Consider the following 69,214-nt stretch of genomic DNA (forward strand, 5'->3'; position numbering starts at 1 on the left):
TCCTTTATTAACGAATTGAAATACATTAGCAAATGACATAGGAATACCTTCTAAAATCTGTGTGGGCTCTTCCTGTCTGAAGCTTATTGCAGATGACTTGGATTTAAAAATCAGGCTCACCATATGCATTGCATAGTGCCCTCAGAGCAGAAGCCATTCCCTCCATAGTCCAGGTCCTTGGCAAGGACGGGTTTCTCCAGGGCCAGGGCTGTCGGAGCAGCTTTATTCCAGTCAGGCTCTGGCAGCTGATGGGAGGAGAAGCGCACGCCCCTGCCTTATCAGTTGGCTGAAGGTCTGCTTTCCATCCTGTCTTTTTGCTCCTCCCTTAGAAATCTGTTGTTTTTCTCTCTTTTGCTTAAGATGTGCTTTGTGCTGGTCATCCCTCTCTTGTCCTCCTGTGAAGGAGGGCACCAGGGAGGAGTTCTGACTTCTCGCTGCTCTGGGAAATGGAGCTGTCACCTGTGTGTTCAGCTGCATTGTGCGTGTACGTCGGGGTTTTTTTTTTCTCTGAGCTCGCCTTGGGAAGTCCTGCCAAATTGGCAAGCGCAGGTCAACGACCAGCCACCTAACGAAAAGCGGCCAAGGGTTGCATGTTACATGTGCCAGGATTACAGCAGGGAGACTGGTTGTTCCTTCTGAGGAAAACTCTTCTCTGGGCCGCGTTCTTCACGCCCAGTGAATGGGGGATTGCTTGTACCGCAGAGGGGCACATCAGGCCTCTTCACTGGCCGTGCATAGTCCTTTAAGTAAATCTTACTGTTTTCTACATGAAATTATTGTTTGCTTATTCTTCTTACTTTAAATGCTTTGAGCCATTTTTTGTAGCTCTAGGTCATCATTTTGCGTGTGTTATGACTTAAAGATTTTAGGTGATTTTCTGCAAGCAGCGCATGCTGCCCTTGGGCTTAGGACCTACTGCAAATTTGTAGCTGCTTGCTTTCTGCATCACTGAATAGATCCTTCAGGGACCATTTGACTTCTGTGAATAAAACTCTCAGGTTAACCAGTGCGGGAGCATCATTTGTGTATGTAATTCACATATAGCTGGACTAATGTGGCTCTAACAGCTTATTCTTTGAATAGTTTAGGAGGCTAGCCTTTGCTTTTCATGTAGCTCCAGATAAAGGCTTGTGTACTTGTTTATAAATCATGTGCTTACTTTATTTCTTTATTTACTATTTTCTGAATTCCATTGGGTTTTGTCAGCGTAAGCCTTGCTAGTTGTATGGTATTGTTGTCAGGATAGCAATTCTTAGGTGACCAACATCAGTAAATATGTAGAGAATACACATAGAAGTAAGCATGTGTTAAAAAGCAAAGGCTACCTCTCAAAGCTGATTGAAATAAAAATTGTAATATTGACATGATGCCAATGTGTCTAAGTTATGTGTACACGCACGGAGAAGGACACAGAGAGTTCCTTTCATTTTTGTGACCATTTTGTTTCCAAACTGCTGAAAAGGTTTTGGACAGTTTCTAACGAAATTGCAACCTTCAGTCATACAGCCACTTTCTGCAAGCCAAGAAAGCACTGATGTGTTTTTCTAAAACACAGCAGAATGGGAGGGAGGAGTGGCTGTCCTGTGGTACCTTCTCAGAGTGAGGTCCTTTATTAATGATTCCTGGTGTTTGCCTTGTGGTTGTTCTCTGCTAAGAAAAGCCAGAGATGGAACTTGATTTCCCTGTCTCATACAGACTGCTCAGAGAGGCTGTGGAGTCTCCTTTGGAGACATTCAAGACCCACCTGGACACATTCCTGTGTGATCTGCTCTGGGTGAACCTGCTTTAGCAGGTGGGTTGGACTAGATGACCTCCAGAGGTCTCTTCCAACTCCAACCATTTTGTGATTGCTCTTAGCCTTTCCTTTTCCTGAAGCTCTTTCAGATATTACCTCTAAAAAGTCTGAAGTGGTCCTATTCAGCTTCCCAACACTGTAATACTGTGTTCACACAGTTAGTTCGTCAGAAGGGCTTTGCCCTTTGCAGGCTTGGATTCTCCCGGAGTTACTATAGGTTACGAATCACAGCTTAATCATTCATGAGGGTTTTTCCTGTATCACAGACTTGGAGCAGTTGCCAATATGACTAAAGGAAAACAAGGATGGTTTGCCCTGCAGGTTACTTCTGTGTTCTGGAGCGATTCAGTCTTTGACATTTAGTTTATATCACATCTGATAAACTCAGTTATCCATTTTCATGTACGTCTCTCTCTCTCTTTTTTTTTTTAAAAAAAAAACAGCAAACCGTTACAGAAATATCATTGCCTGAAACAAAGTGACATCGTTCACCTCTGTTAGGAGTTGCGTTGCACCTGGCACTTAAAACCGCAGTCTGTGAAGCTCTTGCTTTCCTAACCTCACGCACCTAATTCTGGCTGTTTTGCTTGTGTTCTGGTTTTATGCAGACTAATGGCTGACCAAGTGCTTGTGATTGGCAGTGGAGGGAGAGAGCATGCGCTGGCCTGGAAGTTGGCCCAGTCCCCCCATGTAAAACATGTGTTTGTTGCTCCAGGGAATGCAGGAACAGCTGACAATGGAAAAATTTCCAATTCAGGTAAAAAGTGCTGGTTTTAAATTTGGTAACAAATATGCTGCTCCATTCATGGATTTGTTAATGTGATTATTGTTATTGCTACTTTTTAAGGTTCTGGACATTTGAAATAGACCTTGTGCAACTATGACTGATTTTACGTGATCTCAGTTGTGATAGCTAGTTCTTTGGGTTCAAGGGTGAAGGATGCAGCCAAAACTCCATCTGCCTGATGCACATCCCTCTGGAAATACTTCTTGGGATGGCTGCAGTGGTTCCTGCCGCCTAGCTGGAAAGGGCTGATGGTTTCTCTTGCCTGAAGCAAGTGCCAGTGCCTAAAATATTAAATTCACTACTATATTCTTAGAAGTGCATTGAAGCCCTGTGATCCCTACAGCCTTTGATGAGAATACTTTCTCACCTAAAACGTTCAACCGTAGAAAAACATTCATTCCTTTGTCTCAGTGACCTTGAGAAGTTAAGGTTATTTTCAAATGTTTGTCTCTTTGTACTGACTGCCTGTTTTTAGCTCGTAGCTTAATATGTTAAGCTCTGACTAGCTATAATTGAAACTATTAATAGTTATTAGTTTTGAGAAATCAGGCTTAAGGTATTTCAAGTTGAGCATCCAAAATTACATACTGCATCTATAAAAAATACTGTTCTAAGATGCTTGCCTGGAGGTACATAGTGAATCAGTACAAAACCCAGGATTATTACTCAAGAGATTCCTGTCTTGTATCTTTTATATAACAGATTCTGAATTAGGTACCTTAAACAATCAGTTTAAGTTTCCACTTTAAGACGTGATAACACATGGAATTAAGGTTAACATAGTATGCATGTGAACATGAATTATATACATCAATTTTCTACATTCATATTTGCACGTAAAACCTTTTTTTGCTTCCATGTCATGTGGAAACATGAATCCCATCAGATTCCTGTGTAGCAGGTAATTATCATACTTAATTCCATTGGAATGCTTAATTACAGGCTGTTTAAAGAACTTTGTCTTTAATTTCTTTAACTAGTCACAGTATCATAAGTAGTTTTTTGTTCTATTTAGTCTCTGAGGAGAGGGCCCAAGGAAGAGTCTGACAGGGAAGTCTACGTTTCCTTTTCATCCCAGAAAGTCAAACAGAAATCTTTATCTTTGTGCTAGATAGAGTCAATGCCAGCCTGTATGGCCTGCAAAATGTCAATTTCAGTAATTTTTTGCAAGCAGTTTCTTTTAAAAACTGCCATGCTTTTCTCTCACCTTGTTATTCCATAAAAAATCCTCCACTCTCAACAGTGGAAAATATTTCAGCATGTGCATAATAATGCTTGAGCCAGGTCCATGAAATTTATAGTGTGTGCTAAAATCTTTTTTTCTAGACTATGGGCTCACATGGACTTTGGGAGAGAAATCCTCAGTCAACCAGGAGATGGAAAGAATCTAGAATTTGTGAAGAGTTCTTTGTTTTTTAGGGAAACTATTTGTCTTATCTGCTCACGCATTTTAGTCCTACCACTGTGGTCTAGATTTTAACTCAGGAGAAAACAAAAAACAGCTTTACAGAAGCATGTGAGCCCTGTTACATTGTGTGAGCCTGGGCAACACTGTCTGTGAAACTTTCTGCTTTTTTTGGTGTAATCAAGATTTGGCTCTGAAAGTTCATCCTTCCCTCACGGTTCATGAGATTTCCTTTAATTAGAATTGTAACTCTGGTTCTCACATGATTTATGAAACATATGAAGACGATCTTAAAATTATAAATATCCTTAAATCCTTCAAACCTTGGCTATATCTAAGTTTAAAAAAATAAAAGTTTTCATGATTAATTCAAGCCAGTAATCACTTTTGACAATAAAGACAGATTTAGGTTAAGTGGCTAAATTTAGGTTTATATTCCATCTATATTTAATTAGCAGGGCAATTTTGGTGCCGGAAGCATACAGAATGGCTTGCTGAAATCAGAAGTAGACATATGTATGTCTGTGAATGGACTTGAGCATCCTGACACCTCCTTCCATCCCATTTTAGCTCTCAGTGTAACTTATACTCTTAACTTTGAGCTCTGGCTTTGAAAACCTTGATCCAAGGTCCTTCCATCTGGTTCAAAAGAAATGTTTAGCTGTTGTTTTGAGAAATGGAACACAGCTACAAAAATATCCCCTTTCAGTTTACATGCTGAGGAAAATTATGTTTCGGGGGAAAAGTTAAAATTACGGATTAACAGTGTGATTTATTCTTTTCTATTTGTTACTAGGACATTTCTGCATAAAGTAAATCTTGTGCCATATTCACTGTTTATATCACTAGTAGATCAGACTTGCAGCAAGACAATTTGGAATGAAAGGTGCCATCACCTTACAGGCCCTTTCCTTTTTCCTTTCCTTTCCTTTCCTTTCCTTTCCTTTCCTTTCCTTTCCTTTCCTTTCCTTTCCTTTCCTTTCCTTTCCTTTCCTTTCCTTTCCTTTCCTTTCCTTTCCTTTCCTTTCCTTTCCTTTCCTTTCCTTTCCTTTCCTTTCCTTTCCCTGCTCTCCTTTGCATGGTTTAATCTCATGGGGAATAGGGATTATCCCTCTTCACTTGCCCACCAGAGCTCCCACTCTGTTTGGTCGGGATCTGCTGTTCTCCAGCTGCTTGCACAACAGCCCCACGGGACTGAAAGACAATATTGACCTTTATGTTAATCAGTACTTTAAAGCCAAGTGTGTTATGCTTTTGGTTTTGCTCTCTTGTGAGCCAGAAATCAACTGGGATAACTTGCACATGGAATTCAAAGGCCTTTAACTTGTCCTTAAAAAGGTTGGTGGAACAAAATAATTGAACTGTTAGGTGGTTTTTATTAGTGCTTGGTCTGTTTTTTTTTCCCCCACTCCACCCAAATGGGGCAAATCTATAGCCAAAATGCAGGTTTCAGATAGTTGCTTTTATGCCATCGCTTGGGCAGAAATGACCACTTCTGTGCAAGCAGGCAATTTATTCAATATGGGATGGCAAGGGCGCTGTGGGCACCAACACCAAGTCGTGTCTGTGCGCCCAGCAGCTGTATCACTGCCTCTCCTTTCTCTCTCATTGCTTCCCCAGAACTAGCTGGAAGAGACCATCAGCTCCTGGCACTCTTGCCAGTACGGTCACCTGCAGGAGATGACAGGCAAAACTGGAAGCAGAGCATTCCGGCTGTGCTCTGCCGTACCCTTCTCCCTTTGCCGGCTTCATGCCCTGATGTATGAATCTCCTCCCTGCAGCGGCAGCCAAGTCACCACTTTTTTGGCTCTTTGGATTCATGTTCCCATCCTCTGTAGACCTTGGCTTTATTTATTCTTGATAAAAGCAGTGGGATTGCATTGCTTTTGCGTAAATTTTTGATCATAAGACTTGACATTATTGTATTTCGTGCAAGCTTGTTTTTTGTTTATACAGATTTTTTTTTGGCCTTCCAAGTATTATCATATTAAATGTTTGTTTATGGAAAGGTAACAGTCCTAAAAGTCTAAGACCAAATATCTTTACCCATAAGTACAGCACATGCCCTTGTTAAGTTCAGCCTGTTGTAGGAAGACATGTTCAGATTCTCCTTTGTTTCAGTGGGACGACTGTTTAGCGTGGCAATTTTTAGCTGGCACTACGTAAAGAAAGAATAAAAAAAGAAAAGAAAATAGTTGCAATCCTGCCACCACCCACTTGTTCCTACCCCCTACACCATGCTGGCACAAATATGTAAAGCTTCACGGTGACCCTACTCAGGGAGGAGACTGGCTGAAAATAAAAATCTGTTTTTTGCTTGCAAGTTATTTTTCATTTGGATCCTTTGTGATGTTTCTTTTGCTGGCAAACAGGATGTTCCTGGAGATGAGAACCATTTACTTACCAAAGTGTGGGGGAACCTGTAACTTTCTTTTCTCACCTTCAAAAGCAAGGCCAATTGACAGCACATGTCAACCTGCAGCCTTTCCTTGGGGGTTTGGTGGTGTGTTTTGGTTCAAGCCTCGCGTGTGAGTCTTCATATTAGTGCACGCCTCACTCTTCCAGATTCACAGTGACCTGCCATTCAAGAGTGTGAGACTGGCGAAAATGCTGCTTCAGCATTATGTGATAAATAAGTGCTATGCAAGAGTAATGAATGCAGTCTAACCTCCCTTTTTTTATCTTTGACAGCTGTTTCAGTCAGCCATCATGCTGCACTTGCCCAGTTCTGCAAAGATCAGGAGATCAGGCTGGTTGTGGTTGGTCCAGAGGTTCCTCTTGCTGCTGGTAAGAGAAAGCAAGACGAGATCATAGCATTCATATTTTAGGAAGAAAAGTAAATTTTAGTCCCCGTCTTCTGTGCAACATTCAACAGTGTCTGAGTGTCTTCAATAGAGATAGATACTCTGTGGCAGTTTCCCTGAAATTCGGGATTGTACTGCGATGAAAATGAATTTCTGAAGGGTATTGTGTGTGCAATATCACAGTTAAAATGTCCCTAAATGTTCAATTTCCTTTCAAGTGGTATTAGTAAAAGAGGTATCAAGGTGTTTCCACATAGGAACCTTAACTAGAGTTTTGATTTGCCTATGGAGTTTTCATTTTTCAAAGTAATAATAACTTGGGACTTGGTAAAAAAAAAAAATCTATAAACCTTGACAATTTTATGATAAAGAATTGTCATCTTCGCAAAAGACTAATGTTGACTTTTTAGCTAAAAGCTATAATAAAACAAGGTGGGATGGTCATCTCTTACCAAATGCAGCAGATCTTAATCCCAGATATTGCAGGGTTATCTGCTCCTGATTACAGTGAAGAATGCATCTTTTTTACCATCCATCTGGTAAAATAGGCACTGGATAGAAATACAAGGCTTATCATTCCAGACATACTTGTTCCAACAAATCAGTGCATCTGTAGACTTGGACTAAATGAGTCCTGTAAATCATCTGGTGATTTATAACATTTTTTTGTGTTGTCGTTTTCAGGAATTGTTGATGACTTGACAGCAGCTGGAGTAAGGTGTTTTGGTCCAACAGCAAAGGCAGCTCAGCTGGAGTCCAGTAAGAGCTTTACCAAAGCCTTTTTGGATCGTCACGAGATCCCAACTGCGAGGTGGAAATCTTTTACTGATCCTAAAGCAGCATGTAGCTTTATTAACAGGTAAAATTCTCATCATAATAGAAATCTTTTTTTTTTTTTTACAGCAATGTACAATGTGCTAGGTAGGCAAAACAATCAAATGATTACTAATGTATCAGTACTCTCGGCTGTAATAGAACACCTGTAAAGGCTTTAAAGAATAATCTAACATGGCACTATCGTGCTGCAATAAGTCTGATAATTAAGCAGTTCCTTATTTATTGCTCTTCAATGAAAGCAAAGTTTGGTGTTCAGTTTACAGGAGAATATAGGACAAGTTTATATTTTTTTTTCAAATTGCCTATTGTGGAAGCCCAGTTTGCAGTCTGATAGTCAAACTTTCTGCCTCCTTTGTACCTTTTTGCCACAAATATCCATTTTGCACTGGAGACTTAACTCAGCAAATTATGATCTGATCATCAGAATACAATCCAGGTGACGCAAAAATGATGCAACAGTAAATTATTAAAAGGAAAACAACCTTTCAGAACAGTAATGAAATTCAGTGGTGGGGAAAAAACAGGAAGCAGAAATCCTTTACAGGCATAGGATAACAACAGAAGCCTGTTTTTTATTTGCGTGTTATTCAATGAGTAAAGTGGTAGCTGTGAAAACTGGTAACTGTTTTCATCTTTCAAATGTTGAAATGTTCAAAATGCCTATGAAATATATTTGCAATACCAGTTGTTTACTGTTGAATCCCTCTCCTCTGTCTTTGAAGTGCAAACTTCCCTGCTTTAGTTGTGAAAGCCAGTGGCCTCGCAGCTGGCAAAGGAGTAATTGTGGCTTCAAACAAGGAAGAAGCCTGCAAAGCTGTTAACGAAATCATGCAGGTGAGTAGAAATGTCACGCACTAACTGGAGCAGTTCTCGCGAAAAAAAAAGGTCTTTGCCACCTCGGAGTCTCAAAGATATTATTTATTTCTGTGGAATAGGAATTTGGATAAAAGACGTCAAATCTTTTACCCATTAGTAGGACAGCTATGAAGCTCTGTCATGTTTATTGCTTGAGGCAGGATATGCTTTCTAGGCATAATTCCTGTTGGCTAAAATAAAATCATTCTTAATAAAACCCACAGTTATTTCCATATGGATTTGCTTTTTTGTTGTTGTTTTTAGCATGTGAGACTGCTGCAATCAAACAGGTACTACAGTGTTGTAATATTAACACTGTGATTGAGCTGGATCTTGCCAAGCAACATCAGCTTTAGGAGTACAGTCACACAGCACTTAAATGCGCAGCAAAATTCCAGTGGAATTATTTCAAGTTAAGTATGTATTTAGGTAGAATATTCAACAAGTGTTTTAAGTACCATCAAAATCTGAAGAGGAGCAAAATGAAGCAATTTCGTCTGAACAGTCAGGAGCACAGAGCTAGAAAATAAAACACATACAGGTCAGTTCCTCAGCTGTGGTCAGCAGCACAGCATCTTACAATTCAGTGGAGCTGTGCTGATTCATACATGTTATCTGACACACTTGTATTTCAAGAGTCAGAATATAGGCTCTGCACTCACGTTTTTGGTGTGTATGTGTAGTTATTGGACAAATATATGTCTTAACATATGGCTCAGTGTCTTGAACAAAAACCATGTATGTTAGAGAGTCTTATAGACCCACAAAATTATCTTGTTAGTGTGGACTGGTTGTTCTTAATTGCTTAAATATGCAGCCAGTGTTAAAACATTGCATTGGAATACGAAAATATTGCCCCCTTCCAATGTATTCTATAGAATTGTACTTTCTTATGAAGTAGGAGTTCTGATTATAGACTTGGCAGTCGCTGGTATTAGTCTCAGTATCATGGCTGCAACTTCAGAACATAAAGCATAAGGAATTGCTCAGTAGTTCATAAATATCATCTACAGTTTGAAAACAATCAAGCATAAAATGTGCATTTATTTAAGAATACACAGAAAAGAGGAGCAAAGATTTTGCCATTGCTGACACACCCAGGGTGGAGAATGGATTAATAGTCTCAAAACTGTGCTGCATTTTTTCTTTCTGTATTAAAATCATTTTTTCTTTTTGCATTCTGAATAGTTTAAAATAACTGAAACAGAACTAAAGAGTTTTGGTTTTACTGTAGGATAAGACTTTTGGCACAGCTGGGGAAACTGTTGTTGTTGAAGAACTTCTGGAAGGAGAAGAAGTTTCTGTAAGTGTGCATCTCACTCTAGCACTTTGATTATACCTGTCCTAAACTATTTAGGAAACGCTATGTAAATACCTACAGCAGGGATGTGTAAGATTTCATTACTTAAATTAAACACAGTCATCTGTTTCTAAATAAAATTATATTATTAAAGACAGTTGTGTTAAGAACTAAACTTCCTGAAGTCTGTTAAAATAATGCAAATTAGAGAAAAATAATTCAAACAGTAATCAGATGTTGCAACATGGAAAAAAAATAAATCAAACCTTAAAGATGTTGAGTGTCACTGAGTGTGCAGTTCTGTGTTATGATTTCTCTGATAGCAAAGACAGTGTAAGATATCCCTTCCCTTCCATACTGCTACCTCTGCACTGCTGTTTGACATTGATTCAGTCACACTAGTTACCTGTTTGTGGAGCTACAACCTAAAGACCGTTTTTCAAAGAAATCAACACCACCACCTTGCACACTTTCTCTGTTCTGATTGTAGAGCCCAGCACTGCTTGAATCAGAGCAAGGAGTAGTTGCAAGTCAGGGAGGATGGAGACTCTTTAATCAGTTTTGCTGAGGAATAAAGTACTTTGAACTGCATCATGAGGGAGCAGTAAACTCCTTTGGAGCAAAGGAGCGATCAGCTCAGGCAGGCACAGGCAGGATCCAATTTAACCAGTCTCGTCACCAGAGATACTGCCATGTGGGAGTGCACGTGGGGACAAATGACCTGGAGACAAAGGCTGTTGAATGTTTTGAGGGTGTTCATTTACTCTGCAGATGAAGAGGGAACATTTCCTATGTTTTAAGATAGTTCAGGTCCTTTGTTTAAAAAAGTGTATCTGATTTAATTAGCAGAGTGTGAAGGAGAAAAGGAGAATTAAAGGTTTTGAGGTGGCAGGGGAATTTGACACTTGTATCACATGAAATAGAACAGCCAAGTACCAGCTCAGGTTCCCGAGTTCTGGAGCTGGAATTGACTTATGCTGGATATTGTGAACATTCATCTTGAAGGTGGTGGTATTTATAAAGTAAGCGATCATCTCCAACTCTTTCCAGTCTTTGCATAGTCTGGTTTGCTGCCCAATATGAGGAAATGAGACGTGCACTTGTTGGTCATCCTTATTCCTTCCTGGTTGGCTTGACCTTCCCAGAAACTAAGGGGTTATCCAGGTCTTCATTCTCTGGTGGAAAATATGTATTTCTTTTCATTAATACTTAGAATTCTGGCAGACTTACTGTGATATAACACAATAATATAAACATGCAGTTTAAAGGGTTTTTTCATATGATGACTGACACCAATGAAGAAAACATACTGCTTGCTTTGCCTGTCAAAATAATTCACCTTCTGTAAATGACTGTAGTTTTCAGTATCTTAATATTTTGACTTTTTGGGGTTTCATAGGGCAATCTTTGCTTGTTTTTTAATTAGCATTGTAAAACGTTTTTATGAGTACTGCTAGTGGTAGTCCAGACAGTGAACACCCTCATCCAGTTACAGAAGATGCCAGCAGGCTTGTTATTGTGAAGATATTGAAGATAAAAGCATCTGGTATATAAGTAATTTATAAATAATTCAGAAGTAAATAGTTTTATCAATAAGGAAAAGGAAATCTTCAAAGGAATGTGATGCCTTCCTTCCAGAGTAGGGGGAAGGAAGAGGGAGGGCAGATGTAGCTTCCATCGTGGAGTATTTTAAATGTTTTTTTAACCTTATGAGTATTTCATTTCAGTACAACTACTGATGTTATAATTTTTTGTATGTTATACTCAAGATAATTTCTGTAGGAAGGTCATATAAACTGAGGCGCTGTTCCCTGAGGGAAAAAGGAAATGTTTAGAATCCTGTAGTTTGTTTTTTCAGGGAGACAGAATTTATATTCTTAAATATCCATTTGCAACACTGAAAATAAAATATATTTGCACTTTTTGTGCTTTTAATCACACAATTGAGTTTTAATTATTCTACTTGTTTTCTAGTGCTTATGTTTCACTGATGGCATCACAGTTGCACCCATGCCTCCAGCCCAGGACCACAAGCGATTAATGGATGGAGATGAAGGCCCTAACACTGGAGGGATGGGAGCTTATTCCCCAACACCTCAGGTAAAAATGTATTGGCAAGAAGATTTTCACTAAAGATGTACTACAGCTCTGGTACTGAAAGCATGTGTGAACGTTTAGTTCCACCATGAGAAACAGGAGGGTGAAGAGAGTGGGCTCCTATAGATGTAGTTTCCTAACACAGACATTGTCAAGTAAAGTACGTAGCTTAAATTTGTTTCTCCAAAGAGGAAGATATTTCTACTGATTTACCTTTCATTATAAAGGTGAAAATGTTATTTCTGCAACCTTGCGTTTTGATTTGGTTTTTAAGTGTTGTTTTGGAAATAAGTGCTTAAAACCACATTTTTATCTTGTGCCAAACTAAGCTAACAATGAGCTTAGTTCACTTGCTGTGTACCTCAAGGTAGTTTGGTTTCTGTTTGGCAAGGAGCTATTTGCAAGAGGGACTTACTTTGCTTTCTATTCACCTGTGTCACGGCCAGAGATTTTTCTTCTTTAAGTTCAAAAAAAGTATGGGTTTTGTTCCTATAGAATGCTATTTATTTGCTTATTGAATAAAATGTTATCATTGCTCACCCTACTTTCCAACTGTGATTTGTCTTTGAAAGGTCAGTATGTCTGTGCAAGTGTTTTTTTTCCAGTAAAGCCAGTGGGATTGCTTGCACATGTAGATCTAAGCATGGAAAAGTGTATAAAGAAATGCAGATGGTTGTTTTAGTGCTGTGGTATGTTGTCTGAGGAGAGAGAAAAAAAATATTAGCTTTTTGTTGTATGAAATGTGTTGGAGTGAGCAAGAGAGCATCCAAATGTTCTGCTCATCTCTTAAAAATGCTAGACATCACAGCAGGAAAAATCATTCACTCTCTTTTTACGAGCACTATTTTCTGATCGTGTTTTATTAGATTTCTAAAGATTTACTGCAGAAAATAAGAGATACTATTCTTCAGAAAACTGTTGATGGCATGAGGAAAGAAGGTGTCCCCTATTTTGGTATGTACAAAAGTTTGGGTTTTTTAAGCACAAGGAGAAAGAAATATTTTTCACTTTGTCCTCTCTATAGGCCTAACTCATACGGTAAGTTAAGGAAGATAACTTTGATCTATTTGGAACCTGAGTTTGGTATCAGTGGCTTGATTTAGAGTCCATTGAAATAAATGGGTATTGTTTCATTAATTGTGGATAATCATCAAGGAAGGAAGAACTCTTCTCGGTGACAACCAATGGTAGGACAAGGGGTAATGGGTTCAAACTGGAACACAAGAGGTTCCACTTAAATTTGAGAAGAAACTTCTTCTCAGTGAGGGTGACAGAGCACTGGAACAGGCTGCCCAGGGGGGTTGTGGAGTCTCCTTCTCTGGAGACATTCAAAACCCACCTGGACACATTCTTGTGTAGCCTCATTTGGGTGTTCCTGCTTGGGCAGGGGGATTGGACTAGATGATCTTTTGAGGTCCCTTCCAATCGCTAACATTCTGTGATTCTGTAACGGAAAGGTCAACATTTGAAAATAAGATGCAAAATTGTAACCACAACTATTTCTGTCTGATATACTTCTAACTCTTCTAAAGTGTTAACATTCTACCTTTAAATTAACACAGGTGGCATCCTTTTTTAACACTGTTGTGAATAGATTCAAAACAAATGACCTATGCCATTGCCTAGATAGCTTTTCATATACTTTTTTTATTCTAGGTGTGCTTTATGCTGGATTAATGCTTACCAAAGATGGACCTAAAGTGCTAGAATTTAACTGCAGATTTGGTGACCCAGAATGTCAGGTGAGTTATTTTGTAGGTAGGTACAGTTTGTCATTATGGGAGGAGGAAATTCCGTTACCACATACCATTATTTTTAACTAACTTTTGGATGAGTAATTAGCTAATTGCACTGAGATTTAAAATATTGTGTTCATTTATTCAAGCCAGAAGGTCTGTTATTAAATTGTTCAATTCCAGAGACAATTTCAGCAGGTTATACTCAGATATGAGCCTTGCAAGGATAAGCTTGAGTGAAACTAAGTACTTTCTTATCTTTTTTGGAGTTGGATTTTTTTTTTTTTACTTTAACAAAGAATTGAACACTTCTTTTCCCCACTCCCTGTTGACAAGTGGAACAAAACCCTTCATTTCCATTCTACAAAACAGAATAGGATTATGTGGCCTCTGCCTTTTCCCGTCCCTCTGTAGCAGTTATTTTACCCATAGAAGTTATTTATCTTCAAGGAAGAGTATTTTTAAAAGTACATAGATTATGAACAGTATGTTTGTATGTGTGAGAATATAGTATATAAAAGTACTTTATGTTGTTTTTAAACTTGCAGTAGTGTTTTTCAAAGTTCATGAAAAAAATGTGAATATGTACGCTGCCTTCTTTAATTTGCTACTGTGTATTTTTGTAGGTAATTCTTCCGCTGTTGAAAAGTGATTTGTATGAAGTTATGCAAGCAGTTGTCAATAAAAAGTTGTCTAGTTCCATGCCAGTTTGGTTCGAAGACAGTGCAGCTGTGACTGTGGTCATGGCTAGCGAAGGGTATCCAGGAACATATCCCAAGGGTTTGGAAATAACAGGTAAATATAGCAGGAGAAACTGCAGAAGCCTTGATTCCTCTCCTGCTCTCTCTCAGTTCTCTCTTTTGCCAGAAAAAGGTGAATCAGTGTACCTCAGATTCATAGAAACTGTAGATCTTGTGGTTAAGGGTCAGGAAGAAACTGAATTTTCACACATCAAAGTTTATTGGTAATGCACCTATAGCATCTCTGCACTGTATTGTTAAGTTCTGTAGCATTTCTTTAATATGTGTTAGAGTAAAGTAGTTCTGGGTTGATCACTGATTATTACAAAATGTTGACGCAGATAGGTTGTGCAGTCTCTATGTCAGTGCTGTACAAGATCCCGCTGGAATTAGGTGTTGTATGCAGATATTTCAGCTAAATACCTCTTTCTGTGTCTCTGAGCATACAAGTAGAGACCTGTCTTCTCAAACTGTAGTTTTTACAAATTTATTCCTATTTCCCAGAATAATCACACAGAATTTGCTTGTGGTTTCTAGACACAGTCAATAAATGCTGAATATCTATTAATTTGTAATTTAATAGAAAATGTTCTAATAATTATTTTTTTCTGTATTTATTTAACAACAATCACAGGACTTTCTAAGGCTAAGCAACTGGGATTGGAGGTGTTCCATGCAGGCACAGCCCTGAAGGATGGCAAAGTGGTGACTAGCGGAGGAAGAGTCCTTACGGTAACGGCTGTTAAAGAGGATCTAATGACAGCGCTGCAGGAAGCCAACAATGGAGTAGCAGCCATACACTTCAAGGGTGCCATTTATAGAAGGGACATTGGTTATCGGGCTATAGCTTTCCTGAGACAATCCAGGTAGATATTTGAAATACTTGAAACATTAATAACTGGCATACAAGGGATTTAAGACACTACTAGTTTACATTAATAAACTGATGGTGATACTATGCATAACTCTAGACAAGTTTTAACTCTGATACTTGTGAGCAATATAACCAAGACCAGCTGAGGAAGGAACAGGCTTTTCGATGGCTTTTTCATCCATGTTCTTGTTCTTTCAAGTCTGAGCTAAACCACAGTGACCAGCACATAGGAGTAACTTGTGCCGTTGCTGTCTTTGTTATGTCTGTTTTATGGAAGGTGAACTTCTGGTTCTTAGGCTCTAAACCACAGCCTTTACTATAGATTTTTGTTCTCCATAAGTCCAATATTAATATAATGAACTGTGGGTATGAACAAAATTTTATTGGTTCATTTTAGAGTCTTTAGAAATGGTTAAAATGGTCTTGAAACACCTACCTTGTTGCAATATACATTTTAATGGAATAGCTGGCTAACAGTGTGGGTAGAATTTATCTCACCTCTTTATTATTCTTTTTGTTTTCATAGTATTCAGTTCAACAGTCTTGAGACGATGTGGGTGCAGGTGTTTCTTTTTAAAGCAGTGTGTCCTACTGTCTCTCTGTTATTGAGAGCTTCTTCCAGGTTTTTAGACGCATTTTTACCTAATATGAAGCATATCTGCCTGCCTATTCTCCAATTCACTCAAAACAAAACTTTTGATAATGGGTTATTTTGTAGTCGATGAAGCATATTAGTGTTTCGTTTTTGCTGACAGTGTATACCAATTAGTATCCTGTAAAATTATGATCAATAAACTTACTAAATGAAGAAAGGTGTTTATATCTAGTCTTCTTTCTCTCTGAACTTCTGTGCATCTTTTGAGAAATTTCTATGAAAACTTATAATTGCTATTTATATTGTAGTAGGAAAAAATGAAGTAATTGTGTGAGGCAAGAAAAGGTGGTTCTTTAATGAACAGTTCTCTAAATAACTGAGGGATAGGCAGCAAGTTTCTTGATTAGAGTGCCCATATGCTGGGAGGATCCTTGGCTTGTTAAGGAGACTCCTGGGAACTGTTTACAGTCAGAGCCTGTTTCACTGTCCTCGAGTCTGCACCAGCTCTTGCTCAGGCATCCTAAAATTGGAAGAACACAGAGTCAGGCACATTTCACTCTGGACTCTGTGTTGCACACAGTAAAGGAAGGCTAATGGTTTGCTCTGTAAAGTTGGGGGTGCACCTCCTCTTGGCACCTTTGCGGGGTTAAGTCCTGTGCCTTTCACTTTGTGAAAATATCCAGAATATTTATTTAACAAAAAATATTTTTACACTATTTTAAAGAGCCAAATCAGATACCGTGCTTTTAAAAATAATGTTAAAACATGAAATATTGATTGCGTTCAGACTGAAAGGGTCTGTTTGGTCTCATGTTATTTCAGGCTATTATTTCCTTGACTTATATTCACAGGCTGAGCAGCTGCTTCTTATAATTATTTTATTCTTGCAAACTTTTGAGCAGTGATATAATGTGAGTGCAGATATCTTTGTCATTTAGTGGTACCACGGCTCTTCAGCCAGTTGTTTTATTGTACATGTCCTTATTATTCACCCTTAGAATTTAGACGTAATACTGAAAAACAACAATAACAGAGCTAAAATAGGTATGAACCTAAAATAGGGGAGCACTGGGTACCCTGTTTCTTGCCACTGACAGTGTAGAAATAACAATTGCTTAAGTGGAGTGGGATGCATTTGGTACAACTAGTAGTAAAGTCATTAAACTCACTGTCTCCAAAATGAAAAGGTCCCTCTGTAAATATGATACTTAATGTCACCAGTCAGTCATATGGACAGACAATTTATATACACCAGTTTGTAGTAAGGGTATTTTCTGAATTGTATGGATATCTATATATATGAAAGGAGCTAACGGACATTTCTTTCTAGGTTGCTAAAATGGACCTGAGGAACTTAGTTATTTTTAAATAAACTTAAAAAAATATAATTCAAAGTCCACTTAAGTAAATAAGAGGTGCGGTTGGTTTTGTGGTGGTATCATTCCAGGTGACAAGGAGAGGCAACATTTAAGTTAGAGTTGTAGAGCCCTCAAAGTGTCATAGAGAACCATTGATTTATGTGCTGCTTCTGTTTGGAAAAGCTAACTTGAGCTTGATCCTGCACGGTGCTGAGGTGTTCTGATTTAGCAGTGTATTTTTCTATACGTTTTGATTTGAACATAAGAACTATACTACTGATGCCTCAGTATCCAGAGCAGATATTGAAAACTTGCAAAATCAGAGCCATTATTCCACCTGTTTTACCTAGTTACATTTTCCTTTTTGGTTGTTTTTTGTCTTGGTATTTGACTGGGTAGTGTATGATGATACTGATGCTCTGATGCTATTTTCAAGATAATTGGAACTATTTGAATACTGCTTATGGCAAACTCTTTGTGGTGCAAATCCATGGAATTCTGTTTCCTTGGTATAATACTCCCTATCTCCAGGTATATGCGTGATGTTAAGTTCCAGAGAGCAAAAAGATTAACCTTTGAGCCACTGCGCCTGCCTGAAATGAATACTGCCATACTTAGAAATCATTTTATATGAGCAAAGTTACTGTACAGGCAGGAAAAAGGTGGGACTTGACAGCAGAATAGGATTCTGCATGGTTAATCCTTTCAGTGATGCAATGATGTAAAGCAGTAAATATTGTTTTAAAATACGTGTTTGTGCGTTTAGTAATCAAGTGCCATAACATTTTTTTAATAATCTTTCAGAGGCCTGACTTACAAGAACAGTGGGGTAGACATCGCAGCAGGGAATACTTTGGTTCAGAAAATTAAACCCCTAGCTGCAGCCACGTCAAGGTCAGGTAAGACTTGTACCTTCTGTCCTATTTCAGTCAGTTCATGGCCATGAGGCTTATCATTTCATCTTGATCGTGATCTAAAAGCTCATATTTATGTGTTCTACGTGTTCCTAGGTTACACAAAAAAAAAAATCTGTGGTAAGCAAACACCTGTGATTTCTTAAAAATGTGCTTCGTTGAATTTACAGACTTTCTTCTCAAAATGACTCGAAACTGTATCTCCTGAATGTCATGTGTGTTAAGCATGATAGGGAATACAGTTCAAGGCTCTGAAAGGTTAAATGCAAGCAAAAATCCTACAATTTAGTGCTAATTTTCATTACTTGGATTATTAATTCTTGCACAGTGAACTATGCAATTTTTGTAGATAAATGTTCAGAAAGGTGTACAAGATTTAGAATTCCTCAGAGACACTATCTATTTCTTGAGATGTATGTGGAAGACACATCTTTAGCTTGTTTGAAACAGAATCAATTTGTCCTCTTTCTGTTGTGGTCTCATGCACATCTTGCTCTAGCAAGTCCTTGTGATAAATTTTATAGATTTTAAATATTAGTCATGTATTAGTCATGTATTTTAAATATTAGTCATGTAGCCCTTTAACTTCAAATTAACTGAGAGCTTTCAGACAACAACAGATATACGTAGAGAGAAAATCATGTATACATACACACACTGATAGTACTAGTCACTTCTTAGCATTCATAGTATTTTCTACTCATGTTTGTTTCCCTCTTAGGATTTAAACAATTTTAATTTTAAGATTACCATACTTACCTATCATAACCAGTCTTAGAAGCAAGGAGTCTTAATATACTCTAAGTAGCAGTATTAATAAAGACAGGAGAAATTTAAGTTGGAAGATGCCTAGTTACCATATTTTCCTAGAAAGCAGTGGGTCTCAACCTGTTACCACAATTCCTTTCCTGTTTTTCAGAAAAATACTAAGTGCAAAGGGGAAATATATCAGGCACAGTAAATACTGAACGTTCAATCACAAAGTTTTAGATTTTTTTAGCCTTAGTTAATAATGAAGAAGTAAGACAAAGCAAACTTAAGAGGATTAGGAGCTCCCATGCCTCTGTGAACAGGCCCTAAATGTCAGAGAAGTTTCCTGGTGACAAAGCAAAGTCATGTTGACAGATATCAGAGAGAATTTGTGTTGGAGATCCTGGAGAAACCCATGAAAGTAAAAGTTTACTGTATTTTCCTGTTTTCTGGCTGGCAGGCTGCAATGCAGAACTTGGAGGCTTTGCTGGCCTTTTTGATTTGAAAGCAGCTGGTTACAAAGATCCTGTCTTGGTATCTGGAACTGATGGTGTTGGCACAAAACTCAAGGTAATGTGAAAATCCATGTAAAGGAAGGAAAACAGCACAGCAGGGAAAATGCTTAATCACATCATTAATGTTTTAACAGCAAACATCAGTTGTCTTAAAAATACCTATTTGTCTTTCTAAAAAGGGAAAGAAAAATAAACTGCCTTCCTTCAGGAAAAGGAATTAAATCTACTTTTGAATTCTGGCGTGTAAATAGCCATACGTGAAACAATGCTTAAAATAACTCATTTTTAATCATAAGTACATAATCAGGGACTCCATTTCATTAAGGTAGAATCTCCACCCTCGAAAAGATTATTCATGCAGAAAAACATTTCTTTCTACAGTTGCTATTGTGTTTACACAAGCTGCAATGAAACCCTTTCCAGTTCTGTCTCCTTCCCTAAAGTGCCTTTTGTACTTGCCAATTACGAAAGTCACAATTCCTAAAATAAAAAATTAGGAGAGGCTCACAGAAATGATTATAAATGAAGCTGTTCCTCAACAAGCATCTAGAGGAACAACGTGATTTCGATTCCCTCCACTGGCAAACTCTCTGCTTGGGTTTCAGTTTCTCAGAGCTAACCAAGGGCTTCTCTTGCTGTGTCTTTTGCAGATTGCACAAGTGTGTAAGAGACACGACACCATAGGTCAGGACCTGGTTGCCATGTGTGTCAATGACATCTTGGCCCAAGGAGCAGAGCCTCTCTTCTTCCTGGACTATTTTGCCTGTGGCAAACTCGACGTTGAAGTGGCTCAGGGTGTCATTGCGGGAATAGCCGAAGCTTGCAAAAAAGCAGGATGCGCTCTTTTGGGTATGGACACTTTTCTTTGAAGGACATGAAAAATCTTATGCAATCTCTTTATAATTGGTTTTAATGTGTTTGTTTTTCTACTCGATTGAAGAATCTTAGAGGAGTGAAAAACACCCAAAGCATTGCATGTCTTTGCTTTCAGAGAGCATCATCTCTACCCACTGGAAGGAGATGGTATAAATGTTGCCATTAGCTCAGGAAGTTACATATCAATTTTCTTATACGTATCTTTTCATTTAACTTCGTAACTCTAACAGCTACTTAGAAAACTAACAATTAATTTATTTTAATTCTTGTCACTTTTCAAGCAAATTTTAAGACATGCCAAATAGATTTTTAAATTTTTATCCTTTATCCTAAATAAATCCTCAAGGCAACAAGACTGATACATGTTACTGTGCATGCACATGTCCCTGCGTGTGTACATATTGTCCTTTGAACCTCTTGGCCAATTTTGAGCAAATTTGACAGGAAAGGTAGAGATCTCACAGCTGTTGTGTTCCCAAAAGCTTCACAAAACTAGAAAGTCACAGAATGTCCTTATGTGTGCAGCAAAAGCTTCAGCTGGAGCTCACTACTTAAGACACAGAAGTTAGTCACAAGATAGAAACATAGAAGAAAGCAAGTTTTGTTAGTTACAAAACTAATAGCAAAATTACGTGTCTGCAGAAGACTTGTCGACGATTCGTTTCACCAAGATCAGCGCATGTCAAGATATTAAGACTCAAATGTAAACACTTTCCTTTTCAGCCCTAGAATACAAGTACATAATACATTTTACTAACAAATTGTGCATGTATTCTGGTATACAGTAATCTAGTTATCCATGAAAACAACATAATATTTCGCTTCTTGAAAAATAAAGCATTAAAACTGTTTAACTCAATAAAAATATTTCTAGGTCAGTGAAAAATACATTCTTTTGTGTAAGTCTTTAGTATATAAAAGGAGTACAACACAGGGTTACATTTTAAAGCAATGAATCTCCAAAAGTTCAGCTTCTTCACATAGTTTTTGTTTTTCTTCTCTTTCATAAAAACAATAGTGGAGAATTACCATATATATATATATATATTTTAATGCCTTTTATTTGAAACTAAAAATGACAGTTGGAGTGTCTTACTTTAGGTACCAGTTTATAATTAGTAATACTGTAGCTTTTTCCTTTTTCCCAATTCTTTAAGAAAGTTAGTAACAGAAGGCTTTTCTAAGTGGGGGTGTGTCATTTTGAGGTAGTTTGCAAGCTTTGAACAAGAGGCTGTTTATGTTCCGGTCTAATTTTTTCTGGATGAACTGTTAGTCACCTTTATATTTGTCTTAATGTGTTCTCTCCATTTATCAAATATAATCAAACCATTCATACTTCAGCATAAGTACATGTTATGTGAAATCTTGGTAGGAAACTGCCTACTGAGATTTCAAGATTTTATTTCCAACTGGAAGATTTTAAAACTACGAATTGCTTTGGATGCTGTAAATTAATTACCAGAGAATAATTTCTCAAAATTGTAAATTGGTTAGTAAATATATTTTTGTGCTAATATAAAAATAAGTCCAAACTCATAAATAAAACCACCATGATTTCTTCCCCAAACTTCTGACATTCTCAGAAAAGAAGGGACAGAGGTGATGCAGTAACTCTGAACCTAAGAAGGAAATGCCTTTCTGTCACCTGGATCATCCAAATAATTTCAGTTTGGGCTGCATTGTGCATGCACATAGCATGTAGATCTGCCCTTGTATAGTATCATCTCATAAAAGTCTAATTTGAAGCATGTTCCTAAATTCCTACCTTGCATTTCTGCAATAACTGAATATTCAGCTCAACTGCCTTAAGCTCGTCACACCATTTGACAGTGAGGGACTGAAAGGCTTATCTACGGGCTTAGTTTAGCACAAACGTTATTAAGTACAGACTTAAATTAATATATCTAAGCAAATGAACTTCAATTTTAAAGGTGATTATAGCAATGTAATGTAGAAACCTGGAAAAGCTTCCAGAGAATCTCGTACTGTGCAGTGTCAAGCACTGAGCACAAGAGCAGCTTCCACCATCACTCAGGTAAATTTGGAACCCCTTCAGGAACACTTTTGGGAAACAGAAGAGTTTTGTATTGGATGAAACCTTGTGAGTGCAAAGCAAAAACATCTTGGGCAGAGGTCATAATATAATGGCAACTTAATCATTGTCCAGTTGTTTTCTTATAGACATCGTGACGAGTGGAGGGGTTTGAAGGAGACTAATGAGATGGATGTGAGGATATCTGGGGAAAGTTTCTCCCTGGTATGTGATGGGACAGTGTGAAGAGGTCTGGAAAACTTTGGAGTGATTAGTAAATGCTCATTTCATGTGCCAAACATAGCAAGTTCCCTTCTCTACACTGAATGAGGCAGGCGGGACACAGGTCTTCAACAGTGCAGACCATCAGCTTATCCTTGAAGAGAAGTGGGGGGCCAGTATAGAATCACAGAATGTCCTGAGTTGAAAGGGACCCACAAAGATCATCGAGTCCAACTCCTGTCCCTGCACAGGACAACCCCACAGTTCACACCATGTGTCTGAGGGCTTGTCCAGTCTCTTCTTGAACACTGTCAGGCTTGTGGCCATGACACCTCCCTGGGGAGCCTGTTCCAGTGCTCCACCACCCTCTGGGGGAAGAACCTTTTCCTCATGTCCAACCTGAACCTCCCCTGGCACATCTTCCTGACATTCTCTCGGGTTCTGTGTATGGTGTATATATACACCTAGAGAGAATAACATCTGAGCAGTGCTGTGCTTTTCTGTGCATGCTGGGAAAATTATCTTTTCAGACAGGATGTATCAGCCAGATAAAGCATGGTTTAGGGGACAAAACAAGAGGATAATAGATAATAGCCTAGACAACAGTTCATCTGCATACATGGGTAGGCCTACTGGTCCCAGAGGTTTTCCATCACCCCCTTTCTCTTTTTGCGGTTCCCACAGGAGGAGAAACTGCTGAAATGCCAGGCATGTATCCACCTGGAGAGTACGACCTGGCTGGCTTTGCTGTTGGTGCTGTGGAGCGAGGGCAGATGCTGCCGCAGCTGGACAGAATTGCTGATGGAGATGTGGTTATTGGAGTAGCTTCTTCTGGTGTTCACAGCAATGGGTACAGCCTCGTAAGGAAGATTGTCGAGAAGTCATCGTTCGATTTCTCTTCTCCAGTTGGTGCCTCCGGTGATCAGACATTAGGTACCATTTATCATGAAGTTCCTTGCACTGTAACTTGAATTTTTGAACAGGCAGATGCCACACATTTGTTTTGTCTGTGCCTTTGCTTTGCTAGCTTTTCTAAGGCACTAAAAAGTTATTCAGTTCTTTGACATGTTCTTGTGTTCTCTTCTCTTGTGAATCACGTATGTGAGACAGAAATTAAGAGAGGGGAATAAATGACTAATTATATGCAAAAAAGGGTAGAACATTGTGTTTTTCTCTGTACCATGATGCTCATTAGTATCCAGCAAATTAATATGTTGAGATTTCCTCAATTTTTTATTGATTAACATTTCTTTCTGTGCTGTAGCTGGTCTTCTTTCATCCTCTTACATCTACAGGAGATCTCTTGTTAACCCCAACTAAGATCTACAGCAAGACTTTGCTACCCATCCTGCGCTCAGGCCACGTGAAAGCCTATGCCCACATCACTGGAGGGGGCTTGCTAGAAAACATCCCCAGAGTTCTCCCAGAGTCCTTTGGTGTCGTTTTAGGTGAGATAAAAAATAAAAGCTGTAGAAATACCTGCATGTTAATGTGGATTGAGGCAGAAGCCTGTGTGCATGGGGCCGTGTCAACTGACTTGCGCTGTAAGAGCTGGACTTGCTTCTCTAGATCTGTTTGCTTTTTGTTCATTGTTGCTGAATTTCTCCTTGTGCCTGAAACAGAGCCAGTCAAAGCATACTGTAGTCTTAAGGCTGCTGCCCATTGAATTAACTTGCCCTGGTGGTATTTTGAATTGGATTTGTTAGGAAACTCTATCCATTCTTGCAAAACCAGAACAACTTCAAAACCAAGCCAAAGTGAGCTGTCACCATTTGCAATAATCTGCAAAATTATTGCTAATTAAATTACATTTGTTAAGTCCTTGCTTGGCATTCAAATATAGTTTACAGCTTAGGCACATCTCATGATCTTCAGCATACCTTGATTAATCCTCACCACAATCTCATCAGGTGTGCTAGAAATAGTATTTCACTTAAGGAGAAAGTGTAGTATGGAAAGGTGGATTACTTACTATAGGTTACGTAGTGTTCATTGGGTTATAGAATAAAATAAGGTAACTAATACTGAGTTTTACACTCCAGAACTGCATATAAATCATTCTTCCACTTGTCACTTAAACAGTGATCCACAGTAGACACTGGTATATATAAATAGGGATAATACCATTTTAAGTATAACATGACAAGAAAGAAACTTACTGTATTTGAAGTTTCTTTACAGTGGCTCGTACAGAAGCATTTCTCATGCTGCTGTAAATCATCCTTACCTCATGGGAACTGGGGACAGTGTGAGACTTTTGTGACAATTTTTAAGGCTATTGTTCTGGTACAATAGTTCCTCTAGAAGCAGAGTTGTCACCTTCAAAAAGGATTTTCTGAAGACTGCCTCAGAGCCTGTTTTGAATTACTGATTAACGGATTGCAGTGAAGCAATATGATTAATTTCCTCCCAGAGTGATACTTCTTTTTACTCTCAAGCCTTGTTCAGAATGGAAGGAAAAAACATCCTGTTTCCGTGCATGGAAGCCAGTTTCACTCAAGCTAATGCTGCTGTGGGACTTAGTCTGTGCTTTCCATCCAGATCTTGCCTCCTAATGCTCTAACAATTTTAGTATTTGTCCCTTGGTAGTGATTTTCACTCTTCACTTGTATTTTCAATTCTCTTCAGATGCTCTTACGTGGAAGATTCCTGAAATCTTTTGCTGGCTCCATAAAGAAGGGAACCTCTCTGAGGAGGAAATGACTCGGACATTTAATTGTGGGATCGGTGCAGTCTTGGTAGTTCAGAAGGAGCTGGCTCAGCAGGTCCTCAAGGACGTACAGAGACACGAGACAGCCTGGCTGATCGGGAAGGTTGTCGCCCTTCAAAAAGGTTATTAGAGTTTTGTTTTCCTTTTTAAAAAAATGCAGACGTAAATTCCTTAGCTGGTGAGTGAGTCTCCATGAAGGTCAGCTGAAAATCTCTTAAATTGGCACCTCCATGGGTTTTTAGCACAGTGTATTAAAAAGGCAGTCCTCAGGACTTCAGTCTTAGTTCACAGAACACGTGCTTAGCAATGTCAGATGCCGGTAGAACTATAAATAAATAATGAGACGTAAAGTGCGACTAATCTCTTTTCATGGGTGCTGTTCTCCTCTTTCTCTTTCTCCCATTATTTACATGTTGCTTTTTTGTTGTTTGGTTGTTGTTTTTTTTTTTTTCCTCTTTTTTTTCTTGGACATGTTTAGGCTCTGCCCATGTTAAAGTCCATAATCTGCTTCGAGCCTTGCAAGCAAATAGGTCACTGTCTGTGCACAGCCATATCCAAGGCAAAATCCAGACAAACAAAGTGAAGGTTGCTGTCCTTATCTCTGGAACAGGTGAGAGTTATATTCTTTACTACAGTGTAAAACAGACTGTTGAAAAAGGAACTTCAGCTCAGATTTAAAAATCTCTGAAGTCCTGGCAGTTCTCCATGAGGGCTCTGACAGGCTTCTAACAGGCTTTCAATAACAGGCAGAATAGCTTTTGCCCTTGGGTTAATTTCAGTCACAAACAGAATGATCTTTAAACTCTGCTGCAAACTGACTATGAATTGCATCTGTGTTCATTTATCTAAAATTTCTGCATGTCTACAGATTCGAGCAACCACTGCATTTCACTATCAGGCCAGCAGCAGTATTTCACAAATAGATGAGAATTTCTTCTTGCCATATAGGCACTCCCCAGGTTTCCAGCATTCTCACTTGCTAAGAAACAGACCAACATTCCCATTCCATAAATTACAGTTTACAAATTTAACTGCTAGTAAAAGCCCTCCAGCTGTCAAATTCGGTTCCCAGTAAGATCAATTTAAAAAAGGATTACTGTTAACATCAGTGTTTTCTGGGTTGGGTCTCACCCACATTGCTGCTTATTTAAAACATCTTCTAGCTGTTAACTATATTTATTCTCCAGGAACAACTTGATATTCATGCATTATTTTTTCACTCACAGGCACAAACCTGGAAGCCCTCATAAATAGCACAAAGAAGCCCACCAGTTTTGCACAAATAGTTCTTGTTGTTTCTAACAAAGCTGGTGTGGAGGGGTTAAGGAAAGCGGAAAGAGCTGGTATTCCTACAAGGGTATGTATTTCTCATCTTTTCAAAATTAGCCATCTTTAGCTCTGGCTGCAGTGGAGAGGTAGTGTGAGATAATGAGTTTTACTAGGGTAAGAGGTGGTTTTACACGATGGCTTAGTGGTCTGGGTTTTTTGATCTGTGATGAACTTGTGCCCTGGGGCAAACTATCTAACATGGGAAACAAATACAATTCCTTTTCTCCTCAGAGCTGCTGCCAGCAATCCTGATGGTTTTGAGAACAGTCAGTATATTAAACCAGTGCAAAACTTTCACAGTTACGGTTTAAACTTTCCTGTTTATTTAACTGTAGTGCATTTGCACTAAAGTAACAAGCTATTTCATCTGAATTTGATTTTAAAATTACATGCTAAACAGACACGGTAGTTCATTTGAATGAATTAGGGAGGGCAGACTCGATGGGACCTTCCACCGATTCCCTGGGCATTGCTTCAGGCTCTCCAGGATTCATTCAAAGCAAACATCATTTCCCTTAGTGTCATGGGATCTGGTGACAACTGGTTGCTTTGCCCTTTGTGTAGCCATTTGCATTACACATGTGAAATGCTATTGTTCTGACTTAAGAGCATTTCACAGTCACTTTTCACTGATAACTAGAGACATAGGGAAGATTTGGGCCCCTGTGTAGTAGGGGAGGATCTGATTGTTAGCGCTGCTGGTTTTTTTATTTGGGAGTACACGCAGATCACAAGTAAAATATATCCGTGGTATGCAGGGGAAGAACAAACATATAATGAGGAAAAAAATATAGTTTTGGAGAGATGATGGTCTCAGTGGTTAAGATGGAGAGCGAGTGGTGAAACAGAGGCACTGAGGAGTGCGCGTTGTGCCAGTCAGTACCTGGTAGTTCCTGGCAGAGTTCAGCCCAGTGTTGAGCTGGGCTCTATTTCTAGGGACCTCTGCCGCCTTTTCAGCTAACCAGTTCTGTTTTTTCAAAACCATTTTGTGATATTTAAAAGTGCCACCATGGTAAATCTGGCAAGGATTAACAGGTACTTTTATTTGAAAGGCCATGGATGCACTGCTATATTCTTTAAATTGGGGGATGTATCCTGGATGGAAAGTGCATTACTCATTTATATTGACCTGTTGGAGTAAGGGCTGGTTTATCAGTTTGTGATTAGCATTTCTTTCAAAGTTTTACAACATAATTTTCACCAAGGTTCAACTGCTTAAAACTGTCAGGGGTATTAAACTGAGTGAAGTAATTCCAAGACTCTAGGTTGTCTTCATGATCTACGGATGTACGTTGTTAAATTGTGTCCAAATGCTGCTGGGACCTCATCAAATAAAACTCATATTTACTTTCGTAATCACTGTGTGAATAGGACTAAAGACTGCATGTTTGTCTGTTAGCTGCATGTATTTATGAACTGCTCCTCTTGCTGTGTATATGCACCCAACCGGAGCCACACATTGAGATTTACTTGGTTTTTGTTTATTATTTCAGAGTACCATTTAATTGTGCTCTTAAGACATTTATATTAAATTAACACCGTGTCCATATTTCTTCATCTTTTGGATTACCACAGGTTATTGATCATAAATTGTATGAAAGTCGCGCTGAATTTGACAGCGCAGTTGACAAAGTCCTCGAAGAATTCTCAGTTCAGCTGATCTGTCTGGCTGGATTTATGCGAATACTGTCAGGTCCTTTTGTCAAAAAATGGGAAGGTAAGTACAGCATAGTAGTGTATGCATTAAAAAAAAAAAAAAAAGAAGTAATTATATAGCTTGTCATCAAGAAAAAGAAAATGAGAAAAATATAGAAAAGGGACCGTATCAATTCTGTGTTTGCAGGAAACTAGACTCTTCCTATCTTGTAAGGAAAGAAAAGGATGAGAAAGAGAAGGGTGGTATTTTTCCTCTCTCTCTGTCATTTCCACAGAGATTTAAGGAAGCCAAGGGCAAACGCAGATCTTGTGGTCTTTGATGTACTAGAAAATAGTTTAAAATAAGGTTGTGAAAACTTTAGACCTCTGCAAATACGAGGTGCAGGGCAAGTTGTTGCCTAAGAAGTAAGTGTTGGTTAGGCAGAGGTTAGCATCTAGCCACTGAGAATTCCTTCCCCTAACAGATGAGCTGCTTTGGCTGCGTATAAAACTGCAAAACTGGGCAGCGATACAGTTCCTATTAACCTGATCTTGCCAGTCTTCTGGTCAGATGTCCCAGTAGCCCTCTGAATCCGAGTGTGGCCTGTTCATAGGCAGGTTCAGCCCCTCTGCCCAAAGTGTTCACAGTGTCTCCGTTCTGGTTGTGTTTTACTGTTTTCGCGGGTCTTCATTAGAGGCTGATAACACCTCACCCTACTTCAGTGGCTGCTCTCCCTCCCCCAGTTGTTACATTCCTTATTTTATCTCTTTTTGTCGTGAATCACACAGCAGCAGCTGCTCTTCTCTCTGTTCGCTCTGCTTTGGGTTTTGTCATTTGGGTTCAGTTATTTAAACTAGTTCTTGCTCATACCAGTCATAGGCTGGTCAGCCTATATATAATATAAGTTGCAGCTCTCCAGGTGGCCGCTGTTGTTCACAGGGTGACTTTTGTGTTACTGTGGGTGTGCCAGAGACATGGACCTTTTACACCTGAACTACTTTTCAAACATCTCTCTAAAATCAGTGGAACAAAAGAGGCATTCCTAGGAGGCAATTCATTTTATGCTAAAGCTGTCAGCTAAAGTAAATCAGAGGCATTGTTTTTGTTTCTCTCTATTCATTAGTCCAGAAGATGAAGATGTAAATGTGCTGTAGATAGCTGTACTTAGGAGAGAGGAATCCCTCACTACAAGAGATGTGTTTTGAGTAGAGTATTTGTGCAGAGGATGGAAAAGAACTTTCTCTAATGCAGAAATCTTACGTGAATAAAGGTTTAGTTCCCTCTGATTTAGGGACAGAGCACTTACCGCACCGATAGTGGCCCTGCACGGGACAGGGTTTGCGTTACACGTGTGACTGGCCTGAGAGCAAAAGACTTTCTTTGGTGCAGGATGGTTAACTCATTGTTTAAATGTCCCGCACTGAATTGAGCTTGAACACAGATACCTACCTGAGCTCTGACCAAGAGTATCCTTCAGTTAGGTCTTCAATGTGAGCTCGGTCAGTTCAGCTCAGGGGTCTGTGCCAGCCAAGATGAGCCCACCATAAAACTCTGCCCTGCCATACCTAGGCACCGACCACCTGAAATTACCCAGGAGTAATCAATTCTTACTGCTGCTCTCTTGAAAGCTGTTACTTTTTCTTTCTCTCCCAGTCACAAAGACATAGAGTGTGAAGTTAGTTGTGAAACTCCTTGCTTAACAGCCCTGAAATGTTAATTTTGAATGGTAATATAAAGGACAGATTAAAAACCAAAACAAGCAAACCGGAAACCACTTTCCTTTAGACTAGTTTCTGACAGTGCCGTAATTAGAAACTGGGGAAACTCAGAAGTGCAGAGTGTTGTTTTCAGCTCACTGTCCCAAATATTTCTTTGCTCAAGCAGCAGGCAGGGAGATGCTAGTGCTTAAGAAGTAGTATTTTTTGAGATACAAAACACATTTGAGACATTGCTGGAGATCAGTCGATACATTTGCCTCTTGAGGTTGCACAGGGCAATAATCCGCATGTGTTGCTGCAGCGAGGGGGCAGGTTTCACGTCATGCGGCCAGAAATGGCCTTCACTCACATTACAAAATCACAAGCCTCTATTTCGGGACACCGCTGCCTCTGCTAGCGCATGTCAGCTCCGTCTTGCTGCTTGGCATTTAGGTGGTGTTCAATAAATCCTGATGACATACAGTCTTCCTAAACAGGAGGCATGCAGAGACGGCGTGGGCGTAGCGTACTCTGATATAAATAGTATCGATGGCCGATTTTTTCTTTTCCTGTGAGGGTTTGTACCAAATCTAAGAGAAGATCTAGGGCTGTCAAGCACCTCTTGACTTCACTCTGGTCCAGAAGGGGCAGGAGGATTTGTCACAGACGTATTAGAGGCAGACAGGGGAAGAAATAAGGTTTTCTTATGGTTTAAACCATCACATTGCTGTAGGGGTGAGAGCCTGAGGTCACCAGCAGGCACTCTCTCCTGCTGTACAGCTAGGTGGGAACTCAGGCATATGCTTTTTCTTTAAGGGAAACGTAAGGTACAAGCTTCCCGGGGTTATACCCACAGTCACACCTAGCTGAGGGTTAAAGGTTACGTTATCAGTTTTGGGGTTCTCCAGCCAGCTGTCTTTGTGGAAAGTAGTGGTGGTAGACAGGTGCTTTTTGGAAGGGCAGAGAGAAGGGCTCTGATCTGAGCAGCTGTTGTCTTTGATTAAGCCAAAACAGGTGTGGGGGGAAAGTCCAGGCTAAGGAATTTTTGCCATGTCACGAGGGGTCTGTTACATCATTTGAAACCACACCGAGTTTCTTCCAGGTGCTGAGTTTGTAAGGAAGAGGATTGTGCTTGTGATCAAAGAAGAGAAGGACAAGATGCTGAGGGAAAGGACAGCTATATAAAAAACCTGATCATTATTAGTCACTGGAGAAATCTGCTTTAGCCATGCGATTAATTGTTACTGATTGCTGTCTTTGATTTTTCTGAAATACCGAGACATTCTGAAATGCTTTGAGCTGGTTATCTGTCAGTATCCTCACAAAACAGGTGTATGCAAAAGTAGTGAAAAAACTTTTTCACCAATGTATTTTGTTCCTCTGTTGATTACGGTACTTCGAACATTCTGGTAAGGCTGAATACTAAAAGACAATGTCCTCATTTATAATTTTCCAGGAAAAATACTGAACATCCACCCATCCCTACTACCTTCTTTTAAGGGAGCAAATGCCCACAAATTGGTGCTGCAAGCTGGAGTCCGAGTCACAGGCTGTACTGTCCACTTTGTAGCTGTAAGTACTTCCTTTCCCCCACTTTAACTCTATAACTGGCCACTCTTAAGATTTTCACCTCGGAGCTTGCATGGAACACCCTTATACCACCACGTTTCATTATCTTTTCTCCTTTGTTCATTCATAACATTGTTAGAAAATATATTGCTTTATTTCGCTGTCCCTGGAGAAGGAACTGGAAATGAACAGCCCATACAGGAGTTTAAACTTTATCTAAGCTGACTTCTTCCCTAAGCATACCACTGCTGTCTTTCACCAGGTGCAGTGGGGTACTAGTTCATATAAGGTCTTGGCTAACCCAAAATCTTTATTACTACACAGCAACAGCTTCTTAGATTTTATCATAACCTTCCTTATTTGTTGTTTTCAAGAAAAAGAAGAAACAAAACCACAGCACTAGAAATGGCACAAGAAGCTTAGATTTGTTAAGAAGTAATTCAATGTTTGTGGGAACAGAGGAAAAAACAACAAATCACGTTAGTCAAAAGCTAAGAAAACGAAAAAACAGAGAGATCTCAATTTGGAAAATGCACATTTTTATATAAAAAGTCAGAGAGCATTTTTTCCATCTTGTTCAGTTCTCAGGGTTGAGGGTAACTAGTCTTCCCTCCTCTGCTGCATTCTTCAGATTATCTTCCCCTTTTCCACTGCTCCTGAAATCTGTTCTCATTATTTTTGCTTTCTCTTGGAAAAAGAGACAAAAACTATTTTTCCAGATAGAAGGAAAAAAATGCATTCCTTTCTCCACGATATGACTTAGGGTTTCTTCTCCGTGTGGCCATGTACTTGAGAAACAATAACTAAATAGCAGGGATCTGCCTCGTTAACATGCCAAAGAAAGATCTGCTGGGTCTTCTAGTCCAGCTCTGTGCCAAGGCTTGGCTAATTTTTTCTTCTAAATTGAAATGTCAGCATTTTGTCCAATTGAGACTATCACGTCCACAATTAACGTGGCTTTTGTTGTTTCCTGTGGCAGAAATGTTACTCACTGGTGTTCTGCCTACCTCCTCTTTTTCTTTGAACTTTTGTTTAGCTCCTCACAGGCCAGCCTGAGTGCCAGCATCTTTTCTGCATTCCTCGCATTAGCCCAAAATTCACGTTTCCTGTAATAATGTAATGATAAACAGATCCCTGGAGCAGCTGGATTACATCCCTGGACTTACAGCTGGGCCCTCCTCTCTCTTACAGCCATACAGACCTTCTGGCTGTTGCTTTTTCAGGAGGAGGTCGACGCTGGAGCCATCATTTTCCAGGAGGCAGTTCCAGTTAAGATCGGCGACACAGTGGAGACCCTGTCGGAGAGGGTGAAGGAGGCCGAGCACCGAGCCTTCCCCGCTGCCCTGCAGCTTGTCGCCAGCGGGGCCGTACAGGTGGGGGAAGCCGGCAGGATCTGCTGGAAGTAGGAACAGCGTGTCCACAAAGGTCCTCGGATGGGACAGCTGAGTGCCTTAATTGCTCAAAACAGAGGTCACAGCCTAATAACACACTACACACACTACATTCTCTTCACAAAGTGTTTTCAACATAGAGTTTACCATGTCATGTTCTCACTCAAACGGCTAAAGATTTGATGTAAAATCTGGAGAAAGCCACAAATAGGAATATTAAGGCAGGGGGCTGTTCTCAGCAGTTTCAGCTATGGCTCTGTTACACCCTTCCTCGTTATAATCACTTCCTTGGCCAACATTTTGGTTCTCAGTCACTTTCTAAGCAGTTGGCTACAGAGGGATCTGAGCATCTCTTGAGATTGAGTGAGGAACATCAGTATCACTCTCTAACAGACCATACAGGCTATAACAAGGGATTCTCTTGGCATGTGCTGTGAAGTGTTTGCGGGGAAATGTAATGGAACTAGTACAATGGAAGAGACAGCTAAAGGCAAAAAACTTTACTCATATAATAAAAATCTCTGGCCAGAACAAGAAAAACTGGCCTCCAAAACACTAACCCTGCAGATAAGGAAGTAGAACTTTTTTTCCATACAGTTTCTGTTTTAATGTTGGCAGATCTTGTCCGAGCCATATTCTGGATGTATCCCATAATTTCAAATGTTGGACCTGCTATCAATGAGGTGCTAAATAGAATTAAACAGCTGCTGACCATTTGGCTTAAAACATCCCCCTATGAACCCCCCACATCTGAACTCTCAAAAATTTGTTCAGAGCCAAAAGAGTTAGTTTTTTGGGGAAATAAGCAGAATGGACTAGATACAAAACGTGTTCTTGGCTTGTGAGACATTCTTCAGAAATTCTGCTGAAGTGCCTTTATTCTCGGAACAGTATTTTTACCTGGAATAATAGTGGTGGAAACCCAGTAAGTATTAGCATTCTGGAAACAATAAGGGTTTTTGCACAGCTGAACTCTTGTGAAAAAACACCTGGTTTTTTTTTTTCTATGTTTTAGCATAGCTGTGAAAACATTTTGATGTATTCAGTAAAATAATCAGTTTTGCCCCATACAAACCAGAAGCATTTCACTGAAGCTAATAATGTATGTTGTAGAACTCCCCTTTAATACAGAGAACGGCAATTCCTATTCTGTGCACTGATGTCCTTATGGTACTTCCATGTTGACATAACCTTAATTTGGATTTGAAATAAAGTCTAATAAAGCTGAAAAATTAAACATCACAATCTTTCCTCGGAATTCCTTTACCAGGGCTATAAGCTGTAGGACAAGTTTGTGAAACAGAATCCAACTTCACCCACAGTACAGCGACTGTAAATCAGTTGGTGAGGTGACAGATGCGCAATCCTGCATAGGTTAGTAATGATTTGAGGAGTGTGGTGACCTTACTGTTTTCAGTGGCCAGATGGTCTGTGATGAAGAAACTTGCTGACAAAATATTCATCATTCTTATCATTTGCCACCAAGGATAAGGCTCAAGAAAATACGGAGTCAAATGGTCGAATTTAATTTGCTTGTGAAGGGCAAAGATTAACAGCTAAGTCTTCATTCAGCCCAGTGTTTTTCTTTAGAGACCTGCCCGCCCACTGCAGGGCCTCCCCCCTCCAGCCAAGCTTCCTGCCAAGGCTTGAAAGCCAGCCTGTCTGGGTGAGAATGCGAACCATGCGGGGAGCATCCAGCCCTGGCAGGGCTTCGCTCTGCACAAGTTCAGCGCCTCCGCCGTGACGCAGCAAACCTCCTACAGGTCAGAAGAAATCACATGTAAATTAACTCGCACATTAGAAGAAGAAAGACTTCTGGAGGTGAAATCACTATGTGTACAGTTAATAAATGTAACAGTAGGGATAAAGGCAGTTTGATCACTGCCAGGAAGGCCAGCAGCAGAAGACCTGGGAGCCCCGAATCTCATACCCTGCTCCATCACAGGCAATTTGAGAAAGACTCAGGTATTTTGCCCTCTAAGACTGATGACAAATGGAGTGTAAGCACCTCTTTGTATTTCTACAAATGCAGAAAAAGGAATTTCATTGTGAATGGGATCTTAGCTTTGCTTCAATTACCAGTCTATAAAGAAAGAATAAACAGATTAATAACCTGTCACCTCACCCAGTCTCTGGGGGATACCAGTAGCACAACTAGAGAGAGTTGTTCGCTACCATGGTGATAATTTGGCGACCTGTCAGAGCACAATAACCAGCACCCTGTTCTCTTTTAACATTTTATTTGTTAGGTTTGAAACATTCGGTCATGCATGCTATGCAATTCAAATAATAAAAACCATGAAGTTACAACAGACCAAAAGCCAACTAAGCAATGTGTTTATCATAAATTTTGTCTACATATACCAAACATTCATTAATCTTGCCTTGTTACAGTTCTTCCTCCTTCTCCCAGAGCATGAAAAATATATGTTCCTTGCTTCAGTTGTTAGAATGCAAGAGATAAAGAAGGTTTTCTGTAAACAAATGGCAGCCATTATGGAAGGAAACTGAATTTTTCTTCCCTCCTGAACTACTGAAACACCCCAAGCTACACATTAAAAAAAAGAGGAAGAAAAAAGAAAAAATAAAGGAAAAATGTATACTTGTTAACTGATGTAGCCAAGAGTGAGATATATAGTATGTCCCTTACTAGTATGGTACATGTAACAGCAAAACAAAAGTACTTTTTTTTTTTTTTTTTTCACTGCATCTAATGGATATTAATGATCTTTCCTCTGGAAAATTCAGCTCTGGCTACTTCTTTTCTGGTTTGTTCAAGTAGCTTCTTAACTAGCTTTCTTCCTCTGATTTGTTACTTGCATGCACGTCATGAGTCTGGCAGATATAAAATAAGCTTCCCACAGAAAAAGGTTTTATTTAACAGCAGCAAGTCTCTGGATCAAGCCAATCATTCAGTCAGCAAAGAAAATGGAGATTTTCCTGCCACGGCAAGTTAAGCTGAGAGTGTCTTGTGTTGATTTCAAGGATGAAGGCAGAAAAATGCCTGAAGTCTGGTGTTTCTAGTCCCTCCATCAAAATTTTCACCCCACAAGATCCAAAAGTTTTAATATGAGATTCCAGGAATGTCTATGTGCTGCCCCCTTTCAAGGAGCCAGGGAAAGTGTCTAGATGTATGTTCAGCGTACACTATCCCATCGTATTGACAAATAATCTGTGACAAGGAGCTTGTTTCATTTTGATTTGCCTTTTAGAAGCTTTCTGCCTTGCTGGCCTTTGGATCTCCTGCTTGGCAGCTCACTGGACTCTGGCTCCCACACTGGTGCATGTTTACACATCCTCTTCTCCTCCATACCTGAGGTGCTCCACATGGTGGGGATCACAAGGACGAGGTACTTGTAGGCTCCTACCTCCTCACACGGAACTTTGCATTCATCCCTTGGTGCCAAATCCACACTGTGCCAGCCTGGGCCTCACTTCCCATCTGCCCCATCATGTCTGGCCTCTGCCATCCAAGTTGGTTACCCCCTTGCAGCAACACAGTTCATGATTGTGGTTGCTTGGTGAAGCTCTTGGTGCTCTGCAATGTGACACAGCCAACAAAAGCTGATCCCTCAGAAGAATTAATTTCACTCTGAAGCGCTATACCATTTCTGCAGCTTAAGCCCCTTCTTTGGTCTGTAACACAGTATCTGCTTTACAGATGAAAAAAGACCAAAAGAACTAAATTCAAAATCTGAAATGATCGCTTGGCTTCCACTGCCAGTTTCGCAAAAGGAGGGTAACTAAAGATGCAAGCTAAGGGAAAAGGATCAAGGCTCAGAATGGAAACCTGTGACACTGATATGCTGCCAGTCCAAGAGAATCAGATGGAGGGCAGCAAGGAGGAGGGGAAAAATAATGGAGAACAAGCTGCTCATTAACCTGGCTACACCACATTGTTTTCTGGAGGTTCCAGAGCTATGAGAGAGGACATGCCCATCTCCTCTTGAAGACAGAGACTTTGGCTCTCCTGTTTCCAGCAGGTTTTACCATCAGCTCCTAACCGCACCGCCCCGCTGGCCACCAGCTGCAGGGCGATGGGAAAAGCCCGGCACTCAGCTTCTTTCACCCTTTCTGACAGTGCCTCCTCCGTGTCGTCTGCCTTCACAGGTACCGGCTCCTGGTGGATCACTGCTTTTGGACTGGACTCCTCCTAAAATGGGGATATTGGGAGTCTTTTAGAAGAGGCTGGTGAACAGTCTCAGGATGGTCATGGATGATGCGGATGAGACAGGGAAAATCTCATGAGGAAAAATCTCATGAGAGGTCTCAGCAAGCACGTGTAATTGTGTGCAGGAGGCTGAACGTACATCTGGAGAGGCTTACAACCTCTATTAGGGGTATCCACATTACGTTAGGGGGTACACCACGAAGAGAGACATGGGCTAGAAGATTCAGAGGACAGTTTGCTGAGAGTAGGAGAAACTGAAAAAACACCCCCTTATAATATGAAGAAGACAGGTTCTCAAGAAACCACAAATGCAATGTAACCCCCACATCTTCCTGTTTTTACTGGTAGCAGTCCCAAGATTTCCACACATTCCTGTTACCTCTTCATGTTTCTGCATTCAAAAAGAAAAGAAAAAAGGTAAATTCCTTTTCATAACCTAATGTTAGGTAAGAGGACACTTACCAGGACAAAATGCACGGTGCAGCCTGTGCCTTTGAATCCACTTTGCAGGGCTTGCTGATGGGCATTTCCATCCTTGATTGGTGGGAAAAGTGATGGGGAAACATTCAAAATTTTCCCTGGGCATCAGTGTGAGAGGAGAAAAAAAGGAAAACAAAACAAAACAAAAGAATTTGAACTGAATTTTCTTTAAAAAGAAAAGCGAGATGTGATCATCAGTTCAAAACAACAGCATTGAGCACCACTCAGGAGTTTAAATGGTCTCAACAGTAGTCAGAATGTAACAGGGCATCTTCAGGTTCAGGTTAAAAAGCAAAAAATACACATGGTGTAATGAAGGGGAGATTTCTTGTGGCCTTTCAGTACTTAAAAGGTGCCTATAAGAAAGATGGGGACAGACACTTTAGCAGGGCCTGTTGTGACAGGACAAGGGGTAACGACTTTAAACTAAAGAAGTCGAAATTCAGGCCAGACATGAGGAAGAAATATTTTACAATGAAGGTGGTGAAACAGTGGCCCAGGTTGCCCAGAGAGGTGGTAGATGTCCCATCCCTGGAGACATTCCAGGCCAGGCTGGACGGGGCTCTGAGCAACTTGATCTAGTTGAAGATGTCCCTGCTCAGTGCAGGGGGTTGGACTAGGCGACCTTTGAATGTCCCTTCCCGCCCAAACTGTCCTATGATTCTGTGAAATCTGGGGAAGTGCTACTCTGGACTGTCCCACTGGCTGGAATGAATTAAGGCATAGGGCAGCCCCACTGATTTACGTGGAATCCTCAGTGTCAGCAAGGCTGTGAGAGATTTAATGAAAAGATTAAGAACTAGGACTGTGTAATTCTGGTGAGACCAAGCATCCACATTTTAATTTCTCTTTTAGAGTTACAATTTCTTACCTTTCCATTTTCTGAGGAAAGGACTGGACAAAATTCTCATAAATCCTGAAAGACATATTAGTTCAACGGCGAATTCTTCAAGAACTTGGTCAATCGTGCTGTCAAATTCAGAGCGACTCCCATACAACTTATGATCAATCACCTAAAACATTAAAACAGATCAAAAGCCCTATCAAGGAAATAACTTTGCATGAATGAGAGCAGCTACTTAGGCAACAAAGAGAAAGCAAAATGGATTCATTCCAGGACATGCAAGGATTTAAAAGTTATAAGTTTGTGTATTATTCAGCATACTTGTGATTTTTCACATTCATACAACCATTCCTGGGAACACCCCAATCACTTGCTAAGTTAACACTGGCTGTTTCACATGGGATACCTTCTATGATGTATAGAAAATCTGCACAAAGAGAAGCCAACTGCAAAGAGAGAAACATGTGGGTAATGTGGTGGAGAGGGAAATAAGGGGGAACACATCAGAAGATTCTGACCTCTTTTTCCAGAATGTCTAGCCAAAGACTAAAGTACAAATAGTAATGGCTCATCAACAACACCACCACCAGTTATTCTGTAGTTGCTTATTGAAAATCATGAGCTTACCTAAAAAAAGAGAACAAACTGGCCAGACATTCTGTGTAAGGGAAGGAGTCATGTCTTGTTCTATTTCTACTTCACCTCTCAGCTCCAGTTCCCAAGCTAAGTGTTGATTCCTGACTCTGTTCATGAAGACATTCATCAAATAACGGGCTAACAAAACTGTCATGCTCTTACCTATGAAAATGTCGATTAATTTTAACTTTTTTTTTTCCCCAAAGATGAGTCTCTATACTTTCAAAAAAAAAGTAGCATGAATCCAACCCAGCTGTTGAGAGAGTTTGCTGAAAACATTTTCATGCACGGAGAGCCTCTAAGGGCATTTATTCTCACCCGTGTGTAGCTGTACAAATAAGATAACTGCCCAAAATCATTAAATGTCAGAAGGAAGGGTTCTCGGTGGGCTGCATTTGAAATATCAAGTTGCTGAATGTTTTCAAAAGCCATGTTCTGTGTTTTGACAAATATGATGACATTATGTCACTCTCTATATATTTTTTTTCTTTTATGAAACAAACCAATGAAAGTTTCCACAACACAGTGCTCCTTTACTGACCACAGGTAGGAGAAGAGACTTGTATGGTGATGTTGAAAGTGACTAAGACAAAGCTCCTTCTAAGATAGGATGAGTCAAGGAGACAACATGCTTGTGTTGGTGCTGGAGTGTGTTCAAAAAAGAGCAACGAAACTGGTGTGGGGTCGGGAGCTCAAGTCTGATGAGGAGCAGCTGAGGGAACTGGGGCTGTTCAGCCTGGAGAAAAGGAGGCTGAGGGAAGACCTTATTGCTCTCCACAACTACCTGAAAGGAGGTTGTAGCATGGAGGGTGTTGGTCTCTTCTCCCAAGCAACGAGTGATAGGATGAGAGGGAATGGCCTCAAGTTGCACCAGGGGAGGTTTAGATTGGATATTAGGAAAAATTTCTTCCTGGAAAGGGTTGTCAGTCACTGGAACAGGCTGCCCAGGGAAGTGGTGGAGTCACCATCCCTGGAGGCGTTTGAAGATGTGTAGATGTGGCACTTTGGGACATGGTTTAGTGGTGGACTTAGTGTGTTAGGTTAACAGTTGGACTCAATGACCTTAAGGGTCTTTTCCAACCTAAATGGTTCTATGTGCTTCAAAGAGACTGAAGTCTTACTGATTTCAGTTAAAGCTTGAAGTTGCATGGGCTACAGTCTCAGACTGAAATCATCAAAGCACTTGCAATTTTAAGTGTCTTCCTAACTCTGGACTGTAGCACTCACTGAAGAGACGACAAAGACACTCACAGTCTCCAGTGAGCACTGTCCGTACAGCTTTCAGCTCCACCTCTACTGATAGTTCTGACAGCTTCAGGCTACTTCCACTTAGCAACATAAAAAATTTAAAGAAAAGCAAAACATGAATGCTTACCAAGCACTTAATAAAGACCTACAGATTCAGTAGCTGTGAGGTGGTGATAAAAAGAAAAGGAAACAGGTGTCTTTACCCTGGTGGGAATTCCAGCCCGGGCTGCATTTCGTAGTTCTTCCACACCAGACTTGTTGGAGATGACAAGCACAACTTGAGCACAACTGCCTGGCTCTTTTGCATAACTGATGAGTGCAGCAAGGTTTGTGCCTTGAATGAAGAGAGAGAGGAAACATTAATGAAACAGATGAGCACCTGTGCCACTGAAAATTTGCTCTCAGTCCTGTTTATCTAACAAAAAAAATCTTGTTTTCAACAACCGCACAAACAGAAGAGGACTAAGGAATTTGTGCACTAATAAAGCTCATTTGTTTAGCAGTACAACACAACGTCCTGACTTCAGTCAAAATGCAGCCTTGGTTTTAGAAGGCTCCATAGACTCTACTGAAAAACAGGCAAGGTGGATGCACCTGTACCACGGCTGAATTCACCCTCTCCTCTGCAAGGACATACCTCTGTGTGATGATAAATGAAAGATCACCTGTTCCAGAGATGAGAACAGCTACTTTAACTTTGTTCTTTCTGGGCTGGTGTTGACTCTCGACAGCAGCGCTATTCAGAAGATGCTGGGGGCTGCTCAGCTGCAGAGCTTCAAGAAGATTCTCAACTTTGATGTGAGAACCTCCTCCAAATATGTGAGGAAAAAGTTAAAATAGCTTAGATTTTACTTTCCCACCTAAATTCACTTTGTATAGTTTCATAAGTTTCAATAAAGAGAAAAACCTATCAGCAATTAATTTATGCTAGCGCTACCTGAAGTACAAAATCATATGTTACTTGAACAAACCAACTCAAGCTAGTTGTGCTCATTTATTTTGTGTTACCCACTTGCAGAATTGTCTCCAAAGGCCTAGCTATGGCATAGTCTTTTCAAGGATTTTCCCCACCTTTTACACCTGTCTTCCTCTTTCTCTTGTGTTGCAAAATTACACTAAAAATGATGTTGACAGAGCTGAGGTTGCATTTTGACCACCAAAACTTCTCCCCAAGCTGTCTGGTTTCCAGAGGGATTCTGGCTCATGTCTTGCTGCATGTCAAGCAATGGACATCCCAGAATGAAGATCTACAATCATATATGACTGTACACAGCTGTGGCCTACACTTGATCTTTACACAGGATCCATGTGAGTAGGGAAGGGGTAGGAAAGGACGTGGGTTGATTACCATGATTGTGGTAAAACATGAACAACTATATGTTTCAGTCTTTAGAGACTGCCATCAGAGGGATTTACTCAAGTCAGTACCTAGATAAGACACTATTCAAGTACTGTCACTCTGAAAAAAAAAAAAAAGACATTCACTTTTCACTGAATTTAATAATGAAATGTAGATGGAGGGTGTTGAGTAGCCTCCAGGCTAGTGAAACGACAGGCAAACATATGACCTACACAACCTTTGCAATAGGGAGTCTCCTCAGAACCTACACAACTGAGGACAACTGGTACATCCCAGGAGATGCTCACACTTCACAACATCACACTCTAAACCAACTTAATCTGTATAAACTGAAAAATTAAATAGCTCATCCTTAAGTGGAAACCCCTCTGAAGTGAGACAGATGAATCTCTTACACTTGGAGTCAAACTATACTCTGTTTAATTTTTGTGTCTTCATTTCCCACTAGGACACCTGCTAACCTGTGTGACAAGAGGCAGCAACTTTCCCAATCAGCCAAGCTTCCTCATGTCTCTGTATGTCCTTGAGAACATGCTGAGCCAGGTCCTTCTGCACAACCAAGACTGCACCGATCCCACAATTAAAAGTCTGAGCCATCTCCTCCTCAGAAAGGTTTCCCTCTTTGTAAAGCCAGCAAAAGATTTCAGGGATCTTCCAACTGAGAGCATCTGAAAAGGATTGGAATTTGTATATGGTCAGCACAAATGTTTGCTCCCCATCTTTTATTATATATACAATGACAGTGGTATATTACAAGAGCTGATAGAGATTAATTATTGATATTTTAAAAATACTACTCAAGGAGGACACTGACCCAGCTTCCAGTCAGCTTTATAGTTGCTGCTTAGCCAGAGGTTTCTAGCTGTAATTTGTGTGAGCCAAGTTGTCTCTGGGCTTTCTAATGGAAACATGTAGGAAATGATGGCGAATTAAGATTTACTCATCTCTCATCAGCCAGAAGGACAAAGCTACAGATGATCTGCATCTCTTCTGTAAGAGACAAAGGAGCTGTGGGACACATAATCCTCTGGCTTTTTTGGACTACTTAAGCAGATCCTGGTTTTCTGTTTCAAATAACCAATAATCAGTACAAGAGTGTACAATTATGTGTATTGATGGGCAGACTGAAACAGGGCTGAGAGTTCTATACACACAGATGGGAAGGATGGATGGCATTTCACAGTGACTCTGCTCACACAGGCATGGTCTTAGGATGTTTCTGGAAAAGCTTGATGGTGTAGACTTGCCATCTTGATTTTACTTTAGAAAACTAACAATCCCTTGGGCTTGTTACCTTGTCTGTGCTTCCAGGCACTGGCAAGCACGCTAGGCACCACCTTAGTAAGCTGAGTTCATAGAATCATAGAATTATAGAATGTCCTGAGTTGGAAGAGACCCACAAGGATCACCGAGTTTCTTTCTTCCCCTTCTAATTTCATTCTACAGAAATACAGACAGACATACAGACATCTTCCTTCCTCTCTCCGCACCCCCACAATATTTTTGAAATTGCATGAATAGGTTTTTCTTTAATATTTTGAACTTTTTAATACTTCGCTCTATTTCGGCTTCAACAAAAAAAGTTCTATAATACCATACTTACAGATGTCAAATGTTAATCTGTTGCAGGGAAGCTACCATCCACTATAAAACTGCATTAAATATGTGTGTGTGTACATGTCTGTATGTACACGTATTGTGGAGCAAATAATGCAAATTAAATCTCTCAAGAAGTGTCCTTGCTCAAAATGTTTAGTATGGAGATGTGCCTTGCAGAACACACAATCTTCTCAAATACCTTTTGTCCTAGACATGAGCTGCCTTCAAACTCTCCTTAAATTTCCCTTCTCCAATGAGAGAGTGGTGCTCATCAGCTGATACTTAACTTGAAATGTGAATGCTTTTGGTAGGCTCTTTGGAAAAGTAATGACTTCAGGTCATTCAGTCTTCAATTACGTAGACACATACATTTCTGAGTACCTCTATAACTGAAGCTGAAAAATCAAGTCTATGCTGTATATTAATTTTGTCAAACAGAAACAGTCATCTTTGATACTTACCTAGGACAGCACTGACATGTTCTGGCAAGATTCTGGAGATTCCTTCTACCAACCCCTCCTCAGCAATGAAGGCAAAAGCCTTCACATGCCCTGAGCGAAGGACAGGCAGCAAAGATGGACTGTACATTTTTGCTGGAGTCAGCAATATATCTCCTGCAAACAAAAGTGTCAATTAATTTGTTTAAAAGGTCATTAGGTGTTTGGTGGGAATGCTTCTCTGAACAGGTCCCCTTCTGATCTTTGTGGCAGACAGCCTTGGGAAGCAGCAAAAAGTGCTCGCCCACTCTTCCAAAACTGTGGAAGCAAGCCCACATACCTTCCCCAAAGAGGGACTATCTGTAACCCATCCTAAAGTAAACACCCCTTGGCAGCAGCTAGTTATGAAAATGTCTGAACACGATTCATTTGTGGGCTTGGTTGTGAAAAGAAAGATATTGTACCTAGAGTCTTGTCACCACAACTGCCAGGTGCTGGTGAGGAGTAGTGTAAGGAGGACATTAAGAGAATCTTCCTTATGATGCTGAAGCCATGGCCATGAATCCCGGAAGAGGCCAGTCCAACAAGCACATCCTCCTCCTCAGCTCTCTGCAGCCCCAGGACCATCTGCCCTCGCTCCACGGCGCCAACCACGAAGCCAGCCAGGTCATACTCTCCAGAAGAATACATGCCAGCCACCTCAGCCATCTCCCTGCCTAAGTGCGGGGAGAAAGTAGCCAGCACAAGTTGTAAACATTTTTTTTATTGTTTGCTTTAAATCTATAGTATCTCCTAAAATAAGTATCGTATCCAGGACAGCTGCAGAGACATGCAACCTAAGCAGCGCATTCAGATGTATTTTAAAAATCCTTCTTGGTTTCTTGCTTCACCTCAAGACTTCAACAAAACAAAGCTTCATCTAGTCAGTGAAAGAATAAACTTTTTTCATGCTACTTATCTGGCACCTCCCTGCTATGACTGAATATCAGAGAGGGAATGTAAACATCTTAACGCTTCATGAATGTGATGCATCCAGTTTTGCTCTCTTTTGTGCAAGGATAAATAAGCAAGAATCAAGATCCAAATGCATGAATAGTAAAAATCATCCTTCTGTGCTGACCCATTTTAGAGATAAAGAAGAATTTAAGCCCAAATGCTTGACTGTTTTTCTCACCAAACAAAAAACAACTGTTCTAATGCCACATACTGCCTCTGCCTACAAAGTCTATCTCACTAGTAATTGTTTCAACATCCAACATCAGAACTCAAATGAGAGGAGTGTTCATACCCAGGAAAATGCATCCTGCATTTCCGCAGGCTTCAGCTATTCCTTCTTTGATTGTTTCAGTCACTTCGACATCAAGTTTGCCACAGGCAAAATAAGTGAGGAAGAAGAGAGGCTCTGCTCCTTGGGCCAGGATAGCATTGACACACATGGCAACCAGGTCCTGACCTATGGTGTCGTGTTTCTTATACACTTGTGCAATCTGCAAAAAACATGGTGGGAACCAGCAGTGGTGAAAAGGAATATACAAAATCCAGATATTAAGCAGTCAAATAAGCAGAAATCTTCTTTTCCCTGAAAAGAATCACAATAGAACATATATGCAGAAGCTAATCTCCTGCATAGTCTTTTTTAAATCAAAAGAAAACAGCTCATTTTCTAGCACAGAAAAAAAAAAAAATCTATTTTATTTTTTTTAGCATTAATTCAAATTCTAGATCCAGATACTCAAAAATTGTCATTTTGGGATGCTTGTTTGGTTGTTTTTTTGTTTTTTGTTTTTTTGGTTTTTGAGGTTTTTTTTGTTTTTTTAATATTATGTCAAATCCAGAATAAGAGGTATCTAAAAGCAATTATAAATTCCTAGGATATTCAACCTACAGAACATCCTAGCAATTTCCATAATAAGATTGGGTTGCTCAAATATCACTGTGTGTTCTGCTTTACTTTTGTCTGCTAATTTCACCGGGCTATGCGGCAAAACTGATACCATTTATTAAGTAGTTTTCTCCTTCTTCTCCAAGTCCACAGGGAATGAAATTCTTCACTCCCACCCTCCCCAAGAAGACTTTTGATCTCAGCTATCTCATGTCATAGACAAAAATGTGGGCCTGCTCTGTAGGCTCCCTTGAAAGACAGGTCTCTCATAAAGCAATAGTATTCCCTTGGGAAGCTGCCATTTGTATTTTTTTTTAAAGTTATTAAGGTGTTTTCACCCTACAAGTAATGCAACCTGATTCAGACATCTTGACTTCTATAAAGTAGTGACATTTACACTACTTTATTACAAGCAGAGGTTTCCACACTGTCAGGGATATACCAAAGCAGTTCCTTGTGTGCTAACACTGATGTAGATGCACAGCTGCAGCTCGTACAGTGCAATTAGCCTGTCAGTTACCACTTCTGGGTCTGAAATAGGATGAAGATTGCATATATGTCAATAAATTTTCAAGGTAACTACCTTTTACTGACACAGCTCTATCAGTGTAGTTATAACAGTGCAGAAAAGCTCAGTCCAGAAAGATGGGTGAGGGAAAAATGCAAATAAATACTATCACTGGCTTCAAAATGGTAAGAGATCAGCACCTAAACAAATTCTGAATTTGGATTACAAGCCTGACTTTTTTACTGGCTGGTGGATTTAGAAGTGCTGTGGAATCCAGTCATCCCGTGTCCTTTGTTGCATTATAACATCTGCTTCCCACCAATCTAGTAACAATTCACGTAGGCATCGGCCAAATTTTTTGGCCAAGGGGAAGTCTTGGGAGCAGACTGTGTAAACACAGTTGGGAATGTCTCCCTTCCAAACAGTTGGAACAAAGACTCACAAGAGCCAGCACCAACCGCTTCTTCATGCTCAGAGATGTCCAAGGACGTAAAGCTGCAAAAGACCTTCTGGATTATTACATTGGGTCTCCTGCTGTTGCAGGAAGCCACACTACACTATCCTATCACTAAAGGTATAAACAACTTGAAACAAGTTAAGTTGCTGTGCTCGACCAGGGAAAGGCAGCTTCAGACCACCAAATCCTCTGATAGCTGGAAGTTTTCTTCTAATTACATATATATATATATTTATATATATATTTCTGGCTGAATTTATCCTGTGTGTCCTTGTGTAATTAGCTTTCTTTATCTATTTGCTTCTCTTCCTCTTAAATGTTTATCTCTTCCACCGTTCTTTTCCCCAGTGCCCTGACAAAGGTAATCATACTACCTCTCTGCACACAATTTATTAAGCTAAGTCTGACAGTTCCTGTCTCAACACTCCCTCTGTACTTCTCAAAGACAATGAACCTTCTATTTTACAGCACAAATTCTGGTTCTTAGTTCCTGAAGTGCTCATCTAAATGTTTTGATTTACTATCATTTCATCACGAAATACAGAGTCTCCACATTCTCAATAACATAGAGTCCTTGCTCAATTATCATCTACAAAGTTCAAATGACCATTGCAGTGGACTAGAGACGTATTTATAATGCGCAGAAAGGATGCAGATGGTGCAATTGGCTTTGATATTTGAAACAGTTTTGGGAGATAACGTGAGCTTTGCTACGTCAAGTTCCAAGTTACCTGGAGTTTAGGTCCAAGGCCTTTAGTTTGAGATACCAAGATAGGATCATTATAACCAGATGCTTTCAAGTCAAAGAAACCAGCAAAGTCTCCTACTTTTGAATGACTGCCTGCCAAGTAAAAATATGTCAAGGGTCATTTTTATGGGAAATAAAAGACTCACCAAGACAAGTACTGCAAATTCTGGTTTCCCGGAGAAGGCAACATTGTGTCCACTGACAGAAACATGCACAGATTCATGAAGCATGGACCCCAAAGTCACATATTTCATGGTGTTGTAAATAGATATTTATTATTCTGTATTTGTGACCTATGGACTGTGTATAGCAAAGGTTAAACATTTTACCAAACTGTTAACAGCTCGCCGTTTTAATTTGTGGCTACTTTTTTCTAAGGGTAAAAAAATCAAGAAGAAATTTTCCTCAGCAGATCATTGCTAAGAGTAAAGAACATAGTCTGAAGAGCAAATAACAAGTTCAGTGATTGTTAGCCACAGTCTAATAACTGTTTGGATGCTGTACTCATATGTAGAGTTGGTAGGATGACTTTTGTCCAGAGACATACAAAACCATTCCATTAATCCAGGGGTTATTCTGTTCACTAGATTAACCTTGAAAAAGTGCAATCATCTCCATGTTAAGCCAATCATTTTTTTAGTTAAGAAAAAGAGAAGTGATAAGAAAGAAATGAGAGTTTTCTTTCTTAGTGGAGACCCCAGCCCAGCTTCTCAAGCTCAGTTTCCATGCCAAGAATGCATTGCTTATCTCCTGGGGGAAAAAAAATAATTTAAAAAATTGTTGCATTCAATATATGGAGGAAATTCAAAGATTCTTCCCAGTCTTACCTGATCTGGTGCCACTCACAACTGATGTTTTCAGATGCTGAAACAAAACATCACTAGTTACAGCTTCCACGTGTCTCTCTTTGTACATTAGACCGCTGCGGAGAGGAAAGGACATGCTAGCAGCAGCAGTGACATTTTCTGCATAGACCATCATTCATCACACAAATGGGAACAACAGATACAAAATTTTGGACTAGCATCAATTTCTGCTAGTGCCTTTGCTTACATACAGAGACTGTTTGAGAAGCCGAATACCCCGATGGCCAATGTCCTTCCGATAAGTGGCACCCTTGAAATGTATGGCTGCTACACCCCTGTTGGCATCTCCTAGTGCTTTCATCAGGTCCTCTTTAACAGCAGTAATGGAGAGGACTCTGCCACCACTCGTCACCACTCTGCCATCCTTCAGCGTTGTGCCAGCATGGAACACCTGCAGGCCTAACTCTTTGGCTTGCAGCAGCCCTACAAAAGCAAAAGGAACTCTCAGAGTATTTTAAATCACATGCTATGTTGGCAAAGCAGTGAAGATTGAAGTCCTTTCTTCAGACAAGACAGAAACATAAAGCTTCCCACCTTACCTTTCTTCTGAGAAACAGCATGACCTAGCCCTTAGTCTCCCTTCTGAGACATCCAGTAAGGACACAGATGACACAGGAACAGAAATAAGGGATCCAGGAACCACAACAGGACATATAACTACCCCGTGCCAGGGCAAATCTGTGCTGTATATTGTAATTGTGAATTATTTGTGCTGGAATTTCCTATATGAGATCACAATTCATAGCAGCTTACTGCCTGGATTCTCCCCTCTCCTCCATATTAAACCAGTAATGCTAATGTTACCTCTGCATTCCCCTAGAAATTCTGCTGTGCCAACTCTACACAGCTCCCAGGAATTAGTGCTCTGCAAACACTTGCAGGTGGCTGTCCAATAGCTAAAACAAATGATTGATTTGATTATTTTCATTTGGCTCCGTGTATTTTTCTTTTAGAGGAAAGCAAAATTGTTCAGGGTTTTTTTAGATTTGTATTTTGAGGAGAGGATAAGGGAAGAGGAGGAACTGCTGCCATAGCCTGGAAAAAGCAAAACAAAGCACAGTTTTCCCTTGCTATCAGCCGAATAGATTCTACAGATGAGTAAAAAGGACCTTTATACTTGCTGAAGGTACAACGTGTTACATTGCCACAACACTGCCCTGACAAGGTCAAAGCTGAGCCTCAGCTAGCCTTGCTGCAATGGAAACCTAACTCCTTACCATCATGTTTTAAGGAACACTCCAGAATAAAATGCTTGTTAAGCCATTAAAAAGTGGGAATCAGTGAGAAAATAGGAAAAAAAAAACCTAATAAACCCCACACAACTCCAGAGGCTGGAGTATAACAATGAAAGAATGGACTGGATTTCATAGTTTTGATTGTCTGTTTTGTGATTAACAAGCAAGGGGGTCATACCATCTCACTCTTAAAGGTGTCAATACCAGCATGAAAAGAGTTAAGTTCCTGAGATTGACTAGTGAAAGGCAACTCCCTAGCAGAAGGATTCCTTCAGTTATGTGGTTGGGATTTTTACAGTTACAGAAATGCAGAGTTTCACAGAATATCACTGACAAAACAAAATAAATACAGTGAGTGAACTGGAGGAGGGTGGGTGAGGAAAACATGACAGCAGAAACCTTGACAAGGGAAAAGGCAGAATAACGTGACCTTTTCCCTGAGTGATGTAGGGTAACTTGAGTTCTGACAAAAATAAGGTGGCTTTGATACAGGATCAGTTGTCTGGGTTGCTTTCCACAAGGCACAGCGTTGGACTGGCAAGGCAGTAACTAAGGGGGAAGGAAATAGTTCCGCAACAGTTTCCTCCATTTTAAAACTTTTTAAACAATGAGATATTAAACCACAATAATTTTAACACAGAAAATCAACATCGATCTGAAGTGCACCTTCCATGTTTCCAGCACAGTGTGTGGAAGTACTCCACATGGACATACCAGAGCTGTTCCAGGAGGACATCATTCCCCATCACTTTCTTATCTGAGCAACCAGCTACAGACATTGCTTTATACACTGATGCAATTTTAAACATTTAGTCCCTCTGCTACTTTGGGCAGGCATACACTCCAGTTAAAAGTTCATACCGAACAGCTAACCTTTCCACAAGGACAAGGAATGACGGATGGACGCAGACTCTGATAGAGTGTCACGGGTACGAGGGAAGAAAACAGTACAGGTCTCTGGGAAAAGGGGCAAATGCAAACCTACTGAAGTACTACACTGAAATTAAATAGTAAACAACCTATGGCAGTTACCTGTTACCTCCATGCCTTTGTCATAGTCTCCTGGGTATCCTGGACTTGCCATGACCACACACACAGCTGTACTATTTTCTGACCAGGCTGGCATGAAGCTGCAGAGTTTGCCATCAATTGTTGCTTGAATCACTTCATAAAAATCATTTTTAAGCAGTGGAAGAATTACCTGCAGAAAATTTTCAAAGTGATAGAAGTTAATTTTTATTTTGCTGACCTGAAATTCAACTTAGGTAAAATTCAGCTAATAGAGTAAAATTTATACATGCCAAACTGAAGCTACTCTATTTCCCTATACTGGTAGATTTGGAAACTATAGGTGAGCATTAATTTGCAGCATCTTTTTGCAACAGTCATAAATTTACAAACATGAGATACAACATTATGTAGAAGGAATATGAATTTAGGCCCCTCTCATTCTGCTTCTATACAGAAAAAATAAAATCTGAGGAACAGCTCTTTAACTTAAATTAATTAATTAATAATTCACAGAAGCTGACAAGCTAAAACTTTAAGTTACCTCATACATTATCTAAGACATTCTCATTCAGATCTGCGTGTTCAGGGGAAAGAAGACATAAATCCAAATATATCACGTACACTTCCCTAAAGGTAACAGTCAGAAGTAGCAGAATGGAACACGTTGAAGTTTCCAGTCTCTTTCACTCACCTGGCACTGAGGGTCACCAAACTGACATTTAAAGTTCAAAATTTTCACACCATCTTTGGTAAGCATTAAACCTGTTTGCAGCACACCTGAATAGGAAGAACATAGCCAAGCAAATGAACACAAATGTTTATTTTTCAAGAACTAGTCTAAACACAACACAGTACTATCGAATGTGGGATGCATTTCTGCAAACTGTAAGGAATTAGAACCAGGGATTCTGCAAGCAGTTATACACAAGTCATAAAAATGCCACAGTAACCAAGAAGGTGGCTAGCCACAAACTGAGGAACATCGCATCACATTTTAGACCAAATCCAATGGAGAGCAACCTCTCTGCCTTCTGCTACAGCCTTATAATTCCAGGTATTCAGAGATCAGAAGGAGCTGACAGTATAAAAAAAACAGTTCCCATAAAACCCCATTCACCATACAGACATGGTGATTTTCTTACCATTAAGTGCACTACTGTTATGCATAAATATAGAAGCATAAGTACTCTAGGCCAAAAAAATAAAACCAAAATCAAAATTCATAACTGCTACTAACAAACAAAAACTTATTGAAGGTGGTCTTGGGTAATTTCTACTGTAATGGACATATATGCCTATCATGATCTAAAGAAAGCCTTTCATTGGATAATCAGAAAACCAATTCCCAGAGAAGAACAAGTATTAAACTTTAAACCAAACCACACAAACCATTAGGTCTTCCAGCATCATAATAAAAATGCTCAACATCCGTTACATTCTTACTGCAGATTTGGGTGTCGTAAAAAAAGTTACCAAATATTAATAGCAGGGAATACACTGCAGACTGGAAGCCAACTCTTTACATGTAGGTGATCTTCACAGTCTTCAGTACCAAAAGCAGCCATTGGCACTAAGTGACAGCTGTGAGCATCACCCTCCTTTTTCAAAACAGCCTTGAGACAAAGATCTTAAGAGAACTTACATTGCTGTATATAGGAGTAAACAGTACAACTGAACTTAAGTATAAATTATACCCAAACTACAAAGACTCTGGTTGTAACTGTTTTAATAAAAAACATTGAAAAAAATACAGTATGTTTTATGGATAAAAGAATGAAGTTCTTTTCTTCAAAGGAAGGGCTATAAACCAAACCAGTGAGGCTTAATACTGCATTAAAAATGAACTACTTAAAAAGAAAAAAAAAAAAAAAGAATTCGAAAGCAATCTCTAACAATGAAACTAACCTTGATAGGACTTTTTACCTTGGTTTTCAGTTGAATGCTTACTTACCTACATATGCTGTTCCTTCTTGTCTCATACTATCAACGACATATTGAAGGATAGCATCATTGATTTTCTCTAGCAGAACTTCTGGAACCTGATGACCAACATGAAACAGACTGAGAGTGATGACATTTGCTGGACTAGCTCATAGGACCTGGAAGAACTGGGGTAAGTAAATTCCTCAGCTGTGTTTTCCACTCTCCCACCCACAACCAGGGCACTCCTTCCATTAGTGTGCTGCTGCCCAAAGGCCAGATGCACTGATCCTCTCTTTTCCAAGATTCTCTGTTTGGTTCTTTCTTTAGAAGGCAAATTTTAAGGAGGTTTGAAACACTGGCAACCTGGGCTGTACACGGTAAGCTTGTTTCTGTACTTATAGAAAACCACACTAATAATGTACTTGAGTAGAGCAGTATATTTAGAACAATGCAGTCATTTTAAGAATCAACAACAAGAAACCCAAGGTTATGTCCAAGTCACAAAGACTCCAGGCATGTGTGGAATTTTGCAGAGACATTTCAAGTGATTCTAATAGGAGCAGAGAAACACCAAGTTTAGGAATAATGGAAAAGGTAAAAGAGACCATTCCTGAGAACATTGGCTCATTAAATCCTAAAGAATGACTACTAAAGTTTGCGCCCTGTATTGCACTTACACAAGCGAAGAGTCAATCAATTCCAGAAGACATCTGGCCTATGTGATAGAAACAAGATTGAGCCTTAAAGGAGATATATTAACCACAGACGTGATCAGCCTTATTTCAGGCTGAGGAGCTGGAGTGCAATACCTGAGGAACTGGGCAATAGGCTCCCATCCCTCCAGTGTTTGGACCCTGGTCACCATCCAATAATCGTTTATGGGCCTGGGCTGGGGGCATTGAGGCAATAGTGACACCATCCGTGAAGCACAAGCACTGTTAAGAGACACATACAACAAAGAAATAGTGACAATGACCTGTCCTAAGGGAAGTTAACAATGCTGGTCACAGGGTGAGGCTCAGTTCTTCCAGGACAATTTAGGAATCAAAGCTAGAAAACAATAGGTTTAATTTATTCTGCAGCAAGCCCACAGACCTGAGGGATTTCATTCAGGTCTTTCTCATTTTTTAATTATCAAGAGAAATGGTGCCTCTCATAACAATCCCTTTCTGATGAATCAGATCTTAACCTATCAATCACGTGGACATATGCTTACCTTAAGCCATGTGAACAGTCTTCTTTGATTGGCAGAATTATTCATGTGTTTCAAGATAAACATGTGTTTGCAGATCTGGGGCCTGAATGAGTGTGAGGCATTTTCAGCGCAGCACAAACTTGCACTTTCAGTTTTCATGTGGCATATAATATGCATGCTTAAGTTTTATTCTGCCACTGAGTAGTAATCAATAGTAAGGACGGTGCCAAAACAGGCACTAAATATTAGCACAAAGTTATTAATGTCACAAGAATTACCAAGACGAAGACCACAAAAACATGTTTTAGGACACTTTTGAAAAAAATATCACTTTCCACCTAAAAACACCCGGCATAATTGCAATTTTATGGCTGATGTAGAAGAAAATTTTACTGACAACATCCATTAATTAGTATGGCATCAAATTGCTTTGATTGCATATTTATGTAAGTGCAACTAAAACAAAAAAACCCACAATTTGAAACAATAAACTTGTGTGCTTATACATACAGCATAGCAATAATGCAAAGAATAAAAGTACATAACCACACCATTGATCACATACAGAAAGTTCTTCCCCTTGAAGAAGTTCTTCAATAACAACCATTTCTCCAAACATTCTGTCCTGTACAAAAAAACCAAAGTTCTCCAGTTAGCAAATATGACATTTACTGGTTAAATCCTCTCTTTATTTTCTTTTAACACAAAAACTAGGTACATGAAAAAGTACCAGCTTGCTTGATTTCTGGTAAGTTGTGCAATGCTAACAATCTCATTTGGAGATAAGGAAGAGACATTGAAATGCACCTTATCAGACCCCAGGAGGCAATGAAAAATGAAAATGTTGGAGGGGCAGGGCAGCAGGACTCAGTGCCAGAACGAGAGTTCAGTCACAAACTCTACTAATCCCTGCACACTTGTCCACTGTTTGGGGCAAACATGAGGAACCTGAGGATGGTACCCAGAGAAATTCCTTAGTCAAATAGGTAAGTTTCTCCTGAAAATACTTGGTTCCTGTGGTCAAAATTACAAACTCACAGGCTACAGAACATCAAGAATTGGATTCTCACTGATTAATTAAAGCTTTATCCACCTGCATAATCTCTTGGACAGCTCTGCAGGCTTCTTCTTTGCTGGCTGCAATAGTCACTTCTTTTCTAGCAGCAGGGCCCCTCGCCCGTACAACTCGTGCAGGAAAGTCTGTGCTTTAAATGAAAGCAAAAGTGAGATTTAGACATCCCTACTGCATTCAGTGAAATTATAATTTTTAAGCTGAATGCCTCCCATACTCCTCCTTTTTTTATGAACAGTTGAAGAATAACACATCAGAAAAATACATTCCCTATTAGTCCATCCTGTCATGGAAGCAAATGGGCTCTTATAGCCCTCAGCACAGAACTGAACCAGAAATCCATGAATTGTGTTGTTGGTTCTGACAACAACTCAATGTATATCCTTGGACAAGTCACTGAATTTTAATGCCTTGCAGTTTCTTCTGCTTTCCTCTGAGTTGGGTTACTATTTTATTTCTGTCATAGGTTTGGAAAGATGAACTCATTAATGATCTATAGTTTTATAACATCAGATTACAGCACATAATCCTATAGACCACTATGGAAGGTCTGTTTAGGGTTATATGGTTAAGGCCGAGTTAGGTCTTGCACATAAAGGATACGTTAGAACTAGTGTATCAGCACTGTATCCCCAGAATTGCTTCACTTACTCAAACACAAACTAAATCTAGGAGAAAAAAAAAATAGCATAATGTTAATGTATTTTAACTACACTTTACCCATTCACCTCTCTCCAGCTTGTCAACAGCCAAATAAAATGTCCCTTTTGAAGAGCTGATTCTACACACTACTAGCCTGTTTTCTCAAAGAACACCTCATTCCTCCTTTCCACATTATGATTTATATTAGGATAAATCTCAACACTAGATTTATACAAGCAGCTAAAGCAGGCTCACACAAAGCTCCCTTTCTCCACATCTCAGCGTGCTGACCTGAGATAGTTTTCCTTTTTGAGCCTTATGCGTGCTTACAGACATACGAGTTGCTGGCCTGTTTCTCTACGTGGCAGTAATACAGGCTAAATGCTGTCACAGAGAAAAGTCAGTTAAAAGTTTGTTTATATTTTTTTTAGAAAAGAAGTTCCACTAGATTATACCATATGCGGTAGATGACAGCAAAACCAAGAAGTCCGTGAAACTGACACAGCCACAGACCAGTGTAGCTGAACACAGTAGCTGCTGTGAGGCTGGACCAAAATAGCGACAGCCGTAAGTTACTCTCCCAAAGGATCCTCAATGACTTCAGAGGTATTACTGCTCAAAGCAATTGCAGAGATATGCAGCTATATTTCTCTCTCCACACATAAGATATATGCTGTCTAGCCTTGAAGAAATAGAAGTATCCTCCTTGAGTTATGAGTATTTGACCAGTATCTTCCAAATCACTCCACTGACAGCGTTTTGTTGGTATCTGTCTGTGTAAAAATTATTCTTACTCTTCGAGAAATATGGAAATAATTTTCTCTGCCACATTTTTTTGTCTTCTAAAAGACTACCTAGCATCCTGAAGGTCATCAAAGGGAAAAAGAGCTGTGATCCCTGAACAGGAAAACCAACCTGTTCCCTGCACCTTCACCATCTGTCTCTAATTACAAAACTAATTCATTCAATAGCTATTTGAGAAGAACAACAGTTGAAAAGTTACCTAGTTCTAGGTAACTATCACAGGTGAGGGCCCAATGCACAGATGATTCAACAGAGGAGTTTCCAGTATCAAAATATTTACCTGATAATAAACCTACAAGCTTCCTGGGGATTGGTGAAGGCTTTCCATCTTGCTGTTGGGATCCCATGTCGATCCAGAAAGGCTTTGGCAAAACTGGTGTTGGATGCCAGCTGGGCTGCTTTTGCAGATGGTCCAAAACACCTCACTCCTGCTGCTCTCAAATCATCAACAATCCCTAATTGTCAAAAATAGCAAAATAACCAAGTCATCTCTTTGGAAACATCAAGTCATTTTCACAAAAGGAAAACCACATAACCATTCCAGCAGTCTGCTACACTTTTCCTTGCCTCAAACACCTCATTCATCCTTAAAATAAGGTTCTGCATATCCAGTGACCTGTTTAATCATTTAGTTTTAAGAGGTCTCCAGCTCTTTACATTAGTAAGCACTGTCACAGTTACCATCCCATGACTACTGTTAGGTCTGTCTGGTACTTCTGTTCACTATTTAAGATGTGGAGATCTTACTGTACTACTTTACAATAAATGCACGTGATGGTCTGGGTACTGTTGCAATAATGTTAGGACTACTGCAAGACAATTCCTCATGCAAAGGAAAGCAGAGCAGAAAACACAAGAGAACTGTTACTGATTCTTGATCCTGTATGACTTCCTCTGCTGATTTCTAACATAGAAAAAGCAGCATACTGATATGAAGCCAAGTGTTTTCAGTGACTACAATTTACAAGGTAATCTAAATTTTCTTGCTCTACAGTCTAAGTCAGTGTGTTTCCTAAGACCAAGGAAGGTCATTTTAAAGGAGAATTCAAGCTGCTGATTTTTACTGTCAAGCCTTACCAGCTGCCAAAAGAGCTTCTTGTCCAACTAACACAAGTCCAATGTTATGATCTTTGCAGAACTGGGTAACAATAGTGTGATTGCTCACTAATACAGCTGAAAAGGAAAAGGAAACATAATTAAGTTACCACTGTAAAGCCTAAATAAGAGATGGGAGATAAGAATGTCATTGTTTCATCTCCCCAAGAAGTATGACTAAAATAATGAAACAGTCCATGAAGGGCACAGTAAAAAAAACATGTAATAACAGAGTTCACAAGGAACAGTGAACATTTCCAATTTGCACTACTGTTCTCAATACACATCTGCTAACTTATTAAATTTATTTTATTTGCCATATGTAACCAATATAAACTTTTAAAAGCTGCTTATCATAACAGAATAAAACCTTAAAAAGATAAAACTTTACGTTCATAAGGCAACTTAATTTCAACATCTGAGCAAAGATTTAATCAATGCCAGTGCATGATGCAGCTAAATTTAGGTGAGCAGCCTGGGCAGACACCAGAGAAGTTTCTAGCCAGAAGTCAATCACTTTGAGCCTTCTATTCCTCTGTTACATTTCACTGAAATTGGTAAGAGAATTAAAGCATAACAGTGTGAGGAAAGAGATGAGGTGTAGAAATACACAGTCTCACATAAGCTCCACTGTCTTAAGAAGCTAGGCTAAAAATAGATATAGTATGGCATTTTACCAGGCAGTTCTAAAATCCAGAAACAAAACATAGAGGGGAAAAAAAAAGTGCCTTAAATAATTTGTGGTACCAGTAAAAAAATATAATTATCTCCTATCGACTCAACACAAATGCGGTTTTGTTTCAGTTCCAACAACCATATTAATCATTACTTGGCACAATATTTTGTTTTTTCTTTTTACCTGAATTGGAAATTTTTCCATTGTCAGCTGTTCCTGCATTCCCTGGAGCAACAAACACATGTTTTACATGTGGGGACTGGGCCAACTTCCAGGCCAGCGCATGCTCTCTCCCTCCACTGCCAATCACAAGCACCCGATCAGCCATTAACCTGTGCAAACCCAGAATCATCATATATAGCACTATCCATTTATTTCACAAAACCATGTACAAATAAGCAAAAATATATAAATTATATCTCTCACTTGTAACTGGTAAGTAATATCAATCCAGTTCGTATTAGAAAGGTATCTATAAGACATTTGAACAAAGTGACTGCACCAGTAATGTCACTGAATGGATTCATCATCCACATTTGGTTTAAATACTGACAGCAATGAAATCACTGAGATTTTTTTCCCACTTGTTTCAGCATAGTCAAGATTTCCTCTCTTCAGTATGCAGGCTGAAATAACTTTGTCATGATTAGGTCCCATCAAGTTCTTTGCACAACTACGCAGGTCAGGACAGAAAGTTTCATACAAATGCTCTAGGTAATTTACCAGATACATATATTTCCAACTGAACACTGTGGTCAATCTAGGAACTTTTATGAGTGTAAACATCCTCAGTAATAAGTGCCAAAGACAGCTTTCAGAACAGATTTTATACTTTGACAATTGCTAAGAGTGTAACTTTAGCAGAACAGCATGCTCAATAAAAGAACAACTGTTAATTTCACTAGCACACTGACATTTAAAACAGTTCCTCGATAATATTTCTAGGCAAATTAGTTTTGATTTATTTCAGAAATATTATCATACTCAACGTAGGTCACATCTGCAAACTTAATTTTTCCATATGTGCTGAATGTGGACAAATGTCAGAAAGAAAAAACACCCCAGAACATGACCTTTAAGAAAGATGCTAATGGCATAAACCAGTCCTTACTCAGGAAATAGATAATAAATTAAAGATACCGTAAAACACCAGCTTTGCAAGCAACATGTCAGTAGTCTTCTCTCAAGAAATCATAACCATTGGTTTGAGGTCATTACTTAGCTTCCAAAAGCAAACAAAAGCTAAGTGAAGACAGAAGTATAATATTTCAGAAAAGACGTTCATGGAACTGTGATATATCAATTACCATATTTCAAGTTCCTGAGACAGTATTAAGATGTCTTAAACTATTTTCAACAAAATAAAATGTAACTATATGTATTTTCATAATTATTAAATTGTCCAAGTACAATGCAAGCACCTCAAGTAGCCTGCCCCTGCGGGATTACAGACCATTGTGGAATATCTAAGAGACTAATTTTAAGTTTTAGTTACTGCGCTCTAGGTGTGTAAACATAGAGCATATGCTTAATGCTCTATCAATTGCCAGATTGATTTCCTTGCAAAAGACTTTCTAAGTCTTTATACATCCAATATGTCAGACTTTGTCTTTCCTTTTGTCACTGCTTGACAAATAATTCTGGAATCACTAGGAAGTTGTTGTAGACTTAAAAACAAAGGGTTACAACTACTCTGTGTCTAACAAAGACATCAACATGCTCTCTACAAATGTTCATTAGGCACTGTGGTCCAACCATTTTTTAATAAAAAGTGAAGTGGTTTTAAAAGCAAAATTTGTTTTTTCCCTTAAATATATTTTTACAAGTCACTGAAGTTTTTCTAAGGCAGAATAAAGTTCCTGACTGGGAACACAGTGAAACCAAGCAGTGCCTCCTACCCTGTGGAAAAAAAGCACATTTCCATTCCACATCACAGTGAGGACACTAAAGACCTTTTCTACAATGCAATTCAAAAGCATGCTGGCAGAAAAGAAAGATAATAAGACAGCTGGTCCTAGAGGAAAGGCTGTAGAGAGGGATGTCTCACTTGAGTCATCTTCCCTTACCGTGTCAGACCCTGCTCTTTGTCCACGCAAAAGGCTGAGGAGTCCTCTGGGTGGATCTGAGCTCTTCCTTCAGCTCCTGCTTCAGCTCCAAATGATTTCTGATCTCCTAAAGCCAAAGATAAGGCTGAGAGGGTGAAAGAAGCAGACAGACCTGCATGCTGCCCTGTCCCCTTTTATCCTCCTATCTAACAGGAGCATTCCCAGCAGGATCCCCTTAATGCCACCCGCCCTTCAAAACAGACCTCCCCACAGGCTTCAGCATCATGGACCACTCTCCTCTCTTGCCATTTTTCCTTAGCTAACAACAAAAACAACTCCTCCCCACCAAGCAGTCCTGCAATGTTAATAGTATTCAACCCTAGGAAAAAAAAGGAAGCTACAATGTGGTATTAAAAAGCTGAGATCATTGCTCAGTTCCCATGTTAAGAGTAATTTTATATCCTCTGACAAGTAAAGAATCTCAAAGACAACTTGTAAAAATAAAACGTAGTTTTCAGGGTCTACAGCTAAACAGAAACACTCCAGTTAAAACCTGCACCCCTAACTCCCACAGACCTATTCTTTGTAATGGAACATATTCTTAGATGTATATATAAAGGTTATTTTAATATCTATCACACACTTGAACTGCGCCCCCCTAAATTACTACCCTTTTTGCCTTTTGAAGAAATTTAACACAAGCGGTGGCAGAGATACAATGTATATAATAAGTTCTTTTATTCTCCACTGGTTCCTGCACAATCCTCTTCAACACCCTAATTCTTTCATGGAAGTATCTGAAGTCATTTGGTTAACATTTGGCAAGCTTACAATGCTATCACTCTTTACTGAAAATAAAATTAATGTACCCCAACATAGCACTGACCGGTATCCGTGTGTCTTAAAGTCAGGCAATGAGAATGAGAAAAGTACGTTAATAGAAACACAAGCCATTCCTTTCACAAAACCATAACAATTTTTAAACGAAATCTGCAAAGTCTGTTTAAAACTTCTACAGAATTAATGGCTTGGGTACTGGCGGATAGATGCTGTATTTGAACATCCCAGTTTAAGGAGACATGACTCCCACAACAGTCTTATGCACCACTTACTGAGTACCTGTAGACTGCCTTAGATTTGCAAATTCACAGCTCCACATTTTATGCTGGTGACTGAAGAGCAAACCAACATAAGGAAAGAAGAGTCCTATTTTATATAAGACAGAACAAGGATAAAATTTCTCTCTCTTTAGTGAGGGCTTTTGGAATTTTTTCTTATAGTCAGGAGGCTGTGACAATTTAGGTCAGAAACAGAAACATCCCTCTGCTGCATGACTGGCCAGAAGAAGATAGTTTAAACTTGTATTCATTCTGGCAGGTCAATTTGTATTACAATTATCTGACCAAATTGTTTTCTTAGGTGATGAAGTCAATATGCAGCAGAGAAAGGCAATTATACACAGAAACTTCCAATATCAAAATTTGACCCTTATAGAAAGAAAACTTTAAATAGAAATATTGTAGAAAACCATTACCTAATGAACAAAAAATATATCTGAAACAATGTATTTTAGTGTTGTTTATTTACCAAGATGGCATATTGGCAAAGCTGTAACAGGACGAGTATAATCCTGGAAGCTGTAAAACAAGACAGATTGCTTTGTGTGGTTGTTGCTTCCTTTCAGACATCAATAGTGCCATTTCACAGGCTGGATATGCAGCATGCCAACCTATACTCCATCGAGTACTATTAATAAAAAACACAAAGGTTTTTGTTTGTTTGTTTGCCTGTTAGTTTTTTAATAATACATGCTGGTGTTCAGGGAGGAAACAAATTGTTGTGTTCCATCTCCTGGGCCTTTAGCTTGTGCATCTGGGTTCTCTTTTCCAGGCTGAGGATAAGAACTGTTTCCTGGTTTGGGGCTTCTTTAGCTGAAGCCGCCATTCCCCAACAGGCAGGAGACACAGAGGTCATGGGAAAACCCACCACGTGTTACCTGCCCGGCAGTAACGCAGCAGAGACCGGGAGCTCTGCGTTACAATGGGTCTGCACTGCGATTTTGGGTGTGCACAATGAATGCCAATGTACCCTGCTGCTACCACAGCTGCTCAGAGGCATTCACAGCATTTTGAAAAACATATTACGGGCAAGGACGAGAAGGCTGTGAAAGACCAAGGTTTCATCAGGGTAACTCTGCAGAGGAAGCTGGTGAGGGGTCTGGGGCACAAGTCTGATGAGGAGCAGCTGAGGGAACTGGGGCTGCCTGGAGAAAAGGAGACTGGGGGGGAGACCTTATTGCTCTCTACAACTACCTGAAAGGAGGTTGTAGCATGGAGGGGGTTGGTCTCTTCTCCCAGCTAACAAACTGATAGGAGGAAATGGCCTCAAGTTGCACCAGGTGAGGTTCAGATTGAGTATTAGGAAAAATTTCTTCCTGGAAAGGGTTGTCAGGCATTGGAACAGGCTGCCCAGGGAAGTGGTGGAGTCACCATCCCTGGGGGTGTTTAAAAGACACGCAGACAAGGTTCCTAGGGACATGGTTTAGTGCTGGAGTTATGGTTGGACTCAGTGATTTTCAGGGTCCCTTCCAACCCAAATGATTTTATGATTCTAAGATTCACAAGCCCGTGAAGAGGCAAGGGGGTTTGTAATGTACTACGGTGGAATTCATTCGGGAGAATGAAGGCTAAAAAGCGCTTAAGCTCTACGTGTGTGCGCGTACCTACGGAAACAGTGCCCCTGCCACACTGCGCATGCGCCAGCCGGCTGCTCCCGACATAACCTCCGCGCCTCCCGCAGCCTGTTCACGCGCCGCCTAGTCACGTGCCCTCGCATCAGCGGTAGCGCGCGGCTGCGGCAGGTCTCGGGCTCCCTCCGCTGGTTGGCTGGCTGGCGGGCGGGGAGGGGGCGTGGCCGGCCCCTCGGTCGCTCTTCCTGCCGTTAGGAGACGTCCTTGAGCGAAGGGTAAAAGCAGCCGCCCCTCCTCTTCCTTCACCTCCTCTATTGCTGGCGCTCGCCGCGCCCCCCCTCGGGCTGTGCGTTGCTGTGCAGGAGGGGGAAGGGCAGGCGGCGGCGGGGACCAGGTGAGGCGGGGAATGACGGGTAGCGGGGGCGCTGCGGGTAGCCTCCGCCGCCCCACATAACAGCCTGGGGAAGGGAGGGGTGCCCAGTGCCCAGGTCCTCGCCTGCCCGTCGCTGCTTTCTTCAGCCCCCTTGTGCCGCGTCTCCTTAGGGCGCTGGCCCGTTTCCGGAGCCCGAGCGCGTCCTTGTTCCCACAGCTCACGCGAGGCGGCGGTTGGGGGGCGGCCGTTCTGGTGCGGCGGTTGGGGCGCCGGTTGTGGGGAAGGCTGTCTCATGCGCCAGGCTCGGTGGCGGAGGGGGGCGGGACTCTGCCGCTGGCAGCGGCCTCACGCGGGGGGCTCGGTCCTGTCCCCCTTTCCCTCGCCCCAGAGGGGAGAGTCGAATTCGGACGGTGGGGGAATAAAAATCCCCCCAGCCGGCACCCTGGGTGAGTGCTATCGGTGCTGTTTTGTATAGGTTTTTGAACACAAATACATCGCAATCAAGGCCACAGAGTTAGGAGAAAGCCTGGTTCTGATCAGCATGTTGAATTTCAAGATTGCGTTAATTGATATTTCCATTAAAGTAGTAATTATGCGTATTTTTATGGCCATATGGAACTAAATTGTTATCTTTGCCAACCACCTAGAGGAAATAAATCACTAATCTATATAATAAATGAAAACAAACAAACAAAACCCCCAACATATTAATGAGGTCCATTATATTAACCGCAAGCTGATGACTTAATACATTACCTGCATCAAAATCAACTGAAAACATTCAGGATTGATCCAGTCTCAAGTGCGTCACCTTTCCCATCTCTTTTCAGGTAGCTTAGTGCAGGAGGGCGGCAGTCTGCTATATGCAGAACATATAAACAATGTTTATTCCTTAAACTTGATTTAACCTAGTTTGGAGAGGAAGTCAGCAGAAGATATCTTGGATCATATGTTGGATTACTGATGGATCTGTGAAAGGAGACTCTTCAGCATCATGTGTGCAGCAGGTGTCCTGGGATTTTAATTAATAAATAGAAGTTAGCCAGTGTGAAAATTATGTGTGCAGTTTATATGATGATTTTCTACTTTTGATTTTATGTGAAGACTTACTGATATTGTCATTTGCTAAACATGTTCCTTTTGCTCTTTCCCAAAATAATTCAGAAGCACTGTTTTTCCTGACAGAGTGAGATTTTGTCTGCTATTGATCCATTTTGAGTTCCAGATTTATAACATTACCTGGCACAAATGAAGGAGATTGGCCACTAGGATGTGAGAGCCCCGCTGGGTTACAAGAGTTAATCTAAACGAATCTATAATCTGAATGCTGTTTCAGTTGTTGCTCTGAAATACCAAAAGGGTACTATAATCCTTCAAGAATGTATCAGGCAGTAGATCTTGAGGCATTGGTGTATGTAAATAGAAAATTCAGTTGATGGCTGAATGTAAGTGTATAGAGGAAAAGGGAAAGATTGTTTCAGCAGGGTTGCCGTTCAACGTAAAGCATATTTCCAGTTTATGTTGCACTGAGTTTGCAGAAAGGTGATAAAGCTGTGGCCTTTTGGGAATTCCACAGTGCTGAGCAAACATGTGCTACTGTTGGTATACCAGGAGAAAACTAGTCTGTAAATTAACTTTAATTTCCATTGTAATACTACTACCTCAATAGTAATTTATAAGAAATACAGATTTCAATATTAGTCTGTAAAAGGGAAGAACATTGTATACTGTTCTGAATCATTCTGTGATTGTGTGAAATTTTGTAGGGATTTCTTTAAATAATATAACAAGTTAAAGACTTAAGTCATACAAGTTGTTTTAAAAATCATATTTAATACCATTTTTTGTAAAAATGTGTTTATAGGTCATTATTTATAATGTAGCTGCATCTGAAGAAATACAAAGTGGCTTTGTGTCATGCTGACTAACAACACAGCACATCATTTAATGGTACATCAAGCAATGATTCCAAGAAAGCTTAAGGTGCTTCCCTATGTTTGTGGCAACAGAATGTTGTCGGGTTACAAACCTAAAAGCAACATCAAGGACTCTTACAAAATTCTTGAGCTTGAGGAAGGGTGTTCTCTTGATGATATCAGAAACTCCTATCGAAGTCTTGCCAAAAAATACCATCCAGACAGCAGCTCTGCTACAGCTGATTCAGAAGCATTTATGAAGGTAGAAGAAGCATACAGAGTTGTGCTCAGTGATGTGGCAACCAAAAAGAAATCAAAAGAGAATAATGAAGAGGAGGAAGACGACCAGTTCAAACCAAAAGCACCACAGCATAGACACTACTTGAGCTTTGAAGGTGTTGGTTTTGGAACACCAAGCCAAAGAGAAAAGCAATACATGCAGTTTCGAGTAGACCGTGCTACTGAACAAGTGTTGGAATACCGGAAGCAGAGACTTGAAAGCCAGTATGCTGCCACTGACCTAATGAAAGCCAAAGATGTGAAGCAGAGCAAAAAGGTGAAAATAACTCAGGCAGTTGAACGGTTGGTTGAGGACCTCATCCAGGAATCGATGGCAAAAGGAGACTTTGACAACCTCAGTGGCAAAGGGAAACCTTTGCAGAAGTTTTCCGACTGTCCACATATTGACCCCATGACTCACAACTTGAACAGGATTCTGATAGACAACGGATACCAGCCAGAGTGGATCCTGATGCAGAAAGAAATACGGGAAACTATTGAGCGGTTAAGGAAGAGTATTGTGGCATCTAGAAGTAAGCTTGGAGGGCCAATGACACCATATACGCAAAAGCAATGGAATGGTATTTGTGAGCAATTTATAGAAGATATCAGGAAATTAAACAAAAGAATTGACAACTTCAATTTAGTTGTCCCTATTCTGAGCAGACAAATGGTGCACTTCAGTGCAGACAAAGAAATTGTTCGAGCACAAGAGACTTACGAAGCCTTGATGGAAAACAGAGAGGCTTCTAATTCAGACACAAAGGAAAATGAAGAGGAAAATGTTAAAAGGTTTGGATGGAAGTCTTCTCTATTTAAGTGGTTAAACCTTCCCTTGAAATAAGATAATACTAATTCATCTGTCTTGTCAAGTTTTGAATGCACTTTATTGACGAAACTTGTAGCACTAGAGAAATTTCAGGTACACTGAAAATCTAAAATCCAGCTGTCCACTGTTACACCAGTTAAAAGGAATTGGTTTGTCTTTTGCCTTTGCAAGTTCTCGATTTGTGAATATTGTTGAGGAACAAATAAATTCAGTTATACTCTTGCAGCTCATTTTACTTCTGTTTAAATTAACATTAATGCTTCACTTTAGCATAGAGTATAATCATTCACCTTTTGAAGAGATAAAAGACTAAAACTGAGGCCTTATGAAACACCTTAAGGAAGAAGTGGAGTTAGAGATCTTGCTGTGCCTTGTTAGTTTGACCTTTATCCTTTCTTATTTAAATGCTTACAGCTCATAAATTGTTGACAGGTTTCATGCATTTTTCAAGAGTATATTCATCTCTTCAAATTTAATTTAAATGGGAATGAAGAGAGAGTTCTGGATGTCTGGACTCAGACTGTACATTCTGCAAAAGTCTGGTTTTGTATCTGCCTTTTAACACAGAAGGAGGTCTTGGGAAGCATCCAAGCAAATAAGGAAGACTGGCCAAAACCATACCCTAGTCACACCTTTTTTGGGGGGCAAGAGTAGAAGGGAATCTTAATTTTCAAAAGTTATTGCACTGTTTGAATATTTTTGAATATTGGCATCAAAGGACTTCCTGTGAAATATTGCAGTACTATTAAAGTTTCTGGGCAATGGCTTGAAGGGGGGGAAAATCTGCATTATGCCAAAGATCTATTTGCCATTGGTAACTTGTTGGCTCCCCAGACAATCTGGTTTTCCTGGAGATCTTAGCCTTTGAAAGGATGTCACTGGGTATATTAGTATCTGTGTGGGCCCCTTACCTCACTCATGCCCCTTTGACTCAGACTGACATTGTCTCCACCTGTGCAGGAGTTGTGCTGTCCCCTGCCAGTCTGTGGAAAGGTGTCCCTTAAGGCTGTGGCATGCCAGGGAGTGGGGATTTCCACTCCCAGAGTTTCAGAAATGAAAGCAGGAGGATGATCACAACCATCCTTTTGTAGATGTCCCAGCACAAGCAGAATCTGGGTTAATGTGTTTACTTTTGGGCAGATAACACTGCACACATTCCTTTTGGTCTTTCTCCTCTTGCTTGTAAAGATGATGTCTTAACATGCAGGTTGAACATCAATTAATCCATTCTACCGACAAATATAAATAAAGTATTGTTTGTCAGAGGTTATTATATAATCTAGTAATCTAATTGAATATAATGTATTTAATGGTAAATATCATAAGTCTTTCAAGCCTTTGTGTTGAAACACTGAAGTAATAATGACAATATGTTTGTTGTGTCTTAGAAAACAGGGCTAATCTCAGCTTCATTTGACGTTAAGGTAGGAATTAAGGTGGCAGAAGTAAAAAGAATGGCATTGTGTGCAGACTGATCTGTTGCCCCTAGGTCATGCTCTTCACTCATTTTAGCAACTGTATGAATGCTTATTCAATAATTTCTCTGTGCATTCTTGATTTAATGAGAACTGTAAATTAGAACATACTTTTATGGAAGTCCTTTGACATAGTACTCTTAAAAAGATCAGTTTTTGATTCTTATGGTCTACAGGAATTGGATATGAATTGCTGTTCAAACAAATCCAGTGACAGATTTAAAAAGAGCTAATTGCAAATTGAATTCATTGCACAAGAGTAAATAGAAACCAGATTGCAATAAATCCAGCTTTGATGGAATCCACTTTGGCTCACAACAAAGATAAATATCAGCAGTTTAAATATTTAAGCTGCCATAATAGATGAGTCAGCATACCGAGTGATTTTTATGTTCCTTTTAAAACGACTTGGTTTTAAATGGAGTAGATGTGACCTGACTCTCAGCCCTTTAAATCAGCCTTACACTGTTGTAATGAAAAATTGCCAGGCACAAAAATCCACTTCTTCAACATTTACAGCAATGATGATGAAAAAAGTAATTTAAATGTTTGTTTTCCTCAGGTGTGTGTAGGAGGATATTTTTGCAGGACTGGTCTATTTTTTGTTTCTCTGAGCTCACAAAATCTTAAAAGCAGTATTTAGCCAGTACTTCTGGAACAAGTAGTACCAAAAACCCAGGAAAGAATGGCCTTAAGAAATAACTTTTCTATCTGAGAGCAGATTGTTAATTTGAATTTGATAACTCTTGTCTTATTACTGACCTCAAAAGAATGAAATAATTGCTGGTTCTGGGTACAAATATGTGTTGGTTATTCCTAGAACTCCCTATGTGTTGGTCTAATTACCATAACAGTGTGTGGCTTCAAAGGCTTATCTAGCTGACATCTTAATACAAAGACAATGTATTATTTATATTTATTATTAGGATATATTAATTGAGGTATCAGTTTTTCTCGAGGTGAGGAATCTGTTTCTTTCCTGACAATCTGATGGCTCTTTCAAGCACCATTAGGAAGCTGTGCACTTACACCTGTTGGTGCTTTCCAGTAAAAGGAGAAGACACACAGCTGTAGACTCTCTGAAATAAGGTTCTCAGGCTGTCCTATAAACTGAAGAGTTTCTATATACACTGTAAATGTTGAGGCCTGCTGAATATCTTTCTGTTCCAGAGAAATAATGGCTCTTAGGGTGCACATGGAGTGACGGAGAAGGCTTTGAAGAAAAGGAGTAAAAGTCATGAGAAGCAAAAGCATGGCAAGCTGTAAAAGACAGATGAGTGGCAAATCTTTATTGTGAGAGGGAGAAACTGCCACTGTGGGGGAGAAGGGGATGTGTGTTGTCTTCCTTGATGTTGTTTCCATACCAGCTGTGTTTCCCTGAATGTGGCAACCACACAGTTTACCTGCCCACAGCTGAGATTGGCTGTTAAGAAAACAGAAATGTGTGTGTGTGTGCATGCGTGGGGGTGGGAGGGGTCATAGGAAGGGTCTGGAAAGGAGAGAGATGATTTGGAGCAAAGCAAACAGCATGTGATGCTTCTGGGTGAGGAGGTGGTGGCACATGTATTCACTGGAATAAAGGTTGGAGAGTAGGCATGTGTGAATTAAAAAAAAAAGGCTATGATCTAACGAAGAGCAAGGCAAGAGTTTTGTTAAAAAGTTTTTATTCATGGGACTGTGCTGAGCATCACGAGTAGGAGACAACTGTTGATACTAATAATCTCTGCAGTGGGTAGCGTCTTCTCTGGGCCAGGAAAAGACAGAACTTCTTCAAAAGAAGACTGTGGCTTTGCTCCAGACCTGTGGAACACAGCGAGTGCATGCAACTGAAGGAGAAAAGGAAGGGAGATGAGCAGTAGAGGGGTCCAAGTACAACTTTTAACTTTCAGTGGGAT

At 39.9% G+C, this 69,214-nt stretch overlaps 3 protein-coding genes across 5 annotated transcripts; 2 read left to right on the forward strand and 1 right to left on the reverse strand.

Annotated features, from left to right (window-relative positions):
* Positions 1–2,407: 2,407 nt before the first annotated feature.
* On the forward strand, positions 2,408–32,839 carry GART (phosphoribosylglycinamide formyltransferase, phosphoribosylglycinamide synthetase, phosphoribosylaminoimidazole synthetase; the record flags this gene model as incomplete). The annotated part of the gene is made up of 21 exons (XM_080360703.1): positions 2,408–2,552; positions 6,679–6,774; positions 7,476–7,650; positions 8,351–8,462; positions 9,718–9,786; positions 11,758–11,883; positions 12,747–12,834; positions 13,537–13,622; positions 14,243–14,411; positions 14,991–15,222; positions 17,988–18,082; positions 19,308–19,417; positions 20,013–20,211; positions 23,177–23,425; positions 23,788–23,940; positions 25,121–25,324; positions 25,681–25,812; positions 26,429–26,559; positions 28,107–28,248; positions 31,321–31,436; positions 32,657–32,839. The coding sequence occupies 21 exons, from the start codon at positions 2,408–2,410 to the stop codon at positions 32,837–32,839; spliced, it is 3,012 nt and encodes a 1,003-aa protein (XP_080216829.1).
* Positions 32,840–36,710: 3,871 nt separating this feature from the next.
* LOC308047127 (trifunctional purine biosynthetic protein adenosine-3-like) lies at positions 36,711–58,041 on the reverse strand (the record flags this gene model as incomplete). Its single annotated transcript, XM_080355400.1, has 21 exons — positions 36,711–36,977; positions 37,458–37,573; positions 38,347–38,488; positions 40,407–40,537; positions 40,869–41,012; positions 42,025–42,231; positions 43,624–43,776; positions 44,064–44,315; positions 44,888–45,086; positions 47,178–47,287; positions 48,022–48,116; positions 48,252–48,483; positions 50,328–50,496; positions 50,998–51,083; positions 52,258–52,345; positions 53,039–53,164; positions 53,990–54,049; positions 54,518–54,629; positions 56,223–56,397; positions 57,020–57,115; positions 57,897–58,041. 21 exons carry the CDS (start codon positions 58,039–58,041, stop codon positions 36,711–36,713), a joined length of 3,105 nt encoding a protein of 1,034 aa, XP_080211526.1.
* A 4,662-nt stretch (positions 58,042–62,703) lies between these two features.
* DNAJC28 (DnaJ heat shock protein family (Hsp40) member C28) lies at positions 62,704–66,166 on the forward strand. Of its 3 annotated transcripts, none has more exons than XM_080344651.1 (2): positions 62,704–62,841; positions 64,685–66,166. In XM_080344651.1, exon 2 carries the CDS (start codon positions 64,738–64,740, stop codon positions 65,857–65,859), a length of 1,122 nt encoding a protein of 373 aa, XP_080200777.1. In that variant the 5' UTR covers positions 62,704–62,841; positions 64,685–64,737; the 3' UTR covers positions 65,860–66,166. The 3 variants fall into 3 exon arrangements, with proteins under 3 accessions (XP_080200777.1, XP_080200778.1, XP_080200779.1); XM_080344652.1 differs by lacking the exon at positions 62,704–62,841 and adding an exon at positions 62,856–64,180; XM_080344653.1 differs by lacking the exon at positions 62,704–62,841 and adding an exon at positions 62,856–63,827.
* Positions 66,167–69,214: the final 3,048 nt, after the last annotated feature.

The sequence above is a fragment of the Nesoenas mayeri genome (assembly GCF_963082525.1).
Source record: "Nesoenas mayeri genome assembly, chromosome: 1".
Classification (NCBI taxonomy): domain Eukaryota; kingdom Metazoa; phylum Chordata; class Aves; order Columbiformes; family Columbidae; genus Nesoenas; species Nesoenas mayeri.

Bases quoted from the DNA above. Each gene is read 5' to 3' on its own strand.
- DNAJC28 (XM_080344651.1), top strand. From the start codon at position 64,738: ATGCTGACTAACAACACAGCACATCATTTAATGGTACATCAAGCAATG.